Genomic DNA, 69,528 nt, shown 5'->3' with positions numbered 1-69,528 from the left:
TTGAAAACATTCTTACTTTGCAGCATTTTGTTTTCACATCTACCAAAAACATTTGCAAAATAATGTGTCTGTCTATCTTCATTTATCTAAATTAGATAGACAGCATTGTGAAAATGTTTTAGGCAGATGTACAAAAAAAGTGATGCAAAGTAAGAATGTTTTAAAAAATTAAAGTGTTAGTTTATTTTTATTAATCGACAAATTGTAAAATATACAAAACAGAAACAAAACAAATCAATATTTGGGGAATCCAAAAACAGCATCCAAGAATCAGTTCTTCTAGGTACACGTGCACAGAGTTTTTGAAGGTGGTTGTTCCAAACATCTTGTAGACCTAACCACAGATCTTCTGTGGACATCTGCAGGGTATGCAATGTTTTCCTACATTTCCAGAGTAGGATATATTACTTTTAAGTGGGTTATACCTTAATACGCCTAGCACCTGAGGGAACAGGAAGCATGATATTGTTTCTAGAGAATGTGGAGAACTTTAAGGACATTTTTAACTTAAGAGCACATAATTGGGCTAAAAACAATTTGCATTCTTACAGGTTTTTTTCTTTCCCTACACGTTGCTAGCTGCAGAATCGGTCAAATGAAAAATGGTCAGTGAGCTCCCTCTAACAGTATTTGCAACTGTTTACTCTTTCTTTTTTTTAACTCCTTTGTGCTGATTTATGATTGTTGAATGAGCTTTTCCCCTTAGGTGTTGGTCTGAGGTGACTCTCAGCCAGCATCATTTTGCTGTACCCTAATAGCACGTTTTTTTGGCAGTTTAATTAGTTAAATTCCCTCTCAGTGTGTTTTTTGGAGTGTGGGAGGAAACCGGAGAACCCGAAGGAAACCCACAGAAACACAGGGAGAACATACAACAGGGAGAAGATACAAACTCCTTGCCGATGTTGTCCTTGGTGGGAATTGAACCCAGGACTCCAGCGCTGCAAGGCTGCAGTGCTAACCACTGAGCCACTGTGCCGCCCGGCATATAGGGGCTTTAGGAAATCATACTGTGGCTGTGGGGCCTTCATACTATCTATAGGGGATTATCATTCTGTGTATAGTGGTTATGAGGCATCATAATGTATATAGGGGGCGATACGGTATCCTACTGTTTATAGGGGCTGTGGGGCCATCATACTGTGAATAGGGGTTATGGACATTATACCTTATATAGGGGTTATGGGAGCATTATACTGTGTATAGTGTGGTATGGGGACATCATACTGTGTATAGTGGGCTATGAAGCTATCATACTGTGCATTGGCGGCTGTGGTCACCACCATACTGTGTGTGGGGGTTGTGGGATAATTATACTATGTATTGGTGGCTTTGGTGGCCATCATACATTTAATGTGGTTCTGTGGGGCATAATACTGTTTATGTAGGGCTGTGGGGCTTTCATACTGTGATAGGTGGCTGTAGGGGTCATCTTACTGTGTGGGAAGCTGAGGGCACCATCATACCGTGTATATGTGCTGTGGTGGCCATCATACTACATGTCAGGGGTTGTGGGCCATTAGTATACGAAGGCACAATGAGGGATAATTATCATTTTATGGAAGTATAGGAGTGATTTTATTATAAAAAACTATGGAGGTTATAGTTTATAAGGGGGAATGGTGGTGTGAAGGCCATGGTTAATAATTTCGGACAGTGTGGAGGTTATAGTTCATGAGGGTGAGTGGTGTGATGGTTATAGATCATAAGAACAGATGGTGTGGAGGATATAGCTCATAGGATCAAACAGTGTGGACATTTTAGATTATGAGGGTGGATGATGTGGAGGTTATAAATCAGGAGGGCAGATGGGGTGGAGGCAATATTTTGTACAAAATGATATTGTGGAGGTGACAGTGTGGGAGTCTTATATTTTGGAGGGAACATAGTGAGGCCCAATTATTATTCAGAGCCACAATGTAAGCCAGATATTTATATTCAGGATCATTATAATTACACAGTGATTTTAAAGGCCATGTTACTATAGGCAGCAGAAAATCAGAAGATAGACATTTTCTGAGACATGCTGTGCATGTGCAATGTAATCATGCTCTCTTGGCCAGATGAATGTAAATGAGATAAAAACAACCCCATCATGGAATATGTCAACTGTAAGGTACCTCAGTGTAAAGCTTTATTTCTAATTCTGACTAAATCTAAGATGTACTGTGGTTCCTGTAAGGTCTGCAGTCTAATGATAACTGGTAACAACTCCTACCTCCTTCTTCTTACCATTGTTAAGGAGATACTTAGAGTGGTAGGTTCATATCATACCATTGTATGTTGTGTGTGTTGACCTGACATAGCAGTTGATGGCTATAGTAACCTTGGTGTTGTATTCATGTCTTAACGTTGGTGCTGGTGAATTAATAATTTTCTCACGGTTGTTCTGGTGCTGTTTTTATGTACTGATGGTGGTTCTGGTACTATATTCATGTACTGATAATAGTTATGGTGTTGTATTCATGCAATCATGATTGTTCTGGTGCTGTATTCCTGTACTGAGGGTGGTTCTGGTGAAGCATTCATGTACTGTTGGTTGTTGTAGTGATTCATCATATGCTGATGTTGGTTCTGGTGCTGAATTCCTGTACTAATGGTGGATATGGTGCTGCATTTATTCATTTAATTTGACTTGCAACTATATAGCATATGATTAGTTATGAAGATTCTTGTCATGTCACTGCATTGTTACTATTTTGCTGATAAAAATCTAAATTCAAATTTTTATAATTTTGTTAGTATTTTTTAAATCCGGTATAATAGCAAATCTGCCAAGCAGAGAAGTAGTGCCCAATAGTCCAGAAAGCATAAACAATAATAATAGCAGGGACTAAAACATAACTTTTAATCTAACAATAAAAACAGTGATAAAGTGCTTGTGCATAAGTAGTGCAAGAGACAAAATGCCACATGGCAACACACAGGTTTGATCTCACCCAAGCTTCATCCATGGGCTGGACTGCACACCGGTCCCAAAATGAGAGGTCACAGGCTGGAAGGATAGGGTGGACAAGTATGGTAAATGACCCCTGTCATGCCCCGTGAATAGACTTCCGCCCTGACAGTGGCGCCACTGTTTGCCCAGTACACATAGGTTAATCACCGCTATTGGCCTGTGCTGATCCCTGCCATTGCAGGTTGATCTCTCCATTTTTTTCCTCCGTCTCCCCTGAGGAACTCTCGATATTGAGAGGGAAACGCGTCGGGAGGATTTCTTTTTGTTCTTTATGGTTGCGGGGCAGACATCTTATTTGGGTGCTGCCCTTGTCAGGGCGGAAGTCTATTCACGGGGCACGACAGGGGTCATTTACCATACTTGTCCACCCTATCCTTCCAGCCTGTGACCTCTCATTTTGGGACCGGTGTGCAGTCCAGCCCATGGATGAAGCTTGGGTGAGATCAAACCTGTGTGTTGCCATGTGGCATTTTGTCTCTTGCACTACTTATGCACAAGCACTTTATCACTGTTTTTATTGTTAGATTAAAAGTTATGTTTTAGTCCCTGCTATTATTTTTTAAATCCACCTTTGGCTTTCAGCACTGCCTGAATCTTTCTGTACATGCTATTGATCAGATTCAAGCATGACTTGACCGAAATCTGATCCCAGGGCTCTTCTACATATTCCCTATGTTGGTGCATACTGGTCGTCCACTTGGGTATGTACTGTATACAGCTTTTTCTTTAAATCTACCCACAAGTGTTGCTTTTCATACCCATAGTACTCGAGTGTAAGAAGTAACTCATCTTGTAGGATGCTCACATATAGCTCAGTATTAAGACCACCATCAATCCTAGTAAAGTATCCAACGCCTTTGAGTGTGAAACAACCTCATATAATCAGGCTTCCTCCACCAAACTTGACAGTTCCTTAAACTTCTCAATCTGTTAGCCCCTTTTTCCTTGATTCTTAGGGGTACTTCACACACAGCGAGATCGCTACTGAGATCGCTGCTGAGTCACGTTTTTTGTGACCTCATTAGCGATCTCGCTGTGTGTGACACTGAGCAGCGATCTGGCCCCTGCTGTCAGATCGCTGCTCGTTACACACAGCCCTGGTTCGTTTTTTTATTGTTGCTCTCCCGCTGATAAGCACACATCGCTGTGTGTGACAGCAAGAGAGCAACAATCCTGAATGTGAAGGGAGCAGGAGTCGGCGTCTGACAGCCTGCGGTAAGCTGTAACCAAGGTAAACATCGGGTAACCAAGGTGGTTACCCGATATTTACCTTCGTTACCAGCCTCCGCAGCTCTCACGCTGCCAGTGCCGGCTCCTGCTCCCTGCACACGCTAAGTTAAGCGGTGTGAGCTGGTAACTAAGGTAAACATCGGGTAACCATACCCGATGTTTACCTTAGTTACCAGTGTCCGCAGCTTCCAGACGCCGGCTCCGTGCAAGCGCAGCGTCGCTTGCACGTCGCTGCTGGCTGGGGGCTGGTCACTGGTCGCTGGTGAGATCTGCCTGTTTGACAGCTCACCAGCGACCATGTAGCGATGCAGCAGCGATCCTGACCAGGTCAGATCGCTGGTCGGATCGCTGCTGCATCGCTAAAGTGTGAAGGTACCCTTGGAGACCCATTTGCACCTATCAGAGCTTAGTATATTGACTTTCATCTCATCTCTACAAATCATCCATTTCCAATCTTCTACTGTCCCCTTTGCGTACTGTTTTGCAAACTCAATGTGTGTGATCTCACTATTACGAAGCATACGAGCAGCCTTCACTGCTCTGTTTGTAGTGCTAGAACTGATAGACCTTGTGAAGATCCAACTTGTTGACTTCGCTATTTTGCCTGGACGTCCGCATCTTGGCTTTTGAATGGATGGACGAACTTCATTTTGTATTCTTCCAACTGTCATGGCCTCACATGATGCAATTTGATCATTTTCTTGACCAGAGGCCACTATTGATGAGCTGGATGATGCAATTTCTCTTTCCTTGGGAAATCTTCATGGCTACACAATTCCAACCAGTAACCTTTCACTTTGGAATTGACCTAGTAAGTAACACACTGAGCTATTAGGAAATATGAGAATAGGTTGTAATTTGTAGTATACAGGAAGACGAGATTTTTCCACCCCACAGGAGCAAAACAGTAACAATGACATGACAATAATCTGCATAACTAATCATATGCTAAATAGTTGCAAGTCAAATTTATGTATGAGATAGCCAAGATGATTGTCTATAAAATGATGGTAAATAATAAGCATCTTGATATGCCACACCTGTGAAGTGGATAGATTATCTCAACAAAGGAGAAGGCCTCAATAACCACAGATTTAGACAACATTTGAGAGAAAAAGACTTTTTGTGAATATAGGAAAAGACTTAGATCTAAGAGTTCCACTCATGAAAAATGAGAACAAAACCTAAAGTGTTGTGTTTATATTTTTGTTCAGTATATATATATATATATATATATATATATACACTGTATACAGTATATACACACGAGTATATATCTAATGTGACTGCATACTACAGAATGGTCATTTGTGACTGTAAGTGGCTGCGCGAAGGCTGAAGAAAATTCCATGGACTTATGAGAATATATGTCGTAGTTGTTTCGATCTAAATTGCGCTACACACATTATATGCGTTCAGCCTTCATTACACCGGCTGAGCAGTAGTTTTGCAAGAAGTAACTGAAAGTGCTAATCCCATTTACCAGAATATAGTGGCATCACAATAGGAATGTTGATCTGTTAACTTCTCTATTATGAAAGGGCAGAGCAACTGAAATTAGATTCTTTCCATAAATACTCTTATAAAGGACACAGTGTTTATGAGCTGTTCCGGGCAGAACCATGGCCAATAATGCCACCACTTCCGTGTGTAAGAACCCTTCATATACCGAGTTATATACTATGGCATGTGTAACCCTTTTTCGTTAATAATTACCAATAAACCTGTTCCCATCCCATTAATTTGGGGACTAAGTGACATATTAATGGGTTTAGTGTTCAGTATCAGGCTGATGTACAGTAGACTGGTAGAGTTAATGCTTAACTAATATCTTTGCTAGATTGCAAGCTCACCTTCAGTACTTATTCTTTTGTGAGTGATGCACAAAGAAATTTCCAGTACCATCTTCTAGCTCATATTCCATCAACATGACCCAATGCATTGACCAATGAAGACCCCCAATGGCACGTACATTGTACAAGCGTAAAACGGTGAGATGGATCCTCTAAGCTCTTGGTCTGGATGAGCAATTGTTATGCAGAACAGACATATGATGTTGGTTCAGTAGGGAGGTCTAGATGGAAAATGGAAGAGGTGGTGGCAGAACAGCAACATAAGGAAAAACGGGAATTATAAGGTTCAATGAAAATGAGGAGTCTCAGCAATGAAGAACCAATTGAGCTGAGCAAGATTGCATAGAGATATGGCAGTGTAGACTTGGTTATAACATAGCTGACCAATGCAGAACAGATCAGCAGTTTAGCAAATTACCCAGGGAAGAGGTCAGAGCTGGGTAATCAGAGTCCAGTAGAGCAGGTCAGTGGTATCATAGAGCTAGGTTTGTCACAGAGATTAGTATAGCAGAGCTATTTGATGGTTTAGCAGAGCTAGGTTTTTCACAGCGATTAGTATTGTATAGCTATTCCATGGTGTAGCAAAGAGTTTGTAAAGTGGCATAGTAGATCTAGGTTTGTCACAGAGTCCATTATTACAGAGATAACCGGCTGTATAGTTGGGCTTGGTTTGTCACACAGTCTAGTATAACAGAGGCTCCATTGTTGGTTACCTGTCACAAGTTCCGAGACAGTCCATAGTGGTGGTATGGACTGTTATACCTGAATACTTGGGTGGCAGAATGCAGGCTGAGGTGGCTCTATGACCTGGGAACGAGAGCCCACTGATGCATAGAAGAAAAGGAGCAGCTGATGATTGCGGGAAGAAAGTGTAATGCCTGGAGCTGGATCCAAGAGAGGTGAATAACATACAGAATATGATCCCAAACCTAGTAACAGGTTCTTCTCCATGCTGCTAACCTCTTGGTACAATGTGGTATCTTCAGATGTCTTGTGGAATCAATTTTTTTATGGGTTAGTCTTCTGTCACTACTGTTATTAACATGATTTTTTTCTTATATGGAATATGTATGTATGTAATCTTGTAATGGCCCCTCCACTACAATAACAGTAGCTAAATGAAGCTGAAGTCACTGAATCCAAAACTCCCACAGGTATGGGAACAACCTGATTACATCCCAGTGTTGGCTTTTGATGAATACATGACAAGCGGTATTGGAGTGTCGTGTAGAATTACGCCACCAGCTTACCTTCCCACCCTCCACTAAAATTAGCAGATTGGACCCTGGGATGGCTTAAATTGGCCACAGCAATCTTTATTCAAACAAACAAGTATAACAAATCAACCATCATAAAAAAGGGGAGGATAGTCCTCGAAGACCTATAATGGGCAGCATATAAACACCTCAGCTTAGGCTGAACTTTACCTCTAGGTATTTAAGCACCAGCCCAGAGGCACCTGTGCATAATTCCGTAACCATAATCCACTATCTGTGGGCCCTTTCTATCTCTTAACTCGGGTGTTCCACTTACTTGAAGTCCACTTGAGGGGTATAGAGCCTTGTGGGTTCCTCTCAACTATCCACTCATAACCACATCCACCAACTTCAAGGACCTTTCCCTCTGCGCCGTACTGCTATGACAGAAATTTTGAAGACACACACAATTCCCTCCCCCCTGTTCCTATATACTGAACCCATGAATAGAACAACAAGGGAAGGTGGGAGATTACGTTTCCTTAGCTTGTGCCTAAACTGCAAATGGACACCATCTTATAAACCCCTTCCGTACTCCTCCTACTCTACAAACCCACCTAGGAACAACACTTACCTGGCCCCTATTTTCTTAACTCTTGCAGTGCCCAAAACCCTCCTAATCACCTAATTGTCCTTACAAACTCAGTCATGCTGGCCTTCCTTTAGTGGCTGGGCCTAGTATGGCCTCACTTTACCAGACATGCTGGAGTTCAGAACAGCCAGACATGTTCTTCACCATATTCCATAAAGATGTACATTTCCTCTAGTGTGATAGGGCAAGAGCAAGAACCTCCTAACCTATAAAAACCTTTTTTGCTCAAAAGATGGGTCACCTCTTCTTTTACTTATTACAACTTGTGGATTCTTGAAGATACACTTGAATCTTTCAAACTCCAATTTGCTGCTTAAAGTTCAGTATGTGATATGCACTTGAGCAGTTCAGGAGTCGGCGACCAAGGCCTCGAGACCAGTTGTTATAATCCAACCCTTTATTAAGACTCTTTTTATTATATACATTTTCCTTTTTCTGGGGGGAGACTACTATATAGGTGTTTAGAGTCTTCGCTTACACACATTAGAGTAGGTATTTGTAACTTAAAGGGGATCTGTCAGGTGTAATATGCATCCAGAACCATGGGTAGTTTTCGGTGCATATTGCTAATCCCTGCCTAACTGTCCTTGTATCTAGTAGCATAGATAACGGGATCTTTAGAAAAAGTATTTCTAAAGATCCTTTATGATGTGCTAATGAGTGTAGGGACTAGTTGCAAAGGCATTATATCCCCTGTCTAGTCCACCCTCTTTGAATGTTAACACGCCCACAGGGTCGTGCCAACATGCTATTCAATATCCAAAGCCGTGTATCTGTGTCCGTTGTCACCATCTTAGACGTTGGGTTAGGGTCAGTCCGCATGATCAGAAGTCACTGCATTTCTGGTCATGTACACTAGACCTCTCCGAAGCCGGGATGCGTACACCCGACTTCATAGTGCGCGTGACCGGAAGAGCCGGAACTGCTGATCATGCGCACTGCCCGGCATTCAGATACGGTGACAATGGACACAGGTACGCGCCTCACTGCTGATGACGCTAGGCAATGGGTATTGAATAGCATGATAGCACGCCCCTGTGGGTGTGCTAACATGCTAAGAGGGCAGACTAGTCAGGGGATATCATACCCTTGCAACTAGTCCCTGTGCTCATTAGCATATCATAAAGGATCTTTAGAAATACTTTTTCTAAAGATCTTTTTATCTATGGTACTAAATACAGGGACAGTTAGGCAGGGATTGGCAATATGCACCCAGAACTGTTCGTGGTTCTGGGTGAATATTGCACCTGACAGGTTCCCTTTAACCCTAAAAGCACTAAGCAGGAATATTGAGTATTCATACTTATACAGCGTAAAAGAATTCGACCCCCCCACCCTATTACTTTAAACATCCATATATCTGCGGAGGTAGTTTACCCACTGCCTTCTCTGAGATAGGCAGCTTGCCCAAAAAAACATTAAGCTTCCTTGAGATTCCATTAACCTTCATTTAATAAAAGTGAATATACTGATGTTCTGGCTCACGAAAAATAGTCTATGAGACAAAATCCATCAGCCTTGTATCCACACTGAAAATCGATCTAACATTTTATTGACTAAAAACCAGGAAAGGAAACCCATTTAGATTGCATGAGGCTTAAAAAAATAATAAAGTATATCTTACAAGGGTACAAGGTGGGAGGCTGTATGCAAATATCTACATTTTCTCGAGAAATCAGCCATTTCCCGCTATTCTGATCATCTGCCCTTTAAGAAATGAACCTCCTTTAATCACTTTTCAGGGTTTTCCTCGGAAGCCTTCTACAAACTTCACGTGTTATGCACAGCCGTCTCCTGTTGCTATGTTTAACATAAATGTTCAGTGGATGGAATATTTTATCAGAGCCGTCTGTATTTTCTGGTGTCACCCATCCATAAAAGTAAACAAACGAAGCATGTTTTATTCTGTTGACATAAGATTATACGATGTCCATATCATTTTATTTATGAGACCCGATCTCGTTTGTGCTGGAATGAAGAATTTCCTCCATGTCTCAGACGTAATAAATGTCTATATGTTCTACCCTCCTCCCCTTGCTTTGTAGTTTGCAGAAGAAAACTGGTTTTGAAGTTTTTGACGTGTGTTCCACATTTTTGATGGAGTGACAAATGTATTGTTAGTAATTTATTGGTCTTTTAATAACATTTAAAACAAACAGAAAAGTTACAAGGGTGCAGGCCATACCAGCTGCTGTTTGTTCAGTGTTTATAGTGCTAAATATACCTACCGGACAGATTATCGGAACTCTTCACACAGGGCAGCGCACATCGCAATAGCAGAAGAAAACCTTGGCTTGGAATCAATAATGGGGTTACTGCAAGGCCATAGTTACGGTATTCGTATAACTTGAAACTTGTAGATCCCAAAGCAAAAGCTTCAACAAGGCTACAAACTAACATGGGTATTCAACAAAATTGGTCTTCTTACCTTGGCCAAGGGGGAACCTCATAGCCACCCTAGGCTCCAGGTCTCAGTTGTGACTACAGACCCTGCACCCATTATATTTACACCCCTGGTCATTTCAGTGTTTCACAGTTGACCCATCAACTTATGATTCTTATGTCTGTCTTAAACTTATTGGCCCAAAATAAGATGCCTCAAATTTTTAAAGAATCACATTCCTCGCAATATATTGAAAGAGTAACTCAATATTTTTCTGGTTTGTCAGATACTAGCAGGTCCTTGAACTGCTTGTGACTCTTGCCTGCTGAGTTGTGCACTCCTGTCTGTTGAGCTGTGCACCCATCTGCTTAGCAGCTTTCTCCTGTCTGCTGAGCTGTGTACTCTTGTCTGCTGAGCTGTGTACTCTTGTCTGCTGAGCTGTGTACTCTTGTCTGCTGAGCTGTGTACTCTTGTCTGCTGAGCTGTGTGCTCTTGTCTGCTGAGCTGTGTGCTCTTGTCTGCTGAGCAGTGCATTCTTGTCTGCTGAGCAGTGCATTCTTGTCTGCTGAGCTGTGCGCTCCCTTCTTCTTAAGGCCCCGTCATACTAAGCAACATCGCTAGCAACATCGCTGCTAACGAACAACTTTTGTGACGTTGCTAGCGATGTTGCTGTGTGTGACATCCAGCAACAACCTGGCCCCTGCTGTGAGGTCGTTGGTTGTTGCTGAATGTCCTGGGCCATTTTTTAGTTGTTGCTGTCCCGCTGTGAAGCACAGATCGCTGTGTGTGACAGCGAGACAGCAACAACTAAATGTGCAGGCAGCAGGAGCCGGCTTCTGCGGAGGCTGGTAACCACAGTAAACATCGGGTAACCAAGAAGCCCTGTCCTTGGTTACCCGATATTTACCTTTGTTACCAGCCTCCGCCGCTCTCAGCTGTCAGTGCCGGCTCCTGCTCTGTGCACATGTAGCTGCAGGACACATCGGGTTAATTAACCCAATGTGTGCTGTAGCTAAGAGAGCAGGGAGCCAGCGCTAAGCAGTGTGCGCTGCTCCCTGCTCTGTGCACATTTAGCTGCAGCACACATCGGGTAATTAACCCGATGTGTGCTGTAACTAGGAGAGCAAGGAGCCAGCGCTAAGCGATGTGCGCTGCTCCCTGCTCTGTGCACATGTAGCTGCAGTACACATCGGGTAATTAACCCGATGTGTGCTGTAACTAGGAGAGCAGGGAGCCAGCGCTCAGTGTGCGCTGCTCCCTGCTCTCTGCACGTGTAGCTGCGTGCGCTGGTAACCAAGGTAAATATCGGGTTTGTTACCCGATATTTACCTTAGTTACCAAGCGCAGCATCTTCCACGCGGCGCTGGGGGCTGGTCACTGGTTGCTGGTGAGCTCACCAGCAACTCGTGTAGCGACGCTCCAGCGATCCCTGCCAGGTCAGGTTGCTGGTGGGATCGCTGGAGCGTCGCAGTGTGACATCTCACCAGCAACCTCCTAGCAACTTACCAGCGATCCCTATCGTTGTTGGGATCGCTGGTAAGTTGCTTAGTGTGACTGGACCTTTAGCTGTTAGCTCCTATCTGATGAGCTGTGCTCTCCTGTCTGCTGAGCTGTGCTCTCCTGTTTTCTGAGCTGTGCTGTCCTGTCTGCTGAGCTGTGCTCTCCTATCTGCTAAGCTGTGCGCTCCTTTCTCCTAAGCTGTACGCTCCTGTCTGCTGAGCTGTGCGCTCCTGTCTGCTTAGATGCATACTCCTGTCTGCTGAGCTGTACGCTCCTGTCTGCTGAGCTGTGTGCTCCTGTCTGCTGAGCTGTGCGCTTTTGGCTGCTGAGCTGTGCGTTCTTGTCTGCTGAGCTGTGTGCTCGAGGATTCATATGCGGAAGGGATACCAAGATCAACAAGGTCCAGACGGTCAGCAGCCCCCAGTCAGCAGGCATGGGACAGTGGGGGAGAGGGATTAACAAAGGTGCATGGTAGCAGCCAAACTATTGAGGAAGGTGCAGGAGCCCAGGAAGAAATGGAGGACGAACTGGCGATGGGCATGGAAGACTCAGCAGATGAGGGTGACCTTGCTCACATTTCTTTTGTGCGAGGTTGGGGGGAGAGGGCAGAGAAAGGAAGCACGATTCTCACCTCGCCGCCACCAACACAGCAAGGATTTGGTCCTCCTGGATGCGCAAGAGACATGAGCGCCTTCTTGCTGCACTACCTACAATATGACCCTCAGATTGTCAGAATTAGACGTAATGCTGACTACTGGGTAGCCACACTCTAAAGCCAGCTTTACACCTTACAATTAGGTATGCGATCTCGTATGCGATGTGACACGCCCAGGTCGCATATGCGATCTTATGAGATTACACGTAGGTCGTTCATTTGCTGTCACACGAGCGTTAGTAGTCTATGTTAAATTGATCAATTTTGTGTGCGATCCTTTAGATCATGTGTTCTGTGACGTATGCATTGGGCACCTTTTTTTTTTTTATTTACTGACTTGCCAAGCGTGTGTAATGTGTAGGGATGCGTTTTTACTATGTCATCTGCCATTCAGCTCTGCTACATGGCCGCTGACAGCAGACACAGACAGAGCCGCACTGTCAGAATGAACTCGGGTGAACCTCACCCGACTTCATGGTCATGCTGCGGCTCTGTCTGTGTCGCGTCCCGATTAGCGGTCACCTGTGAAGGACTCACCGGTGACCGCTAATCTCCTGAGTAACTGAATTGAGCAGCCCTCTCTCATATACTCACCGATCCCCGATCCCCGGCGCTGCACGGCATTCACACTGCTCCGGCGGCTTTTACTATTTTGAAAAAGCCGGCCGCCCATTAAACAATCTCATATTCCCTGCTTTCCCCGCCCACCGGCGCCTATGATTGGTTACAGTGAGACACGCCCCCACGCTGAGTGACAGGTGTCACACTGCACCCAATCACAGCAGCCGGTGGGCGGGTCTATACTGTGCAGTGAAATAAATAATTAAATAATTAAAAAAAACGGCGTGCGGTCCCCCCCAATTTTAAAACCAGCCAGATAAAGCCATACGGCTGAAGGCTGGTATTCTCAGGATGGGGAGCCCCACGTTATGGGGAGCCCCCCAGCCTAACAATATCAGCCAACAGCCGCCCAGAATTGCCGCATACATTATATGCGACAGTTCTGGGACTGTACCCGGCTCTTCCCGATTTGCCCTGGTGCGTTGACAAATCGGGGTAATAAGGAGTTATTGGCAGCCCATAGCTGCCAATAAGTCCTAGATTAATCATGTCAGGCGTCTATGAGACACCTTCCATGATTAATCTGTAAATTACAGTAAATAAACACACACACCCGAAAAAATCCTTTATTAGAAATAAAAAACACAAACACATTCCCTGGTTCACCACTTTAATCAGCCCCAAAAAGCCCTCCATGTCCGGCGTACTCCAGGATGGTCCAGCGTCGCATCCAGCGCTGCTGCATGGAGGTGACCGGAGCTGCAGCAGACACAGCCGCTCCGGTCACCTCCACGCAGCTAATGAAGACAGCCGCGCTATCGGCTGAGCTGTCAGTGAGGTTACCCGCTGTCACTGGATCCAGCGGTGGATGCAGCGGTGGCCGCGGGTAACCACAGTGACAGCTCAGCTGATCGCGCTACTCACCGCTGCTCCTCTCACCTCCACGCAGCAACTGAGGTGAGTAGCGCGATCAGCTGAGCTGTCACTGTGGTTACCCGCGGCCACCGCTGCATCCACCGCTGGATCCAGTGACAGCGGGTAACCTCACTGACAGCTCAGCTGATCGCACGGCTGTCTTCATTAGCTGCGTGGAGGTGACCGGAGCGGCTGTGTCTGCTGCAGCTCCGGTCACCTCCATGCAGCAGCGCTGGATGCGACGCTGGACCATCCTGGATTACGCCGGACATGGAGGGCTTTTTGGGGCTGATTAAAGTGGTGAACCAGGGAATGTGTTTGTGTTTTTTATTTCTAATAAAGGATTTTTTCGGGCGTGTGTGTGTTTATTTACTGTAACTTACAGATTAATCATGGAAGGTGTCTCATAGACGCCTGACATGATTAATCTAGGACTTATTGGCAGCTATGGGCTGCCAATAACTCCTTATTACCCCGATTTGCCAATGCATCAGGGCAAATCGGGAAGAGCCGGGTACAGTCCCAGAACTGTCGCATCTAATGTATGCGGCAATTCTGGGCGGCTGCTGACTGATATTGTTAGGCTGGGGGGCTCCCCATAACGTGGAGCTCCCCATCCTGAGAATACCAGCCTTCAGCCGTATGGCTTTATCTGGCTGGTATTAAAATTGGGGGGGACCGCACGCCGTTTTTTTTAATTATTTAATTATTTATTTCACTGCACAGTATAGACACGCCCACCGGCTGCTGTGATTGGGTGCAGTGTGACACCTGTCACTCAGCGTGGGGGCGTGTCTCACTGTAACCAATCATAGGCGCCGGTGGGCGGGGAAAGCAGGGAATACGAGATTGTTTAATGGGCGGCCGGCTTTTTCAAAACAGTAAAAGCCGCCGGACCAGTGTGAATGCCGTGCAGCGCCGGGGATCGGGGATCGGTGAGTATATGAGAGAGGGGGATAGACTGACATGGACAGAGAGAGAGGGACAGAGATAGTGACGGACTGACAGAGATTAGTGCATGACAGACATTGTGAGGTGCTTCAGAACGCAGCTTTTCAGCTGCGCTCTGAAGCAGACCTTTTTTAAGCTGCGGTGCAGAGCGCACACCTGCACACATAGCATCAGACATCACAATCGTATGAGGGATGTCACACGTTACAATTGACTAGGTTCATACAACAAAACGTCCAATGTATGAGGAATAAACGACGTGTATGCGATCACCGTATTTTCGTTCAATCTTGATTGCACGTAGGTTTCACACGCAAATACGTCACGAACGATGCCGGATGTGCGTCACTTACAACTTGACCCCGACGACGGACTGAAAGATCTATTGAAGCGTGTAAACCAGGCTTTAGATCCCCGGTACAAGTCAAAATTTGGCGAAATAATTCCTGCCATAGAAAGGGACGCACGTATGCAGGAGTATCAGCAGAAGCTGTTAGACAATATGAGATTGGCTTTTCCACTAAACACCAGTGGTGCACAGAGTGAATCTCACAGTTGTAACTTGCCAACCATGGGACTGTCGAGTCATCATCACTCAAACCATACCAGCAACACCGTATCTGGTGGTAACAGCAATTTTATGGAATCGTTTCATGAATTTATTAGACCATCCTTTGCAAGGTCATCAGAGACAAGAAGTCTGACACAAAGTCAACGGCTGCAGAGGTGATGATACAGGAGTATCTCCAAGTGAATATCGATGCCATGCAACTGGAGCCTTGCTCATTTTGGGCTTCCAATCTGGAAAAATGGCCTGAGCTTGCCACTTACGCCTTGGGGATCTTGTCGTGTCCAGCTGCCAGCGTTGTCTCTGAACGTGTTTTCAGTGCTGCTGGGTGTGTGCTGACAGATAAGCGCACGCGTCTGTCCAGTGACAATGTGGACAGGCTAACGTTCATCAAGATGAACAAGTCATGGATCTGTAAGGACTTTTCTACCCCTGTGTCATCCTGGGGAGAGTAAAGGCTTGTGGATTTTTGATTGTGCTTCATGCAAATCAACACTTTAAGTTTGCAACTGTGGGACAATTGATGCCACTTAAGTGGTGTCTGTGGCCCAATTTTTTTAAAAAAATGGAGACTCTTGTTGGAGTCCCCTTGCTGTCTTTTACATGATCGTTCATCAAGGTGAACAAGTCATGGATCCGCAAGGACTTTTCTACCCCTGTGTCATCCTGGGGAGAGTATAGGCTTGTGTATTTTTGATTGTGCTTCATGCAAATCAACATGTTAAGTGTGCAACTGTGGGACAATTGATGCTACTGAAGTGGTGTCTGTGGCCCAATTTTTTTAAAAAAATAGAGACTCTTGTTGGAGTCCCCTTGCTGTGTTTTACATGATTTTAGAAGGGCATGACATGCCTATATCTGTGTCTTCTCCTCCTTTTACTCGTCCAGCTCTGTTGTTTTCGCATGAGTATATGTCCTTGTCACTTTCCCATGTGTTTGTGGTGTCTTCTGAGTTATTTGTGACCTTTTGGACACCTTAGAAGGTGTTTTCTAGGTGTTTGTATGTGTTTGTGTTTGCCTGCCATTGTTTTCAATAGGGTTCAAAGGTGTTCGTCGATTGTTCGTCGAACGTTTGACAAACACACCCGCCGTTCAACGAACCGAACTCAAACACTGGGGTGGCTCATCTCTACTCCTAAGCTGTACTCTCCTGTCTGCTGAGCTGTGCGCTTCTGTCTACTGAGCTGTGCATTCCCGTCTGCTGAGCTGTGCGCTCCTGCCTGCTGAGCTGTGTACTCCTGTCTGCTGAGCTGTGCATTCCTGTCTGTTGAGCTGTTCGCTACTATCTGTTGAGCTATGTGCTCCTGTCTGCTGAGTTGTTGTGATGCCCTGGCAAAACCAGGTAGTCACAGTTAGGTCCCTGCATAACACCTTCCCTCATTAGGAAACACACAGCCAACCTGTAAACCCTAGTCACCCCCCCCCTTAGGGAAAGATAGACACACCAGTGGGTGTGACCAGGTGGTTGGAACACATCCACCCAGGGGTCTAGACAGCCCAGGGCAGGAAAACAGGCAGTCAAGCTGAGTTTTAGTCTGAAGTTCAGTTTGGAGAGGAGTGTGGGCTGGAGCTAGGGTTAGCTCCAGCAGTGAAGTCCAAGTTGAACGGTACCAGGGTAGGAGCCCTGGTGCCACTGGCTAGGAGGCAAACTTTGGTCTCCGTCAGCAGGAGACGGGAATACGGCTCAGCAGAATGGAGGTGGACTGGGACAGGGTTGTAGCCCGCCGGTATCGACACGGGGAACCAACCCAGAAACCGTAGCACAAAGGGGGGTACTCGGACCCTGAAGCCAGAAACCAGAATCAACTGGAGCTGGTTAATTAACCGATTGAGGCCAGGGCTAGAGGTTCTGTCCCACCCAAAGTCCCTCATAGAAGACAACAGCCCACCAATTGGGGATAAGCGGTCACTGCCAAGGCCCATAGATCCCACGGGCCAGCGTCTGCGGGCACGGCTCCTTAGGCCACATCCAGCCGGGAGCAGACTCTTACGTTTCACACTGGGAAGTCATTTTCTACTAAAAACAGTGCAGGGAAAGGATAGAGACCACCAGTCGGGTGGGGGATCAGAACGCAACCGGCCGCGGCAGCGGCCACCATCACCTTGGTTTACCAGAGACTTGTTTGTGTTTCTAACTGTGAGTACACCAGCACCCCCCTGCGGTCGCCATCCCCTGCACGCACCGACCGGGTCCCGGGGCCACCATCCCTGCCCACGGAGGGGTTAACAACTTGCTGCATAACATCTCCCCCGGGTGCCCCATCACAGCAGCAGTGGTGTCCTACCTCACCACACACCGTGGGTGGCGTCACAAACTCAATGTGGCCCAGCCCGTACATATACGTCACCCCATTTATTTGGCATGTCCGCAAGACCCCCGGGTCCGGAGACCCTCGAGCCACCTCCCCTGAAGGCTCGGACCCGAGCAGCGCCGGCTTCTGGCACGGGGGCGGCACATTGTGCGCCCTTGTCTGCTGAGCTGTGCACTCCTGTCTGCTGAGCTTTGAGCTCCTGCCTGCTGAAAAGTGTGCTCCTGTCTCCCATGTTGTGCCCTCCTGTCTGCCACGCTGTGTGCTCCTGTCTGCTGAGCTGTGCACCCCTGTCTGCCAAGCTGTATGCTCCTGTCTGCTGAACTGTGCACTCCTATCTGCCAAGCTGTGTGCTCCTGTCTGGTGAGCTGTGCACTCCTGTCTGCTGAGCTGTGCACTCCTATCTGCCAAGATGTGTGCTCCTGTCTGCTGAGCTGTGCACTCCTGTCTGCTGAGCTGTGCACTCCTATCTGCCAAGCTGTGTGCTCCTGTCTGCTGAGCTGTGCACTCCTGTCTGCTGAGCTGTGCACTCCTATCTGCCAAGCTGTGTGCTCCTGTCTGCTGAGCTGTGCACTCCTGTCTGCTGAGCTGTGCACTCCTATCTGCCAAGATGTGTGCTCCTGTCTGCTGAGATGTGCACTCCTGTCTGCTGAGCTGTGCACTCCTATCTGCCAAGCTGTGTGCTCCTGTCTGCTGAGCTGTGCACTCCTGTCTGCTGAGCTGTGCACTCCTATCTGCTGAGATGTGCGCTCCTGCTTGATCGATGGATGTCTCAGAACCCGAACCCCCACTGATCTGTAAGCAATTAATGTGCTTGCAAAAAATGAAACATCTGGAATAATATTTAGTTACTCTTTAAATATTTAGCTATGTTTGCACAAAAAATGTGTTAATCTCCCTAGATTTTTGCTAAAATATGCACCAATTTTTGTCCACATTTTAACACTATCATTGGACTAATGTGACGGACTCTCCCACATAACCCAACTAATTTTTGCTGTCACTTTTAAAACGTTTTTGTAAAATCTAGAAGCTCACATGAAGTCTGTTATCATAAAATGGATGTGGAAATCTAGAACAGGTTCTCGTTGCACCCTTGGCATGGCCAAATGGTTCAGTCTCCTTTCCAGCCTACTTGTCTACCATCTATATCCACCCATCTATTGCTTTTTTTAAGCCAGAGCTGACAAGGAAGAGTGTGTGGAGATAGATGCAGTACCGCCCTGGAGAATCCAGGTAGTCACAGATAGGCCCCTGCATAACACCTTCCCCACACTTAGGGGTACTTTGCACGCTGCGACATCGCTAGCCGATGATAGCGATGCCGAGCGCGATAGTACCCGCCCTCGTCGCACATGTGATATCTTGTGATAGCTGCCGTAGTGAACATTATCGCTACGGCAGCTTCACACGCACTTACCTGCCCTGCGACGTCGCTCTGGACGGCGACCTGCCTCCTTCCTAAGTTGGCGGGTCGTGCGGCGTCACAGCGACGTCACACAGCAGGCGGCCAATAGAAGCGGAGGGGCGGAGATGAGCGGGGCGTAAACATCCCGCCCACCTCCTTCTTTCCGCATAGCCGGTGGAGGCAGGTAAGGAGAAGTTCCTCGCTCCTGCGGCTTCATACACATAGATGTGTGGTGCCGCAGGAACGAGGAACAACATCGTACCTATCGCTGCAGCAAAATTATGAAAATGACCGACGCTATACAGATCACCGATTTACGACGCTTTTGCGATCGTTTATCGGTGCATCTAGGCTTTACATGTTGCGACGTCATTACTGGCGCCAGATGTGCGTCACTTTCGATTTGACCCTGACGACATCGCAGTAGCGATGTTGCAACGTGCAAAGTACCCCTTAGGAAACACCAGCAAACCATTAAACCCTAGTCACCCCCTTAGGGACAGATAGACACACCAGTGGGCATGGCCAGGCAGTTGGTGCACACCCACCCAGGGGTTTAGACAGCCCAGGGCGGGAAAGTAGACAGTAGTTGAGTGTTGAAGTTCAAGTTGAGAGGAGCTGGGGCTTGGTGTAGTCCCAGCAGGAGGAGAGCGAGTTCAATTTGAAGGTGCCAGTGTTGGAGCCCTGGTACCGCTGGCTAGGAGGCAGACGGTGGTCTCCATCAGCAGGAGACGGAAAGACGGCTCGGTGGAACCGAGGCGTGCCGGGCCAGGCATGTAGCGCGCCGGTACTGACACGGGGAACGGAAACGGAAACCGTAGCACAAAGGGGGGTACTCGGACCCTAAAGCCAGAAGCCAGAATTGACTGGAGCTGGTTAATTAACAGATTGAGGCCAGGACTAGAGGTTCTGTTCCACCCAAAGTCCCTCATAGAAGACAACAGCCCACCGATTGGGGATAAGCGGTCACCGCCAAGGCCCATAGATCCCACGGGCCAGCATCTGCGGGCACGGCTCCTTAGGCCACATCTAGCCGGGAGCGGACTCCTACGTTATATACAGGGAAGTCATACACCAAGAAAACAGTGCAGGAAAAGGATAGAGACCACCAGCCGGGTGTGGGACCCTGAGTACATCCGGCCGTGGCACCGGCCACCACCACCTTGGTTTACCAGAGACTCGTGTGTTATTTGCCAACAGTGAGTACACCAACACCCCCTGCAGCCGTCATTCCCCCTGCACTGAAGCCATCGGGTCCCGGGGCCACCATCCCTGCCCACGGAGGGGTTAACAGCTTGCTGCACAACATCCCCCCGGGTGTCCCGCAACAGCAGCGGTGGTGTCCCACTTCACCACACACCGTGGGTGGCATCACGAACTCCCAATGTACATATACGTCCATCCCCTTTTCACTTGGCGTGTCCACGAGGCCCCCGAGTCCGGAGACCCTCGAGCCACCACCCCTGAAGGCCCAGACTCGAGCAGCGCCGGCTGCTGGCACGGGGCGGCACACAAGCAAATGGGAAGATGCACTTAACTGTTTGGCCACGCCAAGGGTGCACCAAATGCCTGGACTTGGTGTGTTCCTAAGATCTTCATGGCCTTTGATTTGGCCACCAGGGAGTATATCAGCACCAACTAGGTAACACAGAGCAAGAATTTTAAGCAAATAGACTAAGAATAATACTGCTGCGCAAATAGCTCTACCACTGGGGTCAAAACACAGGTAAATTAAGACAATGAAGCACCACAGGAAAAGTGCCAAGGTAACATATTCAACCAAGGGAGGGACTCACTGTGACAATATGTAACCGATAGTTATATCCAATGAAAACCGGAGGTTAGAAGCAGGGAGACTCCATCTTGGGGCTGGTTACAGCTTGAAAAAATGTAACTCCGGAACAGAGTCCGAGTAAATTCCAGTTACGGAGTGCTCGGAGATTAGTAGGTCCACTTTATGTTGCGCCAACCTCGGAAACCATTCCTTGGTGCAGGGTACTGTGAGGGTCCATGCCAGCATAGCAGAGTGGTCCTCGGTCTGCTAGGTGCGATGCTGCTGCTGAACGCCTCGGCCGTCGGTGTCCCAAACACAGCAAGGCGCCGGACACAGATCGCGCAAGGGCAGGATCGGTGACATCACCACTGAGAACGGCTGCCTCCAGGGGCCAATCCAATGAATATAGAAACTGCTTGTTTCTTCCTCCAGTTTTAAGGAAGTCCACTGGCATATTTTCTTGAAAATAGCATGAGTTTTGGTGGTCGTAGTGGTTACGAAGCATACGCAAAACGATTTTCAGGATCACTCACCTTAGCTTTTGGTTATGGGATCTGATCCCATCTATGAGAATACCTTGCGCTTAGATGAAAAAGTAACTTTCTGCTTTATCATACATAAGTGGGTGTTCCATTACACCTTCTACATATTGGGATGGGATCTTGGAGATGGGAATACTCCTTTAAGGGTGAGTTGGGTTAACAGTGCATGTCACCTAGTTAAAGGTAATAGAGCTTGCACACAATAAGGTATGAAATAAGTGATTTAATATCCAAAATTAAGACATTTCATAAAGAGGATAGAAGATCAAATTACAGATAATTTTACAAAGTTTTTATTCTTTCTTAAAATAGTGTTTATGCTAATTTTATTTCTTCATCAACTGCTTTCACTGGCTCGCATTCTGTATTCACACAGTCACATTTCTCCACTGCAATGTATTCCTGTTCAACCCGACTTCCATCAGAACATTGGAGCGTGACGCGTTTCTGGCTGGTCTGCACCTCCTGGCAACAGGCACATTTATGGGACATGGCTTTGGTCACTGAAGAATAGCTGAAAAACAAAGAGTTAAAAGGATATACTTTACTTATCTATCTCATAAAATGAAATTACAGTTAAATAACCAGCTGGAACAGGACCTCATCAATGTGTGTATCCTACTGTTTGGTTTCTCTATATTGTATTAATAGTGAACCGTCCTCACCACTTCCCTCATACCTTCTGAAATTTCCATATTTTATTATAAAATATATATTTTCGACTATTTTTTTTTCCAATGAGGAAGACAGGAAGATCTTTCTCCCATCTCATGGCTAAAGTTTTTCTGGCCATAAAGTACAGACCAGACTGCCTGCCCCAAAGGGGCTCAAGGGAGGGCAGAATGACTAAGGAGGGATTCTAGCCCTGTGGGTATAGCAAGGGGTTAAGGTGGGAATGCACTTTGTGTGGGAAAATAGGAGGGTGAGGTTATAGGGGCTGTTGGGTTTTAGAGGCCCTGTGATTTGTCAAGGGAAGGACAGTTATAGCATAGTATATAGGGCAGGGCTTCAGGATGGGGGTGGTCTGTCGGTACCTAGCAGACGTCCAGAATCATCCTGTCCACCCATCTACCCTATTTTAGACTTTTGGAGATCAACGTGGAGAGATGGGAAGGACTTTACTTTGTCGCTGCAGTAGGCAGAAAGGAGGGGGTATTTGAAGTTGAAGGATTGCACAAAAGAGCGAGTGGGGAACCCAGTGCTGGAACGGGTTACCCCTGGTGGTGCAATGGTCTGGTTAGTTTAATGTGGGTCCCTGCTGGTCTAAGGTCTCAGCGGGACATTGGCTGGGTAACACACGCAATATGACCTTGAGCCGGTGTGATGCGGCTGAGGGCACATGGTGGAGCTGGTGTTGCAATCAAGTACAAAGGCAACCTTCACTTACCCCCCCCCCTCCTCCTTTTCAGGTGGTAATGTTATTACTGGGTTGTTATTATCCTTATATATGAAAATGTTATTGATTGTTCGTTAATTAATAAATGGGGCTGCTGTGGCCTTTTATATACAATGTCACACAATTTTTGTGTCTTAATTTAGGTTTGAATTTGGGAAAGTGGGTTGGGGTGGTGGTCAGTGTGGTAAGGTAAGGCCCTAAGTCAGACTTTCCTGAGTCAAGCGAAATTCACAGAGAAAGACCTTGTCATGATGTAACCAGAGCTCCACCTCAGAAGTTCCACATACATAAACCTTTGGTGTAAAGTCTATAGGTACACGAAATATAATTCAGAGTAAATTAAAAGGAACCTGATTGAAGATTCATGCTACCAAGACCATGGGCAATATGAATCAGAGACTGGGTCAACTAGTCAACTATGGAATCCAGCAATGCTTTACTTTGAAACATTGCACCAGACAACATAGTATGAAAAGCCAACCACGGACTATGAGACTCAGATTGACTAGTCCAAGGCAGGTCCCTGCGAGATTCTCATATATATGTGTAGAGGAGGATACTTGTCAGTGTTTGGGAGAGATGTTGGGAGAAGCAACCATAGACCAGCGTCAGACTAGTCATCTGAGACTAAAGGGGGATTTACACGCTACGATATCGTTAATGTTTTATCGTCGGGGTCACGTTGTTAGTGACGCACATTCGGCGTCATTAACGATATCGCAGCGTGTGACACTTACCAGCGACCTTAAGCGACCTAAAAAATGGTGAAAATCGTTCACCATGGAGAGGTCGTCCCAAAGTCAAAAATCGGTAAGGGTTGTTTATCCAGGTGGTTCATCGCTCCTGCGGCAGCACACATCGCTATGTGTGACACTGCAGGAGCGAGGAACGTCTCCTTACCTGCCGCCGGCCACAATGAGGAAGGAAGAGGTGGGCGGGATCTTTACATCACGCTCAGCTCTGCCTCTCCGCTTTGATTGGCCGCTTAGTGACGTTGCTGTGATGTCGAACGTCCCTTCCCCTTGAAGGAAGGATTGTTCGGCAGTCACAGAGACGCCGCCAACCAGGTAAGTGCGTGTGACGCTGCCGTAGCGATAATGTTCGCTGCGGCAGCGATCACAAACAATCGCATGCGCGACGGGGGCGGGTACTTACACGCTCGCTATCGCTACAAATTGCTAGTGATATCGCTACCGTGTAAAGCCCCCTATAGTCTTTGGCCAACTTTTCAATGTATGTTTTCTCCAAACCACCACAGCATATCAAAGTAAAAAATATATGGCTGCAATAAAACAGTCATATATATTCATATAAGTACAATCCCAAATTATATATGTCATCATGTCTTTATGCACTGACTTATAAAAAAAAAGATAGATGATCAGTGTTCTTACGTGGAAAATGTTTCACATGACCCATTGCAACGCGACATCTTTACCAAGCCTGCTGTGCGACAGTTCTTGTATGACAGATAATCATAGTATTCTTGCACCTTGCAGGAAGCCGTCTTTTTGACACCTAGAAAAATATCACTTTTTTAAAGATTTGCAAGCCACGTTAACTTCTTTCCTATTCTTTGTAGATTAAAAATGTATAGTCATTGGTGCAGAACCAGGCTTGGACTGGCCCACAGGGAAATCGGTGAATCTTCTGGTGGGCCCTTGTGCTGGAGAAAATGACTTACCCCTCAACATAAGCAATAGTTGGACCAATACATTTAATTCACATGTACAGACAAAAACATCATCTTATCATTCAAAAAAAACTACTCAGCTTATTATTATGTAGAAGAAGAGGTAAATTTGTGAAATGGTGTAATGTAATATTTGTATGTAGCTGATCAGTGGGACCCTGGAGTCAGTGTTACTGGTGGGTCCTTGCCACTGCAGTCTGAAAGTGTGCAGAGTAATGTCTGTTATTATGAGTAGACATAGATTTGAGGAAATATTGCATCTTTTTCTCCTCTTCTGAGCCAAATAATGGGACGTAAGTAGAGTTGAGCGAGTACCTAACTATTCGTACTCGCTATACTCATAACGAGTGCTGTCTAATACTCGCATATTCATTCCGAATAGCGTGTGCAATGCAAGTCAATGGGGAATACTCGCAAAGTAACGAGTAACCCGAATGCTGTACTATTTGTGCGAGTAGCGAATAGTGCGGAATTCAGGTTACTCGTTACATTGCGAGTTTTCCCCATTGACTTGCATTGCACATGCTATTCGGAATGAATGTGCGAGTATTAGACAGCACTCATTATGAGTATAGCGAGTACGAATAGTTAGGTACTCGCTCAACTCTAGACATAAGCTACACATCTTTTGGAAACCTCCAAAAACTTTTCTTTAATATGACAAGTGAATGAATGAATAAATGAATGAATGAATGTTACGGTGACACTGTGATACTTACACTGGCAAGTCAGGCTAAAGAATAAAGATTGCTAATGAGAATTGCCTATAGAATTCTCAGATATCTCTAGTGATGAGAAGGCACTACCATGCTCGGATGCTCAGTACTCATAATGAGCAGTTGGATACTCGGATGGTCACGACTCGAGTACCCAAGTATAATGGAAGATTTTACGGAAAATTGAAGATTTCACGGAAAATGGAAGATTTCCCGGAAAAATGGTCAACTCCCCCATTGACTTCCATTATACTTAGTACACGAGTCGAGCGAATCCCAGCAACTGCTTGTTACGAGTACCGAGCCCCCGAGCATGGTAGTGCCCGCTCATCACTTATAATCTCCCATAGGCAGAGGAGTTTTTAAACTTACGTTTGTATATATTGGGTAATTTTTGTATACAAAGTAATTTTAATTTAAAAGAGTAACATAAAACCTAAGTATTATCATAGTCTTGGTATTCAGGGACAATATTTTTGCCTTAAGTCAATTTGTGAAATGCATGTCCAAGGTCAGTTTGTAGGAAGCTCCCTCCATTGGTGGATACAAGTACCCAAATTTTACCTGAGTCTATGCAGGATATTCAGTGCTCTGTATAGAAAAACTGAACTGCAATGCTATATTATCAAATTACAGCGGCATCTAATAGATATTGTATGCACATACCCTTACGACTTTCAGATGTAGAATTCCCAGTGTTTAAAAAAAGCTCCAATTTATCGTAGAATACCTCTATCGGCAATTTTCTTTGTAGCTTCTGAAATGGGTTTTCTCACAAAGTTTATTTTAATCAATAGATCTTGGAATATTAATAATTTCCTCAATTGGTTGTGTTAAAATAAATATCATGTGCTGAGATAATCTTATATATGTGTCCCTGCTGTGTAATGTCCGTGTCTGACCGTACAGGGACATGGTCTGATCATACCACAGCTCCTGGGCAGGTTAGGACACAAGAGTATAAAGACATTACAGCAAGGGATTGCAAATGAATCTTTCTTTGAGGTAAAACAGTTTTTAAAAACAGGCAGGGAAATGTTTTACCTCACAAAAAGAATCAGTTATGATCAGGTGCTATAATGACTGTATAGTCTGTTACTTCCTCCCCTGCCCAGGAGATGTGGTATGATCAGACCATGTCCCTGTACGGTCAGACACGGCCATTACACAGTACATAACAGGGACACATATATAAGATTATCTCAGCACAGGAACATTTTTATTAAACACATCCAATTGTGGAAATTATTATTATTCCAAGATCTAGTGATTAAAATGAACTTTAAAATGAACTTTGTTCATGAGAAAACCCTTTAAGCAGCACAAATTTTGGACCTTTGGTGTTCATAGCTGAACATTCACTTCAAACAGGACCTGTCATTAGAAGTGAGTGACTTTGATTAAGACAAAATGAATTTGCTTCAAATTTTTAAATTTACATTTTCCTGATATTTGTGCAATTTGCACCTCCGTTTTGCTGAATTGTAAAGAGAAAAGGAAATGTGTTAAAAAGTAATCAACACTTAGTGGTTGCACCACAGTCCACTATCTGGTGCTCTGCTCCGTCCAACCTTCTCTTTCCTAATTCCACCAGCATGACGTTGTCTTTGGGGATCTTCGCTCTGTGCCAGGGATTGTTCCCAAGGGGCTGACTAGGCCTCGGGCAATTCACGTCATTACGTCACAATATACAGTGTAACATCAGAGGCCTAATTGGGGCTGGAATCTCTGTTACAGAGTGATGAATCCCAAAGAGGATGTTGGGTGCCGGAGGAAGGAGGAAAGAAGAGGCAGGATGGAGCAGAGGACAAGATGGTGAGCTGGATGTAGATGATAAGGAACTTTCGATTTGCATTAAAGAGGACCAACCACCAGGATTTTCCTATATAAACTAAAGCCAGTGCTATACTGGTGCTATCATGCTGGTTCTATACATACCTTTAGTTGTGAGATCGGATGTAAAGTTTCTGTAAGACAGGCAAGTCAAGTTTATGAAATGCACTGTTATCTAATAGGTGGGTCGGGTTTTGCTAGTTATTCCCACCCCTGTCTGCTGCCTATCCTAGGAAGGACAGAGGGAGGAAGGACGGGCAGACAGACCGGGGCGGAATAACTAGCAAAACCCGACCCCCCTATTAGATATTCCATTGTATAAATAACAGTGCATTTCACAAACTTTACTTGCCTATGTGCCGCCCCGTGACCCCGTTACCTTCAGGTCGTCGCAGGGTCTTCAGGGATGGCGCGTCCTGGGTCCTTCTTGTCACAGGTAGGTTGACTTCTATGGGATTCGTGACGCCACTCTCGGTATTGCGGTCAGGGCGACCGCCACTGCAGTTTAAGAGGCTCCTGGGGCTGATCTTTAGTGCAGTTAGATGTGATAGCCTCCTGAGAGTGAGGCTGGCCCCAGGGCCCGGTGTAGGTGTGTGGCACCACAGGTCGCAGAAGACCTCACACGCACAGCAGAAATGTCTTCCAGGGTTTTTACTCACTTCAGGTGGTAGGAGTGAGTAACCCGGGCGATGTTGTAATGTTCTAAAAGGGGAACCAGGCTCCTTCAGGCTGACTTAAGGGGTGGCTGCTGACTCGCCTTCCTAGCTCTTGTGTTTTTGTGGTGACCCAGACTTGTAGTCCTACGAGGTCACCCAGGGAAGTTGCTTCTGCCTGTTCTCCCCTTTTTCGGCCCGTTTGCTTGTAGCCTGGACCAGGTCACTCCGGCTGCTTGCCTCTTGTGATCTATGGGCCCTCTCGTTGCTACGTGGCTGCGGACTCTATGGTGTTTTGGTGGAGGGTATGAAGTACCCCCACCTGCAGGTTGAGCAGGCCAACTGAATGGGCCCCTGCTCTAGGGACCTGTAACCCCGTGCGGGCCTGGTCCTTGCCTGGCAGTCCCTGTACTCAGCCACCTCTCTGCACTCTGGCCTTAGGTGGATTTCAGGCGGCACTACCAGGTGACCGTTCTCCCCCGCCAGCAACCACTGCACCTGCGGTGTCTGAGCAGTGACAGCCTCCAGGTTTCTTCCTTGCGACTCCTCTCCCTGAGCTTCACTCAGCTTCACGCAACTCTAGCAACCAGACTCTCTACCACACCCCTTGAGTGGAGATGGAGGCCACGCCCCCTCCTGGATTCCCCAGGGGTCCCTTCAAAGGTCAATGTGGGAGACCTGGTTACTATGTGCCTGTGTAACCACACCCCGGTCAGCCTTCTGGATTACCTGTGTTGTACTGCCCCCAGCATGGGTGCAGTACTCAGTGGTGCCTGACCAGGTCAGGGGTGCCACACCTATATTTCAGAAACTATACATCCGATCTCACAACTAAAGGTATGTATAGAATCAGAATGATAGTGCCAGGATAGCACTGACTTTAGTTTATATAGGAAAATCCTGGTGGTTGGTGCGCTTTAACCCTGCTGTTCTGTTCGCATTTGCTATACACTTGTACTGTTCCTGGGTCAATATGACCCGACCTATTAATTCTTGATTTTTAGCTACTCTAATTGTTTTATTTGAATACTTTTTTCATTGAAATACTGTATATGAACACGGTTGATCATAAACAAATGAAAAATTTAAATTCAAACTTAATTATTTTTTTTTTTTCATAAAAAGGTTACACAGGCTTTTTGCAATTATCTTCGATTGTTGACATTCTGCACACAAATAATAAAGAAGCTTTACATTACTATTACTAAAATATGAAATTTAACTTTTTGAAAACAAATTTTATAAATCAACAAATGAAAAAGCATAAAAACTTCAACCTTTTTAGAAAGAAAAAAGAAAAAACTGAACATGTTCATGCGTTTTTACACTGAACACAATAATAAGACACGTCCTTTACACAGATATTTTGAACATCCAGCACATGTCAGATTAGTCGTATTGTCACAGGAAGATGGACAGAAGCTACATCTCTTCCTTTTTTTGCTGGTAGCTGTGCTGGTGGAGGCCGCGGATGTGGAGTCTCTTTCTTGAGCATGCTGGACACTTTTTACAATGGCTGTTGCTCCATCGCTTCTGGGGGTCACTTTTCTGCTCTCAATATATGGCCTCACCAGGGATTTTCCCAATTCCTCAAGAAATAATCTTCTTTTATGCAGCTTATTCCGGTTCCAATCGGGGTCGATTTCTCTCCATAAGACAAATGCATTGTATGCAGAAACGTCCAGTATGTTATAAAATAAAATCATTGGCCACCGACTGGTTTTGCGTTTGCATGTATATGTTGATATTGCTTGGTCTAAAGTATCAACTGCTCCCTTTGTGGCATTATAATCCAAAATAATGTCAGGCTTTCTGTCTTCTCTATCACTTACGGCATTGTCATGGTGCATTGTGCTCATTAGAATTACCTGTTTGTTTTTTTTTGGAACATAAGAAACAACAGTTGTATTTCCAGAAAAATAAAAAGTAGAACTGTACACCTCTCTCTTGCTAAGAATACCTTGCGGTAGTTTAGGTTTGTTTTTTCTCATAGTACCCAGCATGGTAAGTTGTTTTTTCTTCAACATCTGGCCTAGTTGATAGGATGTAAAAAAGTTGTCCAATGTGACATTTTGTCCTTTTAGTCCATGAGTCAAATCTAGAACAACACGCATACCCTGAATTTTCTGGTCTTTCATCAGGGTTTTTTCCTATATACACTTGAACATTTAGAGCATATGAACTTTTGCTGTCGCAAAGTGTCCAGATCTTGATGCCATATTTTGCTGGCTTACTTGGCATATATTGTCTGAATGGGCACCTACCTCGGAATGCCACCAGTTGCTCATCAACAGTTACATTTTCACCACTGTTATACAATTTTGGTACAATCTCTACCCATTGATTCCAAACATTTCTAATAGGGGCTAGTTTATCTTTAGCTCTTCTTTCCATTCTATCTGTTTTAGAATCAAACCGCAGTACTCTAGAAATAATCAGAGACCTGTAGAACAGTATAAAATGCTATCGGGTCATATTGACCCGAACAGTACAAGTGTAACAATCAGCGTGTAGCAAAAAGTAAGCAAAAAAAAAACAAAAACAAAAAAAAAAAATGTAGAGCTCCACAAATGAGGAGAAGTGAAGGAACCACTAGTTTCAAATCCTCATTAAAAAAAATCTGCAGGGTCTCAAAAATCATTTCGGGTCATATTGACCCGAACAGTACAGCAGGGTTAAGTAGCTTCAATGTAAATCTTGATTTTCTTGCTAAATTCGAGCAATCTGTCAAATTAGAATCTGGGCAGATTAGTTCATCATCACTATCTACCATCTCTCTTGTTGGTTGTAGCATATTATTTTTTTAATATGGTTTTGTATCACCTCTGATGCGTATCTTGTCCCTATTATTGTCTACAGAGCATTATGTAACTTTTCATTGACCAGTATTAGAAGTACTTACATGCTTTACAGCAGCCACTGGGTGAAAATGTAATGGTTCCCTGTATTAAAAGACAAGGACATGATGATATATCACACGATACAGAACCTCGAGATGATATTGGGCATTCATATGAATATCAGATTCATTGTAGAATTTTCTGCAGCTGAAAAAATCACCCATACATGAGCTTCTCAATACATTTGGTGCGTCCGTGTGCCAGAAAATAAAATCTATACTGGTCATGAGTTCCAAGTGCCACCCACAATTAGGACCGTGCAAAAGGGTAAAAGAAGCAACATATCCCCCAAGCACCCCTGGTGTATAGGGGCGATAAGTTCCCCAAAAAGTGTCCTCACCCCAATATTAATGCTTAAGTTATCATACTCACAGGTTTACAGTCATCTTCATTAAAATCGGGGCAAGTGAAGTGTGACAATGATGTGACGAACTGATTGCTGAGGACCGAACATCTGTACTCGCTGCAGCCATTTTCAGAATAAAATATTTCTCCAGGCTGAGGAAATAAGTGTTATATATATATTGAGGTCTCATGTTACTCTCTGACTTACTCCGACAGATCCAACTTCTATTAATAAATTATTTACAATATTTGCTGTATCTTAACAAATGAAAGAATGGTACATTTCAGCCTGAACAAGCAGTTCAGTGTTCCGGCCACTAGGTGTCTCACTTCTCACTTCTGAGTAACTTGCCATTCACTGCCTTTTGTATAGGGTGTATGTGGGACTTTTTTTTAAAAAATGTGCTTAAAGGGAACCTGTCACCTCTTTTTTGGTGTATAAGCTCCGGCCACCATCACCAGGCTCTTATATACAGCATTCTAACATGTTGTATACAAGAGTCCAGGCCGGGGGTATAACATAAAAAACACTTTATAATACTTACCTAACGGTTGTGCGGTGGGCCTTATGGGCGTCTCCGTTGTCCGGTTCCGGCGCCTCCTCTTTCGGCCATCTTCGTCCTCTTTCTGAAGCCGGGGTGCATGACGTGTCCTATGTCATACACACTCGCCGGTTCTGCGCAGGCGCACTACAATACTTTGATCTGCCCTGCTCAGGACCTGAATGCCGGCGAGTGTGGATGCGGTCGAACGCATCATGCACCGCGGCTAAAGAAGGAGCACAAAGATATGTAAAGCGCTGTGGAATTAATAGCGCTAAATGAGTTAATAAATATATTGAGAGACATACCTTCAGGAGATGGTAAGAAGAGCTGGAACCATTAAGACTCAGGACACAGTGGGTCTGCTCACATCCCCCGCAGCAGGGTTTTGTGCCTTTCTTCAGCGCAAAGCCCTGTGATAAAACATGAACAAAATATTACCTGCGGATTTCATCTTTTTGCATTTTTATAAAATCAGTGCAACTAATATTTTGATGAGACAACCCCTTTAAGTCCTGTATCTTCTTTTTCAGGAGCCTCCCATCCTCCCAGCTTTCTTCTTGCTGGGTGGCAATGCGCGCCTGCTTAATTGACAGTCCGGACAGCGGCATTGCCGACCTCAGTGCTCTCCAGTGCTGCTATGTGAGGCAGCCTAATTTCTAGTACTGAAGATGGCCGAACTGGGGGCTGTTGGGTCGTCCAATGCTCCATCTACTGTAGCTTTAGAGCAGCGCTTACAAGTTCTGTAAAAACGAGCTTGTAAGCACTCTGCATGTTCGGCCTCGACTGCTAGGATGTAGAGTCTGCCAGTAACATAGACAATGAACAGAAAATGAAATAATAAAAATCAGTATTTTTAATAAGTTTCATAAGATGCACATGCCCATCCATCCCTTTATCCTATTATCTAGGAAAGCTGACATGTTTGTTCCCAAGCACAATGCCCAATGATATTGAACTAAAGGGCAATAATATAGATATTTGGGGGTAGATTTTGCATTGGGTCCCACAAACTTTGTTTTGCCGCCGCCTGCAGAGCTGACTTTACCATCATATTCCTACTTACCAATGGGCACGCTGCATTATGCTGAATATCGGTACAGTGGATCCCCAGCTTCGTGGTGCTGTTTGCACTTTTTGTACATACACAACTCTGGCAGTCATCAGTATATACCTGAGCTCCGGGCTGGGGGAGAAAATGTCATTGTTCATCAGTAAGAAATTAATTTTTTCTGTAAGAACTGAAATAATATGATTTATCCAAATACATTATAAATATTCCACTTGCCAGAAATATTGCAGATTTGTATAAATTTCAATGTTCCAGTTTTCATTGAAAATATACATTTTATTAAACTCATTTCATATTTTGTCATCAAATTTCTAAAATTAAATGAGCAGAAATCAGTGTAATCATCATTGTCTGTATGTTAAAAATGTATAATTTTGACTTTGTGCTGCGAACACTAGAGGGCGCTAACTGTATACGCAACTAGCATTAAACTCAATGGGAGCTTTAGGAATCTTTATACAATGGAGCGCCACCTAATGGTGGCTACCGATATTGTGTTAATTTATTCATGGATCAACCAGTTTAAGAAAGGACCGGTCACATTTTCAGCGTTTTTTTGTCTCTTCCGTAAACTAGGTTTTAAGAGCTAATTTGTGTGTATCAGCTCACCGTGTATAAGCTCACTCCTGGCTTTAGGTTTTAAGAGCTCTAAAAAAAAAATGTGGTTCCGGTATTTAACAAATTTTTGCTTTTTTATTCAAATACAAGGGGCCTACTTTTTATGTAATTTTTATACAATTTTTTAATTCCTTTTTTATGAAAATAGAAAAGAATAAAAAAATCACATTTTTTGTAATTGTTTTATTTTCAAGTAATTTTATTGGGATTTTTATACAACATTAACAGGAAAAAAAATCAAGTTAATGACTAGTATATGTAGTATATATATGTTACAGGCAATGTATGAAAACCCGGCATTCTATAGAATACCTAGGCAATGTATACAATCCCTGTCGTTTTCAGACAAGGTATGAAATATCTGCGTTGTTCTATACTTTGCCTAGGCATTACATAAAATGTCTAGATATTATAAAGAATGACAAGAACTGCTCAGGCAAAGTCTGATATAATGCCCAGATTGGAAAATTTAACCATTACATAAAATGTCTAGGTGCCCAGATTGGAAAAGTTAGCCATTACATAAAATGTCTAGGTGCCCAGATTGGAAAAGTTAGCCATTAGATAAAATGTCTAGATATTATAAAGAATGACAAGAACTGCTCAGGACAAAGTCTGATATAATACCCAGATTGGAGAAGTCTTTAGTAACAAAAAGTCAAAAAACTAATGAAAGAAGAAATCCTAAATGAACAACAGGATATCTTTACTGGGAAAAACACAAAGAAACAGAAGTGTCATTCCTGACTATTAGGGGCACTTTGCACACTGCGACATCGCAGGTGCGATGTCGGTGGGGTCAAATTGAAAATGATGCACTTCCGGCATCGCATGCGACATCGCAGTGTGTAAAGCCTGGATGATACGATTAACGAGCGCAAAAGCGTCGTAATCGTATCATCGGTGCAGCGTCAGCGTAATCCATGATTACGCTGACGCGACGGTCCGATGTTGTTCCTCGCTCCTGCGGCAGCACACATCGCTGTGTGTGAAGTCGCAGGAGCGAGGAACGTCTCCTACCGGCCTCACTGCGGCTTCCGTAGGATATGCGGAAGGAAGGAGGTGGGCAGGATGTTTACATCCTGCTCATCTCCACCCCTCCGCTCTGATTGGCCGGCTGCCGTGTGACGTCGCAGTGACGCCGCACGACCCGCCCCCTTAACAAGGAGGCGGGTCGCCGGCCACAGGGACGTCGCACGGCAGGTGAGTGTGTGTGTGAAGCTGGCGTAGCGATAACTTTCGCTATGCCAGCTATCACCACATATCGCTGCTGCGACGGGGGCGGGGACTATCGCACTCGGCATCGCAGCATCGGCCTGCGATGTCTTAGTGTGCAAACCCCGCCTTAGTCTTTAGTAACAAACAGTCAAAAACATGAAAGATTAAATGCAAAATGAACAACAGGATATCTTTGCTGGGAAAAAAAAGGAATCAAAAGTGTCATTCCTGACTATTTGTTGCAGCATGGGAGGCTAGAATGGCATTTTAATGCTAAGGGCAACTGAGCCAGTTTCACAGATCTGCTGTTGCGTGCTATGTCCACCTACTTTTGGAAGGACCACCCCTGTAGTATTCTACACTCCGCCTGTTTGTCATTTAGGTATTCTATAGAATGACTAGGAAATGTATGAACATCTGATGTATTTCATACTTTGACGACCCATTTCCGGCATTGTGTACATTGCCTAGGTATTCTATAGAATGTCTGTTTTTACACATTGCCGGTTACATATATATATATATATATACTAGAAGGTGGCCCGATTCTACGCATCGGGTATTCTAGAATTTACGTATTGTGTAGTTCATGTATGATTTTTGTTATAGATATAGATATAGATATATATATATATATATATATATATATATAGATGTTGTTGTGTGTAGTTACCAAGTGTTTGTGAAGGGCGCTGTACATGTTCTGGGTGTTGTCTGGGTGTGGCGGGGGTGAGAGCGGTGTTGTATGTGTGTTGCGTTGTTTGTGGAGCGCTGTGTGTCTGTCGCGTTGTGTGTGTGTGTGTGTTGCGCGGTTTGTGTGGGTGTGGTGTGTTTTGGGGGGAGGTATGTTTTGTGCAATGTGTGTTGTGCGGTATGTGCGTATATTTATGTATGCCGCGGTGTTTGTGTGTTGGTTGTTGTGTGCACCTCCCATCGTGCTCCATCCCCCATGCTGCGCACCCCCCATCGTGCCCCATCCCCTATGCTGCGCATTCCCCATCGTGCTCCATCCCCCATGCTGCGCACCCCCCATCGTGCTCCATCCCCCATGCTGCGCACTCCCCATCGTGCTCCATCCTCCATGCTGCGCACTCCCCATCGTGCTCCATCCTCCATGCTGCGCACTCCCCATCATGCTCCATCCCCCATGCTGCGCCCCCCCATCATGCTACATCCCCCATGCTGCGCACCCCCATCGTGCTCCATCCGCCATGCTGCGCACTCCCCATCGTGCTACATCCCCCATGCTGCGCACTCCCCATCGTGCTACATCCCCCATGCTGCGCACTCCCCATCGTGCTACATCCCCCATGCTGTGCACCCCCCATCGTGCTACATCCCCCATCGTGCTACATCCCCCATCGTACTACATCCCCCATGCTGCGCATTCCCCATTGTGCTCCATCCCCCATGCTGCGCACCCCCATCGTGCTCCATCCCCCATGCTGCGCACTCCCCATCGTGCTCCATCCTCCATGCTGCGCACTCCCCATCGTGCTCCATCCTCCATGCTGCGCACTCCCCATCATGCTCCATCCCCCATGCTGCGCACCCCCCATCGTGCTACATCCCCCATGCTGCGCACCCCCCATCGTGCTCCATCCGCCATGCTGCGCACTCCCCATCGTGCTACATCCCCCATGCTGCGCACTCCCCATCGTGCTACATCCCCCATGCTGCGCACTCCCCATCGTGCTACATCCCCCATGCTGCGCACCCCCCATCGTGCTACATCCCCCATCGTGCTACATCCCCCATCGTACTACATCCCCCATGCTGCGCACTCCCCATCGTGCTACATCCCCCATGCTGCGCACCCGCCATCGTGCTACATCCCCCATGCTGCGCACACCCCATCGTGCTACATCCCCTATGCTGCGCACTCCCCATCGTGCTACATCCCCCATGCTGCGCACTCCCCATCGTCCTACATCCCCCATGCTGCGCACCCCATCGCGCTACATCCCCCATGCTGCGCACCCCCCATCGTGCTCCATCCCCCATGCTGCACACTCCCCATCGTGCTACATCCCCCATGCTGCGCACTCCCCATCGTGCTACATCCCCCATGCTGCGCACCCCCCATCGTGCTACATCCCCCATGCTATAATAGTTCTCCTATTATACTCAGAGAGGAGTATAATAGGAGGACTGTAATAGGAGGAGTAGTCCTGGGGGGAGAGGAGTATAATGCCGGCTCCCTGCACATGTGTACCGGGAGCCGGTGTACGCTGATAACTATGATACATATCGGGTAACTAAGGGACCTTAGTTACCCGATGTGTATAATGGTTACCAGCGTTCACGGCCTCCGTCAACCTTGCGATGCTGGGATCTTATGTCTGGCGATGCTGGGATCCTGACGGAGCCGGTGTACACTGGTAACTATGATACACATCGGGTAACCAAGGGACCTTAGTTACCCGATGTGTATAATGGTTACCCGCGTTCACGGCCTCCGTCAAGATCCCAGCATCGCAAGGTTATGTCTGGCGCTGCTGGGATCGTGACGGAGCCGGTGTAGAAGCAAGCGATATCCCAGGATGTTGTGAGTGTGTGGATGTGATGTGTGAGGTGTGTGTGAGAGTGAGTGTGATCTGATGTGTGTGTGTGTACTCACCTGGGAGTCGGAGCTCCGTGTCAGTTGGGCCAGAGCGAGCGTGCATTGCGTGTGGGGGGCGGGGCCTGCAGAGAGCCGGGGCGAGAGGCCAATCCGTGGGGGGGGGGCGGGGCCATGGCGAGCCCAGCGGCCAATCAGCTTTGTGTGACCGTAAGGACACAATTTTGGAGCATGACAGACAGACAGACAGAATAAGGCAATTATATATATATATATATATATATATATATATATATATATATATTAGTATAGTAGTATTGTATAATAATAATGTAATAATATTTCTAGTAAAAACAAGGAAGGTAAGGAGGGGAAAAAAAGGACAAGGAGAAGGGTAGGAAAGCGAAGGAGTCTTTATTAGAAAGGGAGAGAAGAGTGGTGGAAACAATTGGGGAATATTCGATAAGTTGTGAAGACAAAAGAATGTATAGAACAAAACACAACCAAAAAGATTTATATACTTATATAGAAAACTGGATAAATTAGTTATATAGAAATTATAATATATAATAATAATAATGTAATTTTTTTTATGACTGCGAAAAACTACTATAATACATTTAAATGTCATTCCCTTTTCAATAATTATATTTATATGTCGGATACGTTTTTGTTTGTTTTATTTTCTTCTAGAAGTAAGACCAGAAACAACGATTCTGACTTGTTCTTGGTTGTGCTTGTAGCTTGCTAAGTTCACACTAATGTATGAAATATATTCTGATTTTCATCCAGAATAAAGTGATTTTTCATCTGTAATATCATCCCTACAGCTATCATTTGTATATATCAGCAGGGAATTAAATTTACAAACAGTTTCCTAACTTATTAATAACACTATAGAAGAAATGGTTAATCTGCAGTACCCTGAATGAAGAATCAATGAGATAAGTGATTTAAAGGGAATCTGTCAGCAGGTTTTTGCTACCTTATCTGAGAGAAGCATGATGTAGGCAAAGAGATTCTGAATCTAATGATGTATCACTTAGATTACTGGGTGAAACCATTCTGACACAGTGAAAGATATCATTTTTGCATTTAACAAAGCTGTGGGAATTGCCCCCGCCCACACCAGGCTTTCAGTGTACATTTCCATAGACAGATGCTGCTATTTACAGAGGAGGGCAGAGTTGGACTACAGCTCACACCTTCTGAGACCCACTAATTATAACGCTAAGAGGCTAAAACTAAGATTGCAGGTAAACAAAAGCAGACGTTGTGATAAGAGATGGCTGGCTGTAAACTGTATGTTAACTCTTACAACATGATAATTTCAAATTACATAGTAAAAATGTCCTGACAAAGTCCCTTTAATGTTAACACATTTCGGAGTCAATAGCACTCCTTCATCAGGACAATCCCAATAAGGTGACAGGTAACATACATCTGGTATACTGTATATAAAAATAATTTGAAAAAAAGCGCATAAATAATGGCAAGTGGTCAGCTGGTACATCAGTACAAAAAAACATACAGAAGGACACAGACATCAGTAAAGGCGGCGTTACACGGTACGATATATCGTGCGATATGTCGTCGGGGTCACGGAATTCGTGACGCACATCCGGCATCGTTAGAGATGTCGTAGCATGTGACACCTCCGAACGACTGTTAACGAGCAAAAATACTCACCTTATCGTTGCTCGTTGAACGTGGTTCATTTCCATAATGTCGTTCCTCCTTCTGTGCGCCGGTTGTTCATCGTTCCCGTGGCAGCACACATCGCTAAGTGTGATACCCCAGGAACGACGAACAACAACTTACCTGCGTCCCGCCGGCAATGAGGAAGGAAGGAGGTGGGCGGGATGTTACGTCCCGCTCATCTCCACCCCTCCACTTCTATTGGGCGGCCACTGTGTGACGTTGCTGTGACGCCGAACGCCCCTCCCCCTTCAGGAAGAGGATGTTCACCGCCCACAGCAACGTCATTAGGGAGGTAAGTACGTGGGACGGGGGCTTAACGACTTTGTGTGACACGGGCAATGAATTGCCCGTGACGCACAAACGGCGTGGGCGGGTGCGATCACTCATGCGTTCGCACGATAAATCGTTGCGTGTAACGCTGCCTTTAGACTCATCTGTGTAAGCAGCTTAGTTCAAAGTCTTCATTTATGGGAAATAAAATAGCGCTACATGCCTTAAAAATCGATGGAACCGTTTAGTACCACTGGTGTATGTCATGTAAGGGAACACAGCCTTATATACCAAGATATAATAAATATATTCCATATGTAATATCTGTTATTTAAAGCGATCCTTACCATAAATTCTACATTGTCGTGCACACAAACTTTCTTTGGAACTGTAAAGACAGGAATAGTTAATTTTACATTATTTCTCCAAGGCAACATCACTTCTGTTACATGTACTGAATATTTACTATTCTATAACAAAAAATACAAATTTCCCATTTACTTTTTTATATACTAAAGGAGTTACAATTTCAACTTGTTTTTTTCGTACATTGTACCCCTTAAAGGGCGATTCCCATCTTCATATCATAGTTAGATATTGTCAGAGAGTACTTGTAAATATAAGGAATTTAGTAGTTTTGTCAAATTTGACATCCTTTCTTGAGATATTAGCACTTGTCTTCTGTTTACAGCTCATAAACTTGGAGATCGACCACTGCTGTAAGACCGCAGAACATCTCTAGATTTATATCAGGACAGCAGTGCTGTTTTCTATTGAGCTTGTAAGCACTGGCCAGGATCACAGGACTGCGCGGTTACCCCTAATCCCCGTAAGCTACATAGCTATATAGCAGCAGTGGTCGGTCTCTTAGGAAATGAACTGTAAACAATCAAAAAAGTGTTAACATCTATAGAATGGCTGCAAATTTAATAATCAGTAAACTACAAAATTGCTTGTAGGTTCAAGAACCAGCCAACAATATCATCTATAAAGGTGGAATAACCCATTAACAGGTGCCGCTAATTAGTGGTTTTGAGATCCCCACAGATCATTTAAAGGGAACCTGTCATTCCCCAAATGCTAATAACCTGCAGACATGGGGTTACCTGCAGGTCAATGCCGTTCTGAAGCCATATGAATGCACAGCTGCTGTGAGAAACTAAATTTTATTCCTCCCAGCAGCCGCCAGATTTCAGTCACCGCTTAGTTCGTAGTGAGTGGCGGCTGTAACAATGCCTAGCAATGTCTCACTGCCGACTCAGCACTGATGTCCTGTTATCAGTCAATGTGCCAGGGCACGGTTGCAGCTGCCCTTCATTATTTACTGAGCAATCACTGAAGTTGCACCAAACACGCCTCTACGACTGAAAGTCGGATGCCACCGGGAGAAATAAAGTTCATTTCCTCCCTGAAGCCAGGCTTCCAGTGTGGCTACTATACGGCTTTAGAATGTTAGTAACCTCCAGATTAACCCCATAACTACATGTTTTTTTTACATGACAGGTTCTGTGTTGCCCAGGGATAGGGGGTACTCAGATCCGGGCCAAGGGGTCACTTCTGTAGGTATCACGGTGGCGTGACCCAGTCTGTGATCCCAGGCTCAACAAAAAGGGATTAGGTAAGGGAGATTGTCCGTGACGCCACCCGTGGGTTGCGGTGATGAGATGGTGGCACCGCCGCTGCCTCTGGGGATCGTGCCCGGGGCAGCAAGGTGAAATCCCCTCCATGGGTAGGGGAGTTGTAGTCCCGGGGCCCAGTTAGGAGTTGTGGTGGTGGCAGGGATTGCAGGGAGCAGGAAACTCACAGTTCGGTTGTCTTAGTGTTGGATGAAGTTAGGCTGATGTGTGTGGTCATAAAACACAGAGTCCTCTGTAAACCAACTTGCCGGTGACCGGGAGCCTTTTGAAGGGGTGTGCTGGTCCCACACATGGTGCAATGAGCAGGAGCCCTCTTTTTTTTGCACTGCACCTTGTAGTCTGCTTAGCTCCTCTGGTTGGAACGGGGGGGAAGTCCACTTCCCTGCACTATTCCGGGTTCCCGATGCCGGCGGGCCACTACCCGGCCCCGGTCCACTTTGGGTCCTCTCCTAGTGCCTGACCTGTTCCTGGAGTCCAGGGGCTCCAACCCCTGACCACTCTGCAACTTTCTCTGCAGCCCAGCAGACACACTCCTGACTGCTCGGCTGCTCTCCTCCGACTGACTGAACTCCTCCCCTGGTGCTCTTTTCAGCTCCTAACTGGGGAGAGGGGCGGCTGCTCATATGTACCATGTGGGGGTGGTGTGTGTGTGTAATCCCAAGGAGAAAGCGATTCCTGTACCCTTGGTGGGGGGTACAGTCATCTGTGACTACCTGGTTTTGCCAGGGTGTCACAGTTCTCTTTAAATAACAGAATAGAAGTGATCATCTCATCAAGCTAAAATGTTCATCTTCTTGATAAAAGCATGCCTGAAATGGTGTTTAGACACATCAACTATCCTTTGAGCCTGTACACAGACCACTCTGCAGGCACGCTGAGCGCTTTTGCCTGATGAGTTATGGCAGCTTTTCGATCTATCGGTAGAAGTCCCAGAACTTGACTCCTCCCAACCATTGGCATCTTGTGTAAGGGGGTAAAAAGTAATAAAAAAAAAAAAAGATCGGTACAGTATGGTTTAAGAAAAGACAAAAATATTGAACAGATTCAGTAGACAGTGATGGTTTCAGAATAATGGACTTACTACATTGATACTGAATACAGCAGTGTCCATCTTCAATGCTTCCAACAGCTTCATAGCCGACTTTGCAGGTGGGGGATGTGGTGTTACATCTACTTACATTACACTCTGCAAGTGAAAACAAACATTGTTTGGAGGACCGTACCACAGTATCGGCTGCAGGTGAGTATTACATTCCTAACGGCAAAACTGTTTCCACTATGGCCCCTTAGTGATACACAAGTGTCTTGTACCATTCGACCAGAAGCCCATGGACAGACCAGCACTATGCCTGGTAGAAATATGAAGTATATGTAGCCCTAAGAGCACTAAGAGCAGTGGCTGTAATCACGCCCCCTGTACTGGCTTTTGCAAAGCATCAGTGGAGGGCGAGCTGTCAGTCAGTGTCAGGGCTTCATTGCTCTGGGCATGTCTTAAAGCCGGTGGTTACCAGGAAACATAACGTTAATTTTCTCTCAGGTGCCACATCTTCATTACTGCGACCTTGCACCTTTATAATGCTATTGTTGCTCCGGTGTCTTTGCATAGACACCCACTTACTCACCGCCTCGGCTGGGTCCCATCCTCCCCTGCACTTTCCTAGCCATCCACGTGTCCTGCTATCTCTTACCTTTCACATGCTGCATAGGGTTCTTGAGAATGCACCTTTGACGTGCACGTGCATACTGGGCCTCCTCTTAAAGGGTCGGCGTGCCATTTCCTAGAAATGTCTCTCAGCCTGTGGCTGAGAGACACTGTGTATTTAAGGCACCCTCCTATTAGTGGAGGTGCTTGTGCAATGCTTTTAGTTAGTCATTCAGTCTCCAGTGTACCTAGCTAGTTTTCAGGTCCTGAGCTCCTGTCCCATTATCCCTGAGTCCATATCTAGTACCTGTCTTCCCATACCTTTCCAGACCTGCCATGCCCACCATTCCTGTCTGTACCTGCTTGTCCAGCCTGCCTCTGTCATCCTGCCTGTACCCGTCTATACCTGAGTTTGTCACCTGTGCTTGGGGTCAGCTGCCACAGTCATGATCACTGTCCTGGGAGTGGTACCTGGCGTGCCATTTCCTAGAAATGTCTCTCAGCCTGTGGCTGAGACACACTGTGTATTTAAGGCACCCTCCTATTAGTGGAGGTGCTTGTGCAATGCTTTTAGTTAGTCATTCAGTCTCCAGTGTACCTAGCTAGTTTTCAGGTCCTGAGCTCCTGTCCCATTATCCCTTAGTCCATATCTAGTACCTGTCTTTCCATACCTTTCCAGACCTGCCATGCCCACCATTCCTGTCTGTACCTGTCTGTCCAGCCTGCCTCTGTCACCCTGCCTGTACCCGTCTATACCTGAGTTTGTCACCTGTGCTTGGGGTCAGCTGCCACAGTCATGATCACTGTCCTGGGAGTGGTACCTGGCGTCCACCTTGCGGTGGGTGCTTAGTGAAGCTCCTCCCATTAAACTTTAAGCCTGGGTCCCCCCTGTAGTCCAGTGGGTCCACTAATCCTGCTCGCTGCTTCTACAACAGCCGTGAGCTTTGCAACTATTAACTTTCAGATTAGCCCTATATCTGCATGTTAATAGCATTATCGCATCTCACAGGTTCCCTTTAATTCTAAAGGGCACTTTACACACAGCGACATCGCTAGGGCTGTCGCTGGTGAAAGCACTCGCCCCCATCGGTTGTGCGTCATGGGCAAATCGCTGCCCGTGGTGCACAACATCGCTAGGAACGGTCACACGGACTTACCTGCCTTGTGACATAGCTGTGGCCGGCGAACCGCCTCCTTTCTAAGAGGGCGGTTCGTGCGGCGTCACAGCGATGTCACTAAGCGGCCACCCAGTAGAAGCAGAGGGGCGGAGATGAGCGGCCGGAACATGCCGCCCACCTCCTTCCTTCCTCATTGCCGGCGGCCGCAGGTACGTTGATGTTCCTCATTCCTGCAGTGTCACACATAGCGATGTGTGCTGCTGTAGGAATGATGAACAACCTGTGTCCTGCAACAGCAACGATAATTGAAATTTGAATGACGTGTCAACGATCAACGATAAGGTAAGTAATTTTGATCGTTAACGGTCGTTCGTGCGTTTCACACGCAATGACGTCACTAACGAGGCCGGATGTGCGTCACGAATTCCGTGACCCCAACGACATCTCGTTAGTGATGTCGTTGCGTGTAAAGTGGCCTTTACTCTAACAATGTCACTTGTATTTTCAGAAATATTAACTCCCTGTACTTACTGCACACAGTCTCCTGGCAGCAGGGGTCAGAGGGGCTGGTCTGAACTTCGGGGAAGAACCCTTCTAGGTTACAATATACTGTAGTCTTATTCTCGCACATGTGTTTTTGGCAAGTAATTCCACTACCGCCCTCACGGCAGATGCAGTCCTGGCAGCCAAATTGGAATTTTTCTCCAAACTGCATATAAATAAACTAAAATTATTTAATATGTTAACAACAATATATCTAAAAATATATAGTTTGATCTCCTAATGGAAACTTTTAGTAGAAAGCATGTTTTAGGTGCAATTATAAGAAGGAATGTATATGAAGGTGTGAGTCAAAAGGTTGGGCCTCCCCCCTCAATGAGATACAGCATAGAACCCCTTGTACTAAAATATTAAGCAGAAAATGTATTAATTTGAATGGGTGCCATGTTATTCCCAATATACTAGCCATTGCAGGAGAAATGTGTGTCTGATCACCAGGATTTTCAGCTTCCAGCCCATGCTGATCAGTTCTCGGATACAATAATTTTTTGACACGTTCAAAAATTATCATTCTCAGCAGAACCAGTGATTGGCTAATGATAATATGATGTTGTATGTGCCCAGATTGGTTGTATTAGCAATAATTCTGGGTGCACATGATGGATGGCCTGTGCAAAGGGAATCTGTCAGCAGGATTTTACTCTCCCTCACTTCCCACCCAAAAAGCTATTTATATGCACATATAGCACATTCAGAGACAAGTCCAGCAATACCTTTACATGGCCAGTCTGTTCCTCTGTTCCTGAAAAAACAGCATTTACAATGATATGCATATACCTATGGCATATGAAGCCTCTGTCACTCCAGCTCTATTCCCCGCCTAGCGCCACCTTCTTATTGACTGACAGCCTGTGTGCTTTGTGACTTTAGGCACAGGAGCTGTAAGTCAAGTAGCAGAAGGCGACGCTAGGTGGAGAATAGTGCTGGCATGACAGAGGCTTCAGATTTACCATAGATATATGCATATCAATATGAATGCTGATTTTTCAGGAACCGAGGAACGGACTGGCCACATAAATTTATTGTAACTTTAAACCAATAATGCTAATACAAATGGGTATTCCATCAAATGATCCAAAGATATAAATATATCACTAACCCATATATGCATGGAGAGGCCATTAAAGTACAAATAGAGAAAACCAATTCACAAAAAAATAGCCACATTACAATAATAAAACCATATATTTTAGTAAAGATCAACAAACAAATAAAAAATAGAGCAAGGAAATAATAATAATAAAAAATATATATTGGCCTGGCACAGCAGGAAATATATGCAAGTACAAAATAGTAACAGCGACCCAGCAAAATATTATGTAATATCTATATAAATATGAGACACACACATGAATAGAAATAAAGTGCTGCTTTTTTGCAACTTTTGTTAAGTGCAATTAATGTGTAGAAGCTAAGAATTTAAAGTCAGAATATATATATATATATATATATATATATATACATGATAGTCAAAGTGAGCATCTAAACAGGCTCACAAGATAATTGATAGTATCACATTAGAATGCTGGTGGCACAAAGGTAACTGCCCACAGTATTACACAATGGTAGTGACAGTATAAGGTTTGAGGTGGTTACCTGTAGTCATGGCGAGCAGCTGCTGTGCTGACACCAAGTCCCAACGCGCGTTTCGGTGTTCCTTCGTTAGGGTGCGTGTGGACAAAATGATCTGACTAAAATTAAAATTCTAAATACTGCACATTAATTGCACAATTTGCAGCACTTTATTTCTATTTATTTATTGCATACATATTACATAGTATTTGCATATATTTCCTGCTGTGCAGGGCCAATATCAATTTTTTCCTTATTATTTTCCATCTCTATTTTTATTTGTTTGTTTTGTTTGTTATTCTTTAATAAAAATATATGGTTTTATTATTATAATATGGCTATTTTTTATGAATTGGGTTTCACAAAAATCTATTGTTAGACTTGTTTTTCACAGAGCTAAAAGCAAATATAATTAGTTTGGCATGTGAAATCCTGCTGACAAATTCCCTTTAAACATCCAACTAAAGGGTGCTTTACACGCGGCGATATCGCTAGCGATCTCGTTAGCAATGTGACACGCCAGATTGCAGATAAGATTTGCCGAGATCGCACATGTGACCGGCGCCGGTCACATGTGCGATCTCGGCAAAACGTATGTGGGATCTGGCGTGTTACATCGCTAACGAGATCGCTAGCGATGTCGCAGGGTGTAAAGCACCCTTTATACAGTATATGTAGGTGATCAGTAGTCATTTAGTTGGCTATCAACTGCTGGACACCACTGATTCTGAGAATCGTGTGCTTATAGGGAAAAATCCCTATAATTTGTTTGGTACAAATCATAAAATGGACAAACCTTGCGTGGTACATTATCTGGACTAACACATCCTGAAAGAAAAAGCACACTATAAATATAAGAAATACAAAGTAATGTTACAGATATGCAATTAATATTTTGGTATTGATTTACCAGTAAAAATCTAAATTTATTCTTCATGTCAGAATGATATATAATAACAACATGTGTTTGTTTAGTGACAAGACTAGTCAATGATGTCCAATTAAAGGGTGCACCATTACTGATGGAGGAGGAGGATGGTCAGATCAGGTCTCAGCTCCATGTACAATGCTAGACACACACAACAGGTACCAATATAGGACAAATATACCTTAAATGGAGATTTCAAGATTTTATAGCTTGGATACATTCTTCGAAGCCAATTCTAATGTTTTACTGCTGGATCAGGGATTTTTGGATTCTCTTAGGACTGCTCAACCTTACCTTGCTAATAATAAAGACTATAAATACAGAATCATCCTGTAACTTATAATTCTCATGTGTTAATTAATTTATAGTATAATGAGATTCTTGTAAGCTTTATATATGGGGTCAGACGGATTGTCTTCTTACAGCTGCTGTATAAAGGATGGATAATATACAGGTCCGTTATCATTACAGTCAGAAATAGGATTATATTATAATATTAGGACTGTACTTTTTTCCAATGTTGCAATATTTTACTGGTATTTGTTAATTTGTTGATTTATTTTTTAGGTATAATTTTTATTGTATTCATTATTCATTTTAGAAAACAAAACTTCCAATACTTTAGTTCTTACCACAAGTGTCTACACATACGTCCACAGCCGCACTGAAGCGCATGGTCCCCGTAGGGCAGAAACAGCCCTCAACCAGGCGGTCATCATCTTTCATAATTAAATCCTCTATTTCACTGAAAAATAATGAAAAGTTGTAAATATTTATGTTTCTTTATATAGAGTGTATACTGCACTTGTATATACAGGGTGGGTCATGAGAAACAGAACTCTGTTTTTTTTATGTTGTTTGTCAAGGATAATGGATATTAGAATATTGCCAAAATTACCTGTTACAGGAGACACTGGAAGTATTTTCTGCCCGCGACTTTACAAAGTTGTGCCCAACATAAAGATGTATTCACATGATTCTTCAGGAATGCTCCCAATGATACACAATTTGGACCACAAGTATAGTCGCATCGCTGGTCCAAACTATGCTCTCTACTGGGCTGCTAACGGAAGTAGCTTTTCGAAGCACAGAGGGACTGAAGCTGGTAAGATCCAGTGATGCCACCAGCTTTAAATTGTCAATTACAGGTTTTAAAACAAAGCCCCTACTACCACTAAAAGTTCATTACCTAGTCACTTTAAAGGGGGCTTTACACGCTGCGACATCGCTAGCATTCGCACCCGCCCCCATCGTTTGTGCGTCACGGGCAAATCGCTGCCCGTGGCGGACAAAATCGGTAGTGCGTGTCACACATGCTTACTTTCCTAATGACGTCGCTGTGGCCGGCAAACAATCTCTTTTCTAAGGGGGCGGTTCGTGCGGCGTCACAGTGACGTCACACAGAAGGCTACTCCCACTTTGTTGCCGGAGGATGCAGGAACGCTGTTGTTCGTCATTCCTGGGGTGTCACACGTAGTGATGTGTGCTGCCTCAGGAACGACGAACAACCTGCGTCCCAGAAGATCAACAACATTTTGAAAATGAACGACGTGTCAACGATCAATGATGTGGTGAGTATTTCTGATCGTTAACGGTCGCTCGTATGTGTCACACCCAACGACATCGCTAACGAAGCCGGATGTGCGTCACAAATTCCGTGACTCCAGCGACATCTCGTTAGCGATGTCGCTGCGTGTAAAGCCCCCTTAAGACTGCAGAGGTGGCTGGTAACCCTTGTGATGAGCTGCACACTATAAAAATCTCTCTATTCTTGAGAAATGAGAGGCTTTTTAATAAGAAAAAGATTGTAAAGTTATTTGTCATGCGTCAGATTTGATCCGGCAATCCTCTGTGCTCTGGTCTGTTACCCTCTCCACTGATGCACACTCATGTTCACTTGCTGTCCTGGTTCTAAACACTTTGTTTGTGTTCATTGCCTTTCTGCCAACAGCTTTTTAATGCTGTAATTGAGTCTGCCATATCACCGGGTGGGAGTAGCTATTTAAAGCTTCCCCAGGTTTGCATTTCCCACTGATGATATTTCTGAAGTGGACCCTGCGTGGAATTACAGCTTGTCTGCCAAGTGTGTTTCCTGGTAGATTGTTACTTTTGATTAACCCTAATCAGAGTAATCTGCACCTTCTCCTGGATTCTTAATAAGGTATGTGATTCCCTTAATGACCACTGAGGAAGCAAAATTCCGAGTGGTCATCTTAGTCATCCAGTTAGGGTGGTTTCAGTCCGTGCGGGGTCTTTAGGGACTGCACAGCCGGGACGTCTAGTCTGTACAAGAACCAGGCGGGTTAGGTGCAGTAGTTTTGAGGTAGACCTTATTTTGAAAGAACTAGGTTTTGAGGATTACATCTGCAACACCACATGTTCAATATGCTGTTTTTCAGATAAGACACACTCTGGGCATAGGCTTCATAAACCCACAGATAAACATTGCACACTGACGGTCTGATGATGGTAGAGACCACAATCTTTTACTTGTTCTGTTGCCGTGCTGCTGTGATCATTTTCATTATTATTTTCTTGAGTTTTTTTATAATCCTCCCATAGGTGTCTAAAAAAATTATGAGTCTTAACACATGGTTGTCTAATTTTAGGGAATCAACCTTGGATCAACACAAACACTGTTTTATGGCCAAACATGAAGGTCGAAAAAGTGAGTGGGCCTGTGTGTACTTAGGTAACCGATACCTTGACTGGCAAGGAGCATACAAGGGGGTCTGATAAGTATGATTCTGCACAAACCACACAAACGAAACAGGGTCTACCATTTTTGACCCGCCCAGTATAATATACTGTATATACAAATCTAATTACTATTATAATAATTATTTTAGTCTGTTGATCCATGAAGTGGTGTAGCCTAAAGGCCGCTTTACACGCTGCGATATCGTGACCGATATCGCTAGCGTGGGTACCCGCCCCCATCGGTTGTGCGACACGGGCGAATCGCTGCCCATGGCGCACAACATCGCGCGGACCCGTCACACTACTTACCTGCCCTGCGACGTCGCTGTGACCGGCGAACCGACTCCTTTCTAAGGGGCCGGTTCGTTCAGCGTCACAGCAGCGTCACTGAACAGCCGCCCAATAAAAGCGGAGGGGCGGAGATGAGCGGGACGAACATCCCGCCCACCTCCTTCCTTCTGCATTGCAGGCGGGCGCAGGTAAGGTGAGGTTCCTCGTTCCTGCGGTGTCACACGGAGCGATCTCTGCTGCCGCAGGAACGACGAACTACATCGTTACTGCAGCAGCAACGATATTCGAGAATGGACCCCCATGTCACCGATGAGCGATTTTGCACGTTTTTGCGACGATGCAAAATCGCTCATAGGTGTCACACGCAACGGCATCGTTAAAGCGACCGGATGTGCGTCACAAATTCCGTGACCCCAACGAGATCGCTTGAGCAATGTCACAGCGTGTAAAGCGGCCTTTAGGCTATGTGCCCACGGGAGAACATAACAGCGGATTTTGCTGTGGAAAACCCACGGATTTTCTAGATTTTCTAGATAAATCTGTGGGTTTACGCAAGTACAGACACTCCCCATGATATCCTATAGGATTTGGAGAGTGCTGTATCAATGCTGCGGTATTTAAGGCTGCGGAAAATGCTGCAGATTTCCTGCAGCTGCACGTAACTGCATGTCAATTATTCATGCAGAATTATCTGCGGAATTTCCGCCCCTCCACTATGGAGATACAGGGTGGGAATTCCGCAGGAATTCGTCACGAAATCCACACTGTTTCACAGATTTACCGCAACAACTCAGCAGATATACCGCAGCAATGGATAGCTGCAGATTCCGGGGAGTTGCTGCGTGAACCTGCAGAAATACCTGCTGAAAAGTCCACAGGTACGATCTCCCGTGGTACATGGCCTTACAATACGCCATCCATGTGTAATCTACAGTAGGTTTTTGACTCTTGTGATTTCCAATTATATGTTTTGGAAAATAAATATTGGAAAAAAAATTGTATTTATCATTATTTTGTCATGAGAAGAGCTTTTCAAAGCTATGACATAGCACTGTCAACAGAGGATCAGGAATTGCATACAACACAGTTAAACAGACCCTTTTTTTGAGGTTTTAAGGAGGAGTCATGACAAGATCTGTCAGCATGCTGCTCTATTTTGTCCAGTAATAATAATGGAATTGCAATGGAGTCAATGATCCAAGATTAAACCTAGCATTAGGCTTGTTTATTTCTGTTAATGCTGATGATTATGGCTTACATCCAATGAAAACCCAAAAGTCATTATCTCAGAAAATTAGAATATTATATAAGACAAACTGAAAAAATTATTTTACACTCAGAAATGTTGGCGTCTACTGAAAAGTCTGTACAGGAAATGCCTCAATACTTGGCCGGGGCTCCTTCTGCATGAATTACTGCATCAATGCGGCATTGCATGGAGGCGATCAGCCTGGGGCACTGCTGAGGTGATATGGAAGTCCAGGTTGCTTTGATAGCAGCCTTCAGCTTGTCTGAATTATTGGGTCTGGTGTCTCTCCCGTTCCTCTTGACAATACCTCATAGATTCTCTATGGGGTTTAGGTCAGACAAGTTTGCTGGTCAATCAAACACAGTGATACTGTGGTTATTAATCCAGTTATTGGTACTTTTGGCAGTGTGGGCAGGTGCCAAGTCCTTATGGAAAATGAAATTTCCATCTCCAAAAATGTTGTCGGCAGAGGGAAGCATGAATGGCTCTAAAATTTCCTGGTAGATGGCTGTGCTGGCTTTGGTGTTGATAAAACACAGTGGACCTACACCAGCAGATGACATGGCTCCCCAAACCATCACTGATTGTGGAAACTTCACATTAGACCTCAAGCAGCTTGGATTGTGGTCTCTCCACTCTTCCTCCAGACTCTGGGACTGCGATTTCCAAATGAAATGCAAAACTTACTTTCATCTGAAAACACCTTGGACCACTGAGCAACAGTCCAGTTCTATTTCTCCTTGGTCCAGGTAAGACGCTTCTGGCATTGTCTATTGGTCATGAGTGGCTTGAAACAAGAACTTCAACAGTAGTAGCCTATGTCCTGCATACATCTGTATGCGGTGGCTCTGGAAGCACTGACTCCAGCAGCAGTCCACTGCTTGTGAATCTTCCCCAAAATTTTGAAAGGCCTTTTCTTAACAATCCTAACAAGGCTGTGGTTATCCCAGTTGCTTGTGCACCTTTTTCTACCACACTTTTTCCTTACTCTAAACCTTCCATTAATATGCCTGGATACAGCACTCTGTGAACAGCCAGCTTCTTTAACAATGACCTTTTGTGGCTTACCCTTCTTGTGGAGTATGTCAATGACTGCCTTCTGGACATCTGTCAAGTCAGCAGTCTTCCCCGTGATTGTGTAGCCTACTGAACCAGACTAAGGGACCATTTAAAATGCTTAGGAAGCCTTTGCAGGTGTTTTGTGGTAATTATTCTAATTTTCTGAGATAATGACTTTTGGGTTTTCATTGGCTGTAAGCCATAATCATCAACATTATCAGAAATAAGCACTTGACATAGATCATTCTGTGTGTAATGACTCTATATAATATATAGAAATAGATCCCTCTGTGTGTAATGACTCTATATAATATATAGGAATAAACCCCTCTGTGTGTAATGACTCTATATAATATATGCATTTCCTTTTTTGTATTGAATTACTGAAATAAATTAACTTTTTGATGATATTTTTATTTATTGAGATGCACTAGTATATATCTCCAGTGTCAAGCATCTATATTCAGATGTATAGCTTGAAACTTCAGCCCAACAATGTTAAACCTGACATGTGCCATTTACGATATTGGTGTCTTTTTTGGAGCACAGGGTTTGGTCACCCTCTTAGGTCTTCATGTTCTGCTACCTCTGTAACCCCCCTATCTTTTCCCCCGGCTAGGCTACATGGTTCTATCAGATAGCATCAATTTAGAGACAAGTTCCCCTTAATAATAAAACATGAACTTTAAGGTTTATCAATTGATCTTTTAACACTAGAAGTCCTAGAAATTTCGAGCTCCCCCCTGAAGTTTCGAAAGAGGGTCAAATGACATACAATAAACTGAATAGAACTAACTAGAACCTAAATGGCTAAACTCAATGGAAAGCAACAACCTCCTGTGGTGCGACAGTAATGGTCTTAATTACAGAACAAAAGACGGTGATTATAGGAAGTTAGCTAAAATCCTTCAGGTCATTCGACCCATCTCTGGGTTCCAAAGGTAGAAATGTTAAATGACCCCTCTCTGGGACTTCTAGTGTTAACATATGGAGCAATCCTTCTTCACAAAGCGTCCAATATAAAGCATTGAGCATTATTTTATATTAATAGCTCTTACGTGGTTTCACATGTTCTTTGTATGGCAGAACCACAAGCATTATACACCTTGGGGGAGAGACAGGGCATAGCTAAAAGAGAGAAAATAGCAGAAGTTTATAAAAAGTTCATATTTAGAAAACAATAATATAATCATTAATTCAATTATTATAGATAAATATTTAATAGTAGACCGCACAAGAATACATTTTAGTGTGGTCCACTTCTGAGTTTTCTTGGTCAGCCGGGAGACTTACAACATTCGGGGACTTGACTTCTCCAATCAATGCAAACTCCTTTCTGTCCGCAGAGTTGGGCGTAATGTTCTAAACTGGAACATTCAATGTTGGCTCCTGAAACACGGCAGCCATCATATACACAGGCCTCGTAATAATGATTCGGTGGCACAATCTGGTGGCACTTCTGAAATGTTCTTCATGTACAGAGTACAAACAAAAAGACACCAATGATTATTCTATGTTATGGGCTAAACAGGGACAAATGTGATCATATGCTGTATAAACACTTACGTTCCTATAATGATGTCGCAAAGTGGTGTTGGTGGACAGGTGGGGAAGGGTGTAGTCGTATTGGGGGTTGGTGTTGTCTTAATCTGGCCACATTCAGGTTTTCTTAAATCTTCTATCAGCCAAGTATCAGCCATAAGTTCACAACTTGATATAATATTACCACTTTGTGTCCTGCAGTCGTCTGCCTGGTTATTAGTGCATGTGCCTAGATTGTCAAAATGGAGCCAATTTTCATTGCAGAGATTTACAAAAGATAATTCATAACTGTTAGCTACAAATTGGTCAAATTACATGTACATAAAAAGCGTTGGATCATGTTTCACAATTATTTGGACTGCACTACCAGTAGCTTACATTACGGCCACAGCCTTGGACAACTTTCCATGACACAGGGTTCACCAATTCTAAAAATGGCCAGAGTTTGTCCTTTGATCACACTAAAGGGTGCTTTACACGCTGCGACATCTATCTAGCGATAGCTAGCGATGTTGTGTGCGATAGAAACTGCCCACGTCGCTGTTTGTCATGGGAGTGATCGCTGCCGTAGCGAACAATATCACTAGCCAGCGTCACACGCACATACCTGCTTAGCGACGTCGCTGGAGACACTGAACAATCTCTCCTTTAAGGGGGCGGTTCGTTCGGGGTCACAGCGGCATCACTAGCTGCCGCCCAATAGCAGAGGAGGGGCGGAGATGAGTGGTCGGAACATGCCACCCACCTCCTTCCTTCCTCATTGCCGGTGGACGCAGGTAAGGAGATGTTCGTCGTTCCTGCGGTGTCACACACAGCGATGTGTGATGCCGCAGGAACGACGAACAACCAGTGTCATGCACCACCAATGATATTATAAAAAGGAGCGACGTGTTAACGATCAACGATTTTTGACGTTTCTGCGATCGTTGATCGTCGCTCCTTTTAGTCACACACAACGATATCGCTAACGGCGCCGGATATACGTCACCCCGACAATATATCATTAGCGATATCGTTGTGTGTAAAATACCCTTTAGTTTACAATCCCTTACAATTGCAATATAAACTTCTTAAGCCTGCTTTACACGCTGCAATGTATCTTACAATGTGTCGGCGGGATCACGTCGTAAGTGACGCACATCCGGCATTGTAAGGTACATTGCAGTGTGTGACAGGTACGTGCAATTGCGATTGAACGTTAAAACGTTCATCGCATACACATCGTACCTTTCTCTAGAATTGCACGGCAGATTGTTCAATGTTCCCGGGGTAGCACACATGGTAGTGTGTGACACCCCGGGAACGATGAACAGATCTTGCCTATGTCCTGCGGCTCCCGGCCCACAATGCGGAAGGAAGGAGGTGGGAGGGATGTTTACGTTCCGTTCAGCTCCGCCCCTCTGCTTCTATTGGCCAGCTGCCGCGTGAAGTCGATGTGACGCCAAACGTCCCTCCCACTCCAGGAAGTGGATGTTCGCCGCCCACATCGAGGTCGTATGGAAGGTAAGTATGTGTGAGGGGGGTTACTCTAATGTGCGGCACGTTCAACAAATTGAACGTGCCACACATACGATGGGGGTGTTGCAAATCACATACGATATCGTATGCGAAATTGCAACGTGTAAAGCAGGCTTTAGAGGGGATCTGTCATCAGATCAAAAGTGGCCAATATTTGCTTTTATTTTATTCTTACTACTCCCCTGAATATTCTGCTCTGTTTTCTTTCTAATTAGCCATGCAGTTCCTGAGATATGGCCCTTTTTATTTGGTGCTTATTTTATGGACTTTGCATAGGGGGCATGGTTCAAAGGATCATAATGGAGAACAGACTAAAGACACACCCATTATATAATACTGAGTCACACCCCCATTAGTAAAACCATAAAAATTAGTATTGAATAAAAGAAGGGAATTTTGTTACTTACCGTAAATTCCTTTTCTTCTAGCTCCTATTGGGAGACCCAGACGATTGGGTGTATAGCTACTGCCTCCGGAGGCCACACAAAGCATTACACTAAAAAGTGTAAGGCCCCTCCCCTTCTGGCTATACACCCCCAGTGGGATCACTGGCTCACCAGTTTTAGTGCAAAAGCAAGAAGGAGGAAAGCCAATAACTGGTTTAAACAAATTCACTCCGAGTAACATCGGAGAACTGAAAACCATTCAACATGAACAACATGTGTACCCGAAAAACCACCAAAAATCCCGAAGGACAACAGGGCGGGTGCTGGGTCTCCCAATAGGAGCTAGAAGAAAAGGAATTTACGGTAAGTAACAAAATTCCCTTCTTCTTCGTCGCTCCATTGGGAGACCCAGACGATTGGGACGTCCAAAAGCTGTCCCTGGGTGGGTAAAAGAATACCTCAAGTTAGAGCTGCAAGACAGCCCTCCTCTATGAGGAGGCAACTGCCACCTGCAGGACTCTTCTACCTAGGCTGGCGTCCGCCGAAGCATAGGTATGCACCTGATAATGTTTGGTGAAAGTGTGCAAACTCGACCAGGTAGCTGCCTGGTACACTCGTTGAGCCGAAGCCTGGTGTCGTAATGCCCAGGACGCACCCACGGCTCTGGTTGACTGGGCCTTCAGCCCTGAAGGAACCGGAAGCCCCGCAGAACGGTAGGCTTCCAGAATTGGTTCTTTGATCCATCGAGCCAGGGTGGCTTTAGAAGCCTGCGACCCCTTGCGTTGGCCAGCGACAAGGACAAAGAGTGCATCAGAGCGGCGCAGGGGCGCCGTGCGGGAAATGTAGATTCTGAGTGCTCTCATCAGATCTAACAAATGTAAATCCTTTTCATACCGGTGAACCGGATGAGGACAAAAGGAAGGTAAGGAGATATCCTGATTAATATGAAACGAGGATACTACCTTATGGAGAAACTCCTGAATGGGGCGCAGCACTACCTTGTCCTGGTGGACCACCAGGAAGGGAGCCTTGGATGACAGCGCTGCTAGCTCAGACACTCTCCGAAGAGACGTGATCGCTACCAGAAAGGCCACTTTCTGTGATAGTCGAGAGAGTGAAACATACGTCAGAGACTCGAAAGGCGGCTTCTGGAGAGCAACTAGTACCCTGTTCAGATCCCATGGATCTAACGGCCGCTCGTACGGGGGGACGATATGACAAACCCCCTGCAGGAACGTGCGTACCTGCGGACGTCGTGCTAGACGCTTCTGAAAAAACACCAATAGCGCCGAGACTTGCCCTTTAAGGGAGCCGAGCGACAAGCCCTTTTCCAACCCAGATTGCAGGAAGGAAAGAAAAGTAGGCAATGCCAATGGCCAGGGGGACACTCCTTGTACAGAGCACCAGTAAAAGAAAATCTTCCACTTCCGTGGTAGATCTTAGCAGACGTGGGCTTCATAGCCTGTCTCATGGTGGCAACGACCCCTAGGGATAATCCTGAGGACACTAGGATCTAGGACGCAATGGCCACACAGTAGGTTCAGGGCCGTAGAATTCAGATGGAAAAACGGCCCTTAGGACAGTAAGTCTGGCCGGTCTGGTAGTGCCCACGGTTGACTGACCGTGAGATGCCTGTCGCCAGAGCTCTTTGATCGTCATGAAAACCGGGACCTTGCCGTTGTGCCGATTTGTGAAACCCGTCCGGGTGCAGAGACCATTCTCCTGCGTCCACGCCCTGGTGACTGAGGAAGTCTGCTTCCCAGTTTTCTACGCTCGGGATGTGAACTGCGGATATGGTGTATGCTCTGTCTTCCACCCCTAGCAGAATCCGGCGGACTTCCTGGGAGGCTCGCCGACTGCGTAGTCCGCCTTGGTGGTTGATGTATGCCACCGCTGTGGATTGTCCGACTGAATTCGGATCTGTTTGCCTTCCAGCCACTGCAGGAAGTCTTGCAGGGCAATATACACTGCCCAGAGCTCCAGACAATTGATCTGAAGAGTGGACTCCTCTGAAGAGAGTCCTTGATCGTCTGAGAAAAGGGGAACGTTCCTGTGTAGGGACATCGACTTCCCCTCCCATTAGCGAAGAATGTTCTATTGAAGTGGACGCAGATGAAACTGCGTGAAAGGGACTGCCTCTGGATGAGGTGTCTCCTTGAAGGAGAGACTGCACCCCCGTCTGTAGTGACCGCTGTTTGTCCAGTGGAAGCTTCACCATCGCTGAGAGAGTGTGAAACCCCAAGCTAAGATATGCCAGCGATTGGGTTTAACTTTGAAAAGTTGAGGACCCACCCGAAACTCTGGGAAGTCTCCAGCGCCATGTTCAGGCTGTGTTGGCATGCCTCTTAAAAGAGTGCCTTGACAAGTAGATGGTCTAAGTAAGGGATCACAGGGTGACCCTGAGAGTGCGGGAGTGGTCCCACTGCTGCCATGAACTTGGTGAAAACCCGTGGTGCTGTCGCCAGACCGAAGGGTAGGGCTACGAACCGAAGATGCTCATCTTCAATAACGAATCGTAGCAAACGCCGGTGCTCTGGAGCAATCGGCACGTGGAGATAAGCATCCTGATGTCTATTGATGCTAGGAAATCTCCTTGAGACATTGAGGCAATGCCGGAGCGGAGGGATTCCATCCGAAACCGCCTGGTTTTCACGTGCTTGTTGAGCAGTTTAAGGTCTAGAATGGAACGGAAGGAGTCGTCCTATTTTGTCACCCCGACCAGAACGGAGTAAAAAGAGTCTCTTGTTCCTGAGGAGGAACCGGGATTACGACTCCTACTGCCTGCGGAAGAGCCTCGGCTCGGCCGGTGAGGAAGTTTTTGCGACAAACTGTCTCTCACCCACCGGCCATTGACCTGTGGCAGTTAAATGTCGCTAAAGCGGGGGAGTCTGCCACCGACCGCGGATGCGGAGAGAGAGGGCTGAAAGTCATGAGGAAAACCGCCTCGGTAGCGGTTCCTCCGGCTGCCTTCTCCGGGCGTGATTGAGCCCGCCAGGAACCTGCGCCCCTCTGAGCCTTTTGAGTCCTGTTGGACGAGGGCAATTGGGACGTGCCTGAGCCTGGGAAGGACCGAAACCTCGACTGTCCCTTCTCCTGATGGGTCTTGTTTGATAGCTGGGGTAAGGAAGAATCCGTACCCTTGGACAGTTGAATGATTTAATCCAACCGCTCACGAAACAGTCTGTCACCAGATAAAGGCAATCTGGTTAAGCACTTTTGTGGAAGCAGCATCTGCTCCAATCCCTTAACACTAGGAGCGTAACAACACGGAGTTGGCGGACGCCACTGACGTACGGCTCGTAGAGTCCAGGACAGCATAAACAGCTTGAGTCGCAATGCCGACATTGCGAGGTGAAGGACGCTACTGCGGCCAAGATGTACATGTGACCGCGTCCCTCTGCGCAATACTAGCTGAAACAGCTTGGAGTGCCTCTATGGCTGCGAATGCCGGGGCAACCGACCCGCCGATAGCTTCATAGACAGATTGCAACCAGAGGGCTATCTGTCTGTCAATGGCATCTTTAAGTGAAGTCCCATCTTCCACTGCAACTATAGATCTAGCCGCAAGCCTGGAGATTGGGGGATCCACCCTTGGAGCGCTTGAGCACGTCAGGGGGGAAGAGACAACGCGTATCCTCAATACGGTTGGAGAAACGCTTATCGGGATAAGCGTGGTGTTCCTGGACTGCTTCTCTGGAGTCAGAGTGACCAGAAAAGTACTCAATATACGCTTGAGATACCGAAATAGGGATTTGTTCTGCTGTGAAGCTGACCCCTCCACTGGAGGAGTTGAGGGAGAAATACCCAACCTTCCATTGATGGACGCTATAAGATTATTCACCATAGCGTCACCATCCGGTGTATCCGGATTGAGAGCGGTCTCAGGATCAGAGTCCTGAACAGCTACGTCTGCCTCATCATACAGAGAGTACTGTGATGAAGTCGAGGGCCGTTCTCAGGGAGCTCGCTTAGGCCGTCTGGGACTGTCGTCCGTTTCAGAGCCTGCACCCTGGGACGCATGGGACCCTCCTGGAGCCATGATTTGTTTTGAAATCAGGGTGGCCAGGGGCAGTGAATCAACATTGCCCAAGGTCTGTCTGGACTGCAAAGTCTGTAAGATGTTAGTCATAGTCACAGACAATATATCAGCGGAAACTGCAACTCCGTCCCTGTCCCTGGACAGGGATCACAGGTGGTTCTTTTGGCCACCTGTAGCGGAGACCCCCGTTGAGTAATTGCACACACTGGGGGTCCTGGAACAGTCGCATGCAGTACAAGCAGCATAGAAAGCCTGTGCCTTGGCACCCATGCTTTTTTTTTTTTTTTTTTTTTTTTTGCTGTTGCTGTCTAGCCATCTAGGAGCATTAGCCAAGAATAGCGACCGTACAGTGCAATGTATAGCATACAAGCATGAAGTACAATAAACACTTCAGCACATGCAGTACAAGGAGCATAAAAGCCTGTGCCTTGGCACCTTTGCTTTTCTGCTGCCGTTGTCTAGTTATTCAGGAGCATTAGCCAGGAAAAGCGACATACAGTGAATGTATAGCATACAAGCATGAAAATAACCACTGCAGCACATGCAATCCAAGCAGCATTGAAAGCTTGTGCCTTAGCACCCTTGCTTTTCTGCTGCTGTTGTCTAGTCATCAAGGAGCATTAGCCAAGAATAGCGACATGCAGTGAATGTACAAGCATGAAAATAAACTCTGCAGTACATGCAATCCAAGCAGCATTGAAAGCTTGTGCCTTAGCACCATTGCTGTTTGCTGCCGCTGTCTAGCCATCTAGGCGGGTAGACAGCCAAGAATAGCCCTTACAGTGCAATGTAAAGCATACAAGCATAAAGGACACATGACACTGCAGCACATGCAAGACAAGCAGCATATAGAGTCTGTGCTTTAGCACCCCTGATCTTTTGCTGCTGTTTCTAGGTCTGCATCCTGAATAGCGACCGTACAAACGTACAACAGGACACTTCGGCATTAGTGGGTCAGCACTTTAGTTGCCGCTTACCGCCCGCACAAAAGCGGGTGTGTGGCGCCGGAATCCTGTGCTGGTAGCTCAGCGCTTGTCTCAGTTTTCCCGCTCTGCGTGCCGGAATGGCTGCCGGCGTCCAGAGGAGAGGGGCGGGCCGAGGGCGTGCCCGAGACAAGAGCGGGAACCCGGCGCCCACTGTGTCTAGTGAAGGGGGCTGGAGAATGCAAATAAGGCTCCAGCCCTCGGCGCTGCTATAGAACAGCGTCTCTCCCTGTCCCTGAGTGACAGGGTGGGGGCGGGAACGAAGCGGCGCTAGGCCGCAAAAGCCGGGGACTAAAGTTAGAAGCGCCGCCGCCGTAAAAGCGCGGTCGGCGCGTCCCCGGCGCACTACAAGTCGCAGCTGCGCCGCCGCTCCAGGGGCGGTCAGCGCGGCGGTCCCCACACGTAAAGTCCCCCAGTAATCTGCAGGGACTATAAGCCCAGCGCACAGCGCTACAGTCCCCGGCGCACTAGCACACCCAGCAAGCCTGGAGTGTGCGTGGCCTGCCATACGGGGACACAGAGTACCTGAAAGTTGCAGGGCCTTGTCCCTGAACGGCACTCCCGCTCCACATCCAGCAGGTTCTATGGGTCTGTGGATGGAGCCCGGCCTCAGGGCTTGGTGGCCGGAAAGATCCCACTTCCTCAGAGCCCCTCAGGGGGATGGGGAAGGAAAACAGCATGTGGGCTCCAGCCTCCGTACCAGCAATAGGTACCTCAACCTTACAAACCGCAAGTGGGGTGAGAAGGGAGCATGCTGGGGGCCCTATATGGGCCCTCTTTTCTTCCATCCGATATAGTCAGCAGCTACTGCTGACTAAACAGTGGAGCTTATGCATGGATGTCTGACCTCCTTCGCACAAAGCAGAAAACTGGTGAGCCAGTGATCCCACTGGGGGTGTATAGCCAGAAGGGGAGGGGCCTTACACTTTTTAGTGTAATGCTTTGTGTGGCCTCCGGAGGCAGTAGCTATACACCCAATCGTCTGGGTCTCCCAATGGAGCGACGAAGAAAGGTCCATATCTCAGGAAATGTATGGCAATGTTTGGAAAAAAAAATGAATTACTCAGTGGGGCAGCAAGAATAATAATAACAAAACTGAAAAATTTTGGTCCAGTGACTGGTTCTCTTTAAAATATTCATAAACCTTAAATCGGTATCCAAGTTTTTACATTTCTATAATAAGTTGGACAGCATTAAAATAAGCAATTTTGCAACTGATTTTCTTTTTCTATCTGTGGTTGATCTCCTACAATGATAGCTTTTATCTTTCATAGTGTACAGCTGGTTTACATGGACATTGGCTGCCAGAACTTGGCCAAGAGTGCAGACCTATCTGCCCAGACACGCAGATTTTTAATCTCACATAAATGCATTTACTGTTAGGTTCCCAATATAATGAGATCACCTTGCTGTTGGTTATCGGGCTCACATGGATTCTCCAATACATAAGTTAAGAATCTTTTTTTCAATATTTCCAAAGCAGTAATGCAATACCTTTTACTCATTTTTCACATTAGCTATGTATTTTTCTCCTTTCTGCAATATTCTTATAGCAGTAATGCAATGCCAATGTATCCTTATGTTTTTGAGTGCTACTGGATATGCTTTTGTAGCAAGAGTGCAGAGCAGTTACATTCAAAAAGAGGAGTTAACTCTTAACATACTAGTCAGATCTCTCCAGCCTATTGATTTCTATACAGGCATTAGCTGTTCTCCTCTCTCCTTTTCCCTCCCATCTTAAGAGATAGTTTTAGAAATCAACAGCTGACAAATTTCAGAGCAGGTCTGCTAATCTCAGCTATCTGCTCTTGCTGTCTCAAGCTTCTTGCTTGTTCAATGCACTGTTATCTCTATATGTAGATATAATGATGGTAGTCTACAATGTCCAGAACAAACCACTGTTATAGCAGATCTTGTTATGAGCATTATAGTTCCAGTAATACAATAGATTTACTATTTACCAGAGAAGTCACTCAAGGAGGTGAAAAAAGGAAGTGAAAAAACTGTAAGGAGATTGCATTGCTCTGAGCTGCTCAAGAGACTGAGAATACCCCTTTAAAGGGAAGCAATCATCTGAATTTTCAGTGCTATACTGGCACTGTCATGCTGATTCTATACATACCTTTAGTGTCACCTCAGATGTTTAGGTTTGAAATCCAACAAAATAAAGTTTATAAAATCATCAGCTTCTTGAGTGACTGCAGCTGAGGATCAGATAATATCTGGAGCGAATATTCATAGTTACACCCCCCCAACGTTAGAATTAGCATAAGTATTATACAATCGATGTAACTTTTCACTTTCAGGACCTGTGTGAGGTCATACCCATGTGACCAGAAGGGGCGGGGCCTCAGCCAACAAAGCTGATATCAGGAAGCAACATTTTTCTGTTGGCCGAGGCCCCGCCCCTTCTGGTCGCATGGGTATGACCTTACCACAGGTCCTGGAAGTGAAAAGTTACATTGATTGTATAATACTTATGATAATTCTAACAGGGGGAGGGGATAACTATGAATACCCTCAGATATTATCTGATCCTCAGCTGATGTCACTCAAGAAGCTGATGAGTTTCTAAACTTTATTTTCTTGGATTTCAAAACCTAAACATCCGCGCTGACCACTAGAGGTATGTAGAGAATCAGCCTGATAGCGCCAGTATAGCACTGGCTTTAGGTTATATACGGAAATCCTGGTGATTAGTTCCCTATAACATTGTCATCATTGTCAAGAACTCACCGCATTGTCCTTGGGTATTATGACCAAAACGGTCATAGGGTAGTTTGATGGAAAATCTTCGACCATTGAAAGTAATATTCACTTTTAGTTTTGGTATTTCCATCACATAATCGATGCCAATGGTATAAATGTTCATCCCATATTTATTATAAGGGGTACCAACAATTTCCCCATTTACAACAACCTACGGAATGGGAAACAAAGTAACAAATTACTTAAATTTTCACTTGGTTTGTGCGCAATATTGCTGAACCTGATGATCGGGGCACCAGGATATATTTTACCTCTATATTGATGCTTCCAGAAACACCCGCAACCACAAATTGGACTTCTTGAGAATTATAGTGAACAATCAAGTCATGAGGGCAGGAGACCAAATCTCTTGTTCCACAGTCATAGTTATCTATGTAAATCGAAAGGTTATTCTTCTGCTCTATCTCCTCCACTAGAGTATAAGTGCATATGCCTTGAAAGGTGTAGTAGGTTCCATCAAATGTCAAGTAGTGTGGATCGCCCCAGCCGGAGCACTCGCCTGCATTGTAACATTCACATCTGTTATTGGTGACCAATGCTAAATAAAATATCTGAAATGTACAATCGACAACAGGTTCTTACATGTGACGTAATAGAAAAAAATATTTTTCAATACTCACAATCACACTGCCAGTGCCAGCAGCATTGGTTATCATCCGGTACGGCTATCGGTGTGTTGTTGTTGGCACATGTTATCATCGGTGGAGGCTCACACTTCAGTTCAATAAGCTCTACTGTGTGGTTTTCCAGACATCTGGCCATGGTGCAATTTTTGACCATCCAAGTTTCATTGATCTGCAGAAAAATACATTTTCTCTAAATAAAAAAGTATAAAGAGAAGAATGGTCCAGAAGATATCATTTTTAGAGTTCGCAATCCAAAAAGGAGGGGACGTGCTCTCAATGGGGTCTCAATAAGCAACCCCATTATGTCACAAAATGTCCATGTCAAACAGTGCCTTCACAAATAATTTGTCCACTGGGACTATGCTCATGTGACCAAATGCTTTATACGGATTTATTATCTTATTGTGGTGCCTATTAGTGATGGGTGAATAGTAAAATATTCGGGTTCAGATTCTTTCATACCAAATACGTAAGTATTATTCAAGTATTCTTCACGAATAACGAACGTAATGCAAGCCAATAGGGAACCCGAGCGCTTTACTTGAAGATTTCCCAGAAAAACGCTCAGATTCCCCATTGACTTCCATTAGGTTAGTTATTTGTGATGACTACTGGAATAGTACTAGGTATTCAGTACGAATAATCCGAACACAAATATTATACTATTTGTGCATCACTAGTGCCTATACATCTTAGAAAACTGTCCAGCTATCCCTCCCAAATGCTCCCTAAGAGAACAGAGCAAGCCGTTGCCAAACACCAAAAAGGGTGTCTTACTTCCAAAAATCTGATCTTTTTCACCACTATCATCTAACAAGGAAGATTTGTGAGGTTCATATATACACTATTGATGACTTATCATCAATATCGGATGGTTCCGACAACTTTTATCTAATGTGTATAGAGGTCTAGGTCATGAAGTTTATGCATCCTAATCTGAAGGTAGTATAAAGTAAAGGTATAGATCTGGATTCCATCTCTATCACACTTACTGGGGGTTTTGCTGCAATTTTGAGAAATAATCACAATTTATTTTGCTGCAACTTTGCTAGTCTTCTCAAAGTGAGATCTGTCCAACCCCACTATCTCCTTAATTGATAGCTAATTGCCTATACTATGCATAGGCAGAAAGCCACCAAACAATTAGCAAGGGTGGTGTCATGTGATATTCGGTTCCAAACTCATTAGGTGCCATAGCAGCTTCAGGGTCTGTTCACACTGCAGAGTCTGACAAGCAACCTGATGTCTTCTAGTTGTTCAGCCAGAGCCGGGCGTCGGCTGTTTCATGGGCACTATTCCTCAGTCCTGCAGGAATTATTTCATGCTGGCCTGGGGAACTCTGCTAGAAGCTCAGATTGCTAATTACCAATCACAGCCATCTCCTTCCTATATAAGGTACTGGATCCTGGTACTCAGTGCCGATAATGGCTTCAGTTTGTGCAGCAATTCCAGTGTAAGGCTACTTTCACACATCCGGTTTGAGCAGTGCGGCTCAATCCGGCTGTGAAACGTATGCAACAGATGCGGCGAAAACACCGCATCCTTTGCATAAGTTTTTACATGCGGCCAGTCTGTTTTTTTCCGGTTGCGGCAAGCTACTGAGCATGCGCAGTGGAAGAAACCGCATGCAGCGTCCGGATGCGGTTATTTCCGCATCGCGCCACATCCGGCATCCATAGGCATGCATTGAAAAATGCGCCGCAGTGGCCGGATGAGGCGCGATGTGGTTTTTTTGCCGGAGCAAAAAACGTTGCAGGCAACGTTCCATCCGGCCACGGCATCGGCGAAATCTGCCGCATGCGGCAAAAACCGGACCGAACGCAAGCCCATGCGACACAATACGGCACTAATGTAAGTCTATGCAAAAAAAAACGCAACCGGCGGCAAAAAAAAACGGTTGCGGTTTTTCTGCAGAGCGCCGTATTGTGCCGCAGAGCAAAAACCGGATGTGTGAAAGTAGCCTAAGGCTGGCTTCTCACTTACGATTTCTCGCAGTATTGCAATGTGAGAAATTCTCGCATTGCAGTCGGACACATGTTAATCAGTGAGGCAACTCCCATCTGCTATTTTTTTCAGTCCAAATCGGACTAAGAAAAAAATCGCAGCATGCTGCGTTTTGGAGAGTTTCTCGCGCGAGTCTCTCCAATGCAACTCTATGGGAGTGGGTAAATAAACGGATGTCACACAGACGGCACACACACCATCCTAGTGACATGCGTTTTTCTAAATACATTTATCGCATGTTTCACAAAACACTGGAAATGAGTGAGGTCTCACAATGTCGGTCAATCTCTACCTCTGTCAGTCAGTCTCTCCCTCTCGGTCTCTATTCTCTCTCTGTCGGTCTCTCTCTCTCTGTCCATGTCAGTCTATTCCTTTCTCCCCTCTCTCATACTCACCGATCCCCGATCACCAGCGCGGCGCTGCACGGCGTTCACACTGCTACGGCGGTTTCTCCTCTTTTGAAAAAGACGGCCGCTCATTAATCAATCTCGTATTCCCTGCTTTACCTGCCCACCGGCGCCTATAATTGGTTGCAGTCAGACACGCCCCCACGATGAGTGACAGCTGTCTCACTGCAACCAATCCCAGCTGCTAGTGGGTGGGTCTATATCATGCAGTAAAATAAATAAATAATTATAAATAAACGGCATGCGTTTCCCCCCAATTTCAATACCAGCCAGGGTAAAGCCACACGGCTGAAGGCTAGTATTGTCAGGATGGGGAGCCCCACATTATGGGGAGCCAACCACCCTAACAATATCAGACAGCAGCCGTCCGGAATAGCCGCATCCATTAGATGCCACAATCCCGGGACTGTACCCGGCCATCCCGAATTGCCCTGGTGCGGTGGCAATCGAGGTAATAAGGAGTTAATGGCAGCAGCCCATAGCTGCCACTAAGTCCCAGATTAATCATGGCTGGTGTCTCCCCAAGATACCTTCCATGAATAACCTGTAAGATTAAGAAAATGAAGACATACACCAAAAAATCCTTTATTTGAAATAAATAACAAAAAAAACCAACCCTCTTTCACCACTTTATTCAAGTCCACAAATACCCTTCCACGTCCGACGTAATCCACGGAGGTCCCTCGATGCTGTCAGCTCTGCTACATCAGAAGCTGACAGAAAGTGGTCACAGACCACGACCGCTCTCTGTGAGCTCCCCGCAGCGACTGAAGTGAGAAGCGCTATCAGCAATGATGTCACTTAGGTTACCCGCGGCCACAGATCTCAGCAGGAGGACTTCTGCTGTGGCCTCGGGTAACCTCAGTGACGGCACCGCTGATCGCCTGGCTCACTGCGGTTACTCAGGGGATTTGCGGTCACCGGTGAGACCTTCACCAGTGACTGAAAATCAGGGGCCATGTCACACAGACAGAGCCGCAGGATGACAATGAAGTTGGGTGAAGTTCATCCGACTTCATTCTAAACGTGCGGCTCTGTCTGTGTCTGCTGTCAGCGGCCATTCAGCTCTGCTACATGGCTCTGTCTGTGTCTGCTGTCAGCGGCCATGTAGCAGAGCTGAATGGCAGATGACATAGTAAAAACGGATCCCATACGCATCAAACACGCATTGCACACGCACTGCAATCATGAGAAAAATCCCAGGATTGCAGTGCAGTTGCATTGCACACTGATCATAAAGTGAACTGAAATCGTCTGACTTTTTTTTCCTGCCACTCGGACCGATTTTACACGCATAAATGTGTTTCCAGCCTTAGGGTATGTGCGCACGTTGCTTTTTACCTGCTTTTTACCTGCTTTTTTGCTGCTTTTTCTTCCGCGCTGTTTAATGCCAAAATGGATGTGTTCTTCTATTCAAGCAAAGTCTATGGGAATTTGGGTTTCTTGTTCACACTATGTTGTTCAAAATGCTGCCTTTTTGTGGCAGAACTTTGGTCAAAAACTCAGCTTTGCAGTGCAAAAGACAAATGGCAAAAACAATTGACATGTTGCTTCTTTGAAAAGCTGAGTTTTTGACCAAAGTTCTGCCACAAAAAGGCAGCATTTTGAACAACATAGTGTGAACAAGAAACCCAAATTCCCATAGACTTTGCTTGAATAGAAGAACACATCCATTTTGGCATTAAACAGCGCAGAAGAAAAAGCAGCAAAAAAGCAGGTAAAAAGCAGGTAAAAAGCAACGTGCGCACATACCCTTATAGTGGTGATCCAATCTTTGTTGATCTGTGGTGTGCTATACTGTGTGAAGTTTCCCGGCTGTTAGTTTACTTCTTACATTATTTTCCCCTGTGCACATATCAATGTTCCTTTGTGTTTTTTTGCCGTGTGTATGAGTATTGGTTTTTCCCCTGTCTGTGCTTAGTTTGTTCAGTTTGGGACTACGGTCCCTTCCTATCCCTGGTGGAGGAGGAGGGGAGTTACACCAGGGCTAGGACAGACGTTAGGGTCATGCTGGTGACTCAGACCTCACTACCATCAAGCATACCTCTGAGATAAAGCACAGTATAGGGTCCCCAGTCTGAGGTCCAGCCTAGGTATACCTGTCCAGTCATCTCATATCTATGACAGGTGGGGCTATTTAGAGCTCATGCGATTGTTGAGAAGACTAACAGAGCTGCAGCAGATAAAACAGCGTTTTATCAAAACTACAAGAAGAAGTCCAAAAAGTGACACACCACTATAATCAGGATCATCGAACCTACTTTATTTTACCTTTAGATGGATTATCATTAACCTGGTGACAGACTTCCCATAAGCATGAAGTTTACATCCTTATTTTTAGAGATCGCTAACAGCAGCAGCCCAATAGTCTTTACACTCTATCTTTAAACGATTACACGCAAAATAGTCATTTTATCCCCTATTCCCAAAATTCAACTTGCTACTAGCTGAAGTCTGACCACTGGAACTCCCAGTGATCTGAATATCAGGGCTCTGGAACCCCAAGAACAGAATCCTGAATAGAGCGGAAGTGAGCATGCTCGGTCTCTGCTCCGTACATTGAGCAGTTTCAAAGACAATGAATGGAGTGAAGGTTGAGCATGGACTCTTCTGCTTCATTCACGACTGGGCTGTTGAGCATCATTAAATATCTAAGGTTACCTACCTCTCGAAATTGCTCAAATGAACAACCACGTTCCTGAGTTGTTGATGACACCATTGGTGTTGTCTTTTTGGGACTTGTATGTTGGTGTGTTGTGCCGTATTTTGTTGAGGTCATCTGTGGTGATGTAGAACTGGGTGACATATCCGATGTCGATTTCATTGAGGTACTCGCTGAAGTAGGTGTAAAGCAAAGCCAGTCGTACTTTTCAATTTCACATCCCATACTGCAAACCACTTTGTGGCACCAGGTTCCGTTGACCACTTGGCTAATTATTTCCCCTGGAGGAGTACATATATACATTTTAATAGTTAGTGGCAGTTACTTAGGGCCTAATTCATCAATTATGATTTATTAAAGTCACTTCTCTTTTTTGTCTTGTGGTTTTCGCAGGAGATTTTTGAGCCAGATTCTCCAAAATAAAGCACGGTTTCTGAATTTGGCGCAAAATCATACATCTTTTTTGTCTTTTTGAAACTTTTCAACATCAAAAGTTGCAAATACATTGAAATAAAAACTCCTCCAGAAACTTTACACCACGAAGGAAATGGAGTGAGGTGCAAAACAAAATGCCACACTTAGCATTTGGTAAAAGCTGTCATTCATGAATCTGTCTAAAATACCTGGATAAGCAAATATGTACAGGAAAAAGAAAAAGAATTAAAAAGTAAAAAAAGAAAGAAAAAGAGGTGCACAAAAAAAATAGAGAATATGCATCCAAAATATAAAATAATTGTAACAAAAAGAGTACCATATTCTGAAATGTTGTCCTTTGTGCTCTTAAAAAAAAGTTAAAAAAGTGAAAAACACACATACAGTATTTTTTTTTTGTTTTCCCACTTGTATTGCCCAATAGCAGGAAAAA

General features: G+C 45.2%; 1 long non-coding RNA gene across 1 annotated transcript; it reads right to left on the bottom strand.

The window, feature by feature from the left end:
- Window positions 1–32,639: 32,639 nt before the first annotated feature.
- Window positions 32,640–41,761, bottom strand: LOC142255374 (uncharacterized). The gene is made up of 3 exons (XR_012727415.1): window positions 41,689–41,761; window positions 39,318–39,358; window positions 32,640–32,717 (listed from the first exon to the last, which is right to left on the bottom strand). It is a non-coding gene; the product is annotated as an uncharacterized LOC142255374 (long non-coding RNA).
- Window positions 41,762–69,528: the final 27,767 nt, after the last annotated feature.

This window comes from Anomaloglossus baeobatrachus, chromosome 10 (assembly GCF_048569485.1).
Source record: "Anomaloglossus baeobatrachus isolate aAnoBae1 chromosome 10, aAnoBae1.hap1, whole genome shotgun sequence".
NCBI lineage: Eukaryota > Metazoa > Chordata > Amphibia > Anura > Aromobatidae > Anomaloglossus > Anomaloglossus baeobatrachus.
The sequence above is the reverse complement of the archived record's forward strand: the minus strand, read 5'-3'. Positions and strand labels throughout refer to the sequence as shown.